Source organism: Thalia democratica, chromosome 6 (genome assembly GCF_965202585.1).
Source record: "Thalia democratica chromosome 6, ktThaDemo2.hap1.1, whole genome shotgun sequence".
NCBI lineage: Eukaryota > Metazoa > Chordata > Thaliacea > Salpida > Salpidae > Thalia > Thalia democratica.
Window position 1 is genome coordinate 48,355,768 of NC_139170.1, and position 72,089 is coordinate 48,427,856.

Sequence of the window (72,089 nt, forward strand, 5' to 3'; positions counted from 1 at the left end):
AATTTCCAAACTTTGGATTTAATTATTTTCCTTATCTTAATAGCTAATTAAAAACTTTTTATTTTATTCTAGAGAACGGTCCTTTGTCTAAAAAATAAAAAAAAAATCCATTGTATTGGGGCCCCTTAGAAAAAAATTGGGTTTTTTTTTATAAATTCTTTTATTTTATGAGTTTGAGAAAAAAAAAATAATATTAATTTTTTTTTAATATCATTAATAATATGTGTATAAGCGACTATAATTTTTTTTTACCAACTGTCAATATTTTGTACAACTTGGCCATAATTGGGTTTTTTTTATGAATTTTATGAATTATGAACTCAAACTCACAAATTAAAAAATTCGTAAAAAAATTCTATAAAGGCCAAATTGTGCAAAATATTGACAGTAAATAAAAAAAAAATTAAAGCCGTTTAAACACATATTATTAACAAGATTTTAAAAAGAAGTTTTATTTTTTTTTACTCAAGCTAATAAAAAAAAAGTTTTTAAAAAAACCGTTCCAGACGTTTTAGAAAAAGGAATAAAATAAAAAGCTTTTAATTAGCTATTAAGATAAGGAAAATGATTAGATCCAAAGTTTAGACAATTTTTAAAAATTTATTCAAGCTAACTTCACACTCGTAAAAAAGCATATGTAAGGAATTTAAATTTTTTTTAACTATATAAATAATAATCCAATGTTTTTAACAAAGTTTTAATATATTTTTACTGTAACTCATCAGAAATTTACTACAAAATTTTTGTATAAAACAATAGTATATTATAGTTTTATAAATTATAAAAGGTAAACAAAAAATCCTAAACTGCTAAACAGTGTTTTAAAAAGGACTGTAATGAAATATGTTATGTTTTTAATTTAATAATTTTTTATATTTATGGACTGTTAATATAGTTCCTTAAATTTATACTGTTAAAGAAAAATGTATACTAAAAACAGGATTGACACTTGTGGAGGCAAAAACAGCCAGCTTTAGTAAGTGAAAACTAGCCTGAGTTTATAAAAAAAATAGAGTATAAAAGTAGTGTGACCAAAAAAAAAACAGTTACTATTAATCAAGCTTGCTTAAATACCTTAAACACTAATTAAATAACTAAAGGACTTAGTAAAAACATAATTTCAAGGAAAATGAATTGAATTTATTTAACCAAGTCTAAGACTTAAAAACTATAAAAACTAACCTAGGTTATCCAATATTTCAAACTAGCCTGAATTAATTAGAGTGGCAACAGTGTAAAAAACAACCACTTAAATAACATAATATTCTAAAAATACAAAACATTTACTTTTTAAGGTTAGCAATGCAGTATGTGTGCTGTATAATGTTAACAGTAGCAGCTAAGTTACACTTTTCAAGTTATATATTAATAAAAAATCAAGCTAAAGATATGTTCAACTAAGTTTGTGAAAAAAATTTCATAAAATCATACAAAAAGTGATGTTTAGAAATTCTTCTCATAATGGCAACAAATATGTTTTTAAAATGCACTTTGTGTATAAATAAAATTTGTCAAACAAATTTTAATATTGGTTATATTATGAGAAAGACTTCAACAACCAAAAAAAAAGTAATTTCTAAGGATTTTCATATGTTTTTCAATTGTTTTTAAGGATTTTTCAGAAAACTGCAAATTTATAGGAACTAATAGGGAAGTGGGAACCCTTTATAAAACTTGTTTAATATTTTCTGTTTTGAAAAAATAAAGCTACATAATTAAGTAGTTAACTAACAACTGATGTACATTTAGTATAATGATGGTGTGTATTTACGTCTATATTAAAGTTTAAATGTTTGTTATGCTTAACTTTAGGTGAGCACGCTTTGGTTCAATACACAGGAATTTTTCAGCTTTATTTTCAATTATTTTCAATTTTATTTTGGAAAATAGTACTTATGTACTTATTTAACTTGATATCATTTTAGCTGGCAGCTTGGGTGACTCTTAAACTGTACATAGCAGTGTCATTTCCACAATGCAACTTTAAAACTTTTTTTATTCTTCTAGCATTATGGTTTATTTATGTTACACATCGGTGTCAACTTAGTATAAAAAATAACTTGTTTTGTTATATAAATCTTTGGTTAATTTATCTAATAATGTAAAACATTATTTTAAATGACATTATCGTTAGAGTTAAAATAAGCCTAAAAAACAAGTTAATTTTTATACTAAGTTCACGCAGATATGTTATACCATAATGCTTAAACAATAAAAAAAAAGTTGAAAAGTCGCATTGTTGAAATGACACTGTTATATACAGTTGAAAATTAACCTCAGCTTCCAGCTAAATTAGCTGCTGCATTCAGTAATATAAATTAAAAGTACGAGCGTCATTCCATTTACGGTACAACTTTTACGGTTTTTACTAAAGTTCTTTAGCTTTGACGCTCATCCACATCCTCATCTTTACTTCCACAATAATGTTTTATACATCATCTTTTAGCTTAGAGTATCTAGTTTGTGAACTATTATTTTATTTTTATATTGGGTTGGTATAAATGGTGCTGTAGCCCATAGAAAAAGTGGTACATTATGGCTTTTTTTCAGTTTTTTTGGAAAATCTAACGATAAACAAATAGTTTTGACTTGATATTTTTTTTATGCATATAAAATAATATTCTGCTCATTCTCTATGTACGATTTTTTATAAAACAAATTATTTTTTAAGAAAATAGGTGATTTATTGTTTTCATTATATTATGGTTTATCTCAATAAATATTCAACTAAAAGTAAAATGAATAAAAGATTCACACAGTACTAATTATTCTGCATTGTTACCATGCACAGTTTTTATTTTAACGAATTACTTTTTGAAATATTAAGCATTGAAATTTTCCTTTTTTTTTTAATTTCAAGCTACTTAGTCTTTGAAGTAGCCGCGAAGTTATTCGAGCAGAACGTTTTCTGAACTTTTTTAAATCTTAGCCAAAAAAAGTCTTAGCAAATTAAGATATTGATTTATAATTAACATAAATAAAAAATTGCAGTCCACATGTTTCTACAGAAAACTTTTTACTCAAACTACTATATTTTAAAAATTCATACAACATTACAACAACTCAACAAAAATATATAAGTTTATAAATATCAAAGTGGACCCACCCTATGTCTCATCTTTTGTAAAAAAAGTAACCTTTACCCTTGTTAATCCATGAACAAGTGTTTTATTTTAAGTTGTCAACAGAGCTAACATGGTTGTTCTTGATGATTTTCCTAACTATTTCAGTTTCTATTGTACTGTGGTTGTAACTAATTGATTTATTGTAAAAAGTTATTTAGCTAATTCAAAAAAACTTTTTTCAACATCATACAGTTACAACGACACAATCAACTATATTTTATATATATTATTTATATTTTTTTTTATACAAAAAGTATTTCTTACACCAAAAAATATTTCCAAAATTAAATAAAATCGAAAATGTTCCTATGAATTCTGTTGAGTAATATGGGCACCCATTTGTGCCTATAACTATTTTTCTACAGGCTACAGGATCTTTCAATTGAACTTAAAACAAAAACAGATAATTGTTTTTAATTTTAACATTTTTAATTGATTGTTTTTAACATAAATACATTAAACTAAAATATGCTGTACAAACTTTTAGTTAAAAAACTATGTTGTCAACTAATCATATTTAGGTCACATGTAAGCAGTTTGAAAAACAATGGTCAAAACATAAAGTTTCTACATCTGCAAATCAAAAACAAAAAATATATGTTTTTTTATCTACAACAAACAAAAGTTGTGATATAATGAGAATAACAACAAATAAAAAGAGCACAAATAATTGTTTTTTGAATGGTTAAATTTTGGTACTTAGTATCAACAAAAAAAAATAATAACTATTTTTTTTTTAATCAGAATTGCTTTTTTTACAATCATACTGACTTACTTTTGGTTATAAAATACTGTTGATTGTGTGTTTGTAACTGTATGACTGTTGAAAAAAGTTATTTTGAATTAGCTAAACAACTTTTCACAACAAATCAAATAGTTACAACCACAGTACAATGGAAACTTACATACTTCTTAAAATGGGTACTTTAAGTTGGTGCGTATATTACACGGACACAAATTTCTTAAGGTGCGTACCTTATGTGGGTGCTTACCTTACACAGACACATACTTACTGAGCACATATTTAAATTATGGTTTAGATCCCATACATACTTAATCACTTCCTACATGGGCTTAAATTAAAAGTTATAAAATGCTTTTATTTTAAAAGAGCCAGGTTTTTAGTTTCGCAAAATTTATTCATTAGAATGAAAAATCTTACTACTTGGTTAGGCTTTAGAAATAAATTGCATTTTATACATTTAAAAAGAGTTTTAAATAAATTTTAAAAGAAGAAAAACATCAGAAAATAATGCTAGCTGTCTCAACAATTGATGTTGTTTAACAAATTCTAAGCTTCATCATTTGTTCCTTTTTTACCCTCTTTAAATTTAACTAACCAACAAAAGTTAAAAAAAAAACCTTTTGGTGGACGCATACCAGACACTTACTTAATTAAAGTTGCCACAATAAAAACCACTAAATGTGGGAAAATCATGTGGCTAAAACAAAGTGTCTACTAGCGCTGAACAAAAAAAAATAATTCAACAGTGTGAACACACCCACCCATGTGAACCAACTATTGATTATTTACAGCAAAACAGAGAAAAAAAACACAAATATTCAAATACTTTTAAAAAATAAGTTCTATTTTGTTAATGAAATATAAACAACTGCTAATAGTTTAGAAAAAAATATATGTTTAAAATATATATGTATTTTTCAGTATTTTATTGAAAAATTTATTAAAAATGAAGTCTATTGAAAACTAATATTATAAATATAACTCTAAATCCAAAAATACTATACTGAAACAAACCATGCTAAAACAAAATAGCTAGATATGAAAATTAAAAAAAACTCTTTAAGTCTAAAAGCATTTAAAAAAATACTTATTTTTGAAATAAAAAATTGTAACTTAAAAAAAAAGCTAAAAAACATACAGTTTAACTTTAATCAGGTTTTATAAACAAAATGTAATTTATTTTCTACCATAAGAGAATAACGAGTAGAGGTAACTTCCCTTAGACCACTTAGTTTTTTCCCTAATTCTATTCGTGAGTTTTTGGAAATAAAACTTTTGACCTTTGCGGTTTTAGGATGTAAAATTAGCCCTTGTTGTTCAACATTAAGCTTAATTTCATTTCCTTGAGGGACCCATCCTGAAGTCATCACATACTTAACAGGACAACCGAACTTATCAAACCCACATGTAGCTATAATTCTTATAAATGGATTACTTTTTCTCATAATTTTTTTATAAAGTTTTAATTTACACGCACTATTAATTTTACAAAATTTGTTTCTGATGTTATTCATTAAGTTTGGAGTAAATAAGTTATTTGACAAAAAAAATTCATCGTACTTAAAAGTTAGAAAAAAATTAGAGGGAAAATTAAACTCACCAGTAGGGCCACTGTAGTTTGTTTTAAGATATTCATTTATTTCTGAAAGATTTTTCTTATAAAATCTAATACATTGTTGTTTGTGTTTTAACATAATTTTTTTATCCAAAGTAAGATTTTTAATATTTACAAATAAAATTTTAGTAACTGGTTCAAACTTACTCACTTCAGGTTCATGCTTTTTATAAAAACTAGTTTTAACTAAAGCCTCACAGAACTCATCAAAATCAATATCACTTTTTTTCAGCTGACAAGCAGATTTTTGAAAAGGCATTTTCAAATGAAAATAACTCACAATGCAAGCGGAATAACTCTTATCAAGCTAGCTAACTGATTAATACAAGTATTAATTGTTCACCGAAGAGCTATATGAATGTTATTGTTAGAGATAGTTTGTTATCAAATTTGTGGAAAATTTGGCTTTATTTAAAGTGTAAAAAAAAGCTGTACCAGGTCTAAAATTAATAGTTCTGTAAACTAGTAATTGGACTACATCATTATGGTTCTTATATGAAACTTGTTAACTTGTTCTTATATGAAAGAAAGTAATTTAGTTACTACACAATATTGTTTTTTTTTTTTTCAATATATTAATTTAAAAGGTTTATTTCTGAGCTACATACCCTTTCTGATTCTTTTTTTTTAATTCACAGTCAGATTTGTCAAAAGCTTCTTAATTACAATTTTCAAGTAGACAGATCAAATTAAGGTTTGTTTGTTTTTATTTAGGTAATTAGAGAACTTTTTTATCCATAAATTATGAAAAATTGGTTATTTTATGTTAATAGATTTAAAACTGTACATCTAAATGATGTTTAGCTTTGTATATCTAATAACCTTAAAAAGAAAGGCAAAACATGAGTCCGAAAACTTATAAAACAATCAAATAAAAGTTTTTTTTGTAAAACTTTAAGTTGTGCTGTTTCTTAAAAGTTTAAAAATATAAAAAAGCTAAATAGATAAAAAATAAGTGAGATAAGTTTATTTACATTTGCAGTAATCTATATATATAAATTTTAATACCTGCATACGTTTTAAAAAGTTGCGAGTTGCGACACACGTAGATGTAGAAATAAGAGGAACTTCGCATCGTTTTGTTTGACGATGTTAAAACCTTGTGTATTATAAAAATCAATTAAGTACATTTTTAATAATCTATTGATTTATCGGAGCTTTGAAACAAAGTCAGTTTATTTATCAATAATAGCAATATTTTTAATTTACTAACTAAAACTAATTTAAGCTAATTATGATGTTATAAAAGGCCCTGGAGCTTGTTACGTTGCTAGTTTTATACAAAAAGTTATTTGTTGAAAATATAAAACTAAAAGTGTTAAAATACCTTCGTTAATATGTTTTAGTAAAATGAGTTAATAGACGCCGTGCTAAAGTGTCACTCCGTGCTAAAGTGTCACTTTCTGCTATTGTGTCACTTCGTGCTAAAGTGTCACTCTGTGCTAATGTGTCACTCCGTGCTAAAGTGTCACTTTCTGCTGTTGTGTCACTTCGTGCTAATGTGTCACTCTGTGCTAAAGTGTCACTCTGTGCTAATGTGTCACTCCGTGCTAAAGTGTCACTTTCTGCTGTTGTGTCACTTCGTGCTAATGTGTCACTCTGTGCTAATGTGTCACTCCGTGCTAAAAATCTCTTTTTGCTAAAGTGTCGCTTTGTGTTTAAGTGACACTTTGTGCTAATATGTCAATTCGTGCTAAAATGTCACATAAAAAGTCAGTCTGTGCTAGTGTGTCACTTCGTTCTAAAGTGTCACTTTGTGCTGAAATGACACTCCGTGCTAAAATGCTAGCTGTGCAAAAGTGACACCGTGCTTATGTGTCACTCCGTGCTAAAGAGTCTCTGTTTGCTAAGTTCCCTTTGTGTTTAAGTGTCACTTAGTATAAATGTGTCTTTTCGCGCTAAAGTGTCACAGAAAGTGTCACTCTGTGTGAGTGTGTCACTCCGTGCCTAAGTGTCACTCTATGCTAAAGTGTCACTTTGTGTTAAAATGACACTCCGTGCTAAAATGTTACCTGAGTTAAAGTGACGCCGTGCTAATATGTCACTCCGTGCTAAAGTGTCACTCTTTGCTAAAGTTTAACTTTGTGTTAAAATGACACTCCGTGCTAAAATGTTACCTGAGTTAAAGTGACGCCGTGCTAATATGTCACTCCGTGCTAAAGTGTCACTCTTTGCTAAAGTTTCACTTTGTGTTTATGTGTCATTCCGTACTAAAGTTACGCCCGTTCTTTTCTGACCCGTTCCCACAGCACCATTCATACTGACATAATATAAAATAAATTATTTAAGAAACTATTTGCTAATATGTTGATAAAAAATTGCATCAAATTATATATTAAATTAGTTTAATAATCTGTAGCGCCACCTAAGAAAATTATTTTCAAACAAATCATTTGCGTTTGTTTTGTACTTCAAAGACTAAGTAGCTTACAGTTATTAAAAAAAAGGAAAATTTCAATGCTTAATATTTCAAAAAGTAATTCGTTAAAATAAAAACTGTGCATGGTAACAATGCAGAATAATTAGTACTGTGTGAATCTTTTATTCATTTTACTTTTAGTTGAATATTTATTGAGATAAACCATAATATAATGAAAACAATAAATCACCTATTTTCTTAAAAAATAATTTGTTTTATAAAAAATCGTACATAGAGAATGAGCAGAATATTATTTTATATGCATAAAAAAAATATCAAGTCAAAACTATTTGTTTATCGTTAGATTTTCCAAAAAAACTGAAAAAAAGCCATAATGTACCACTTTTTCTATGGGCTACAGCACCATTTATACCAACCCAATATAAAAATAAAATAATAGTTCACAAACTAGATACTCTAAGCTAAAAGATGATGTATAAAACATTATTGTGGAAGTAAAGATAAGGATGTGGATGAGCGTCAAAGCTAAAGAACTTTAGTAAAAACCGTAAAAGTTGTACCGTAAATGGAATGACGCTCGTATTAAAAGTTATGAATAAATTTCAAAATGAAATTGAAAATTATTGAAAATAAAGCTGAAAAATTCCTGTACATTGAACCAAAACGTGCTCACCTTAAGTTAAGCATAACCTTTTATTCTGTCAATAATATAGAATTTTGTTGTATTTTGTAAATAATTATAGAACATAAACATACACATTGCACTAAAATACATATAATTCCTTTTTTTAGCTCGCTTATACTTAGTAGATTAGTTTAACAAAGTGAAATATATTTTCAAATAAAAGTATTTTGACAGGAGAGAAACTTAGTCGATACATTAAGTCTTAAACTTTCGACCAGCGCCTAACAGCTGAAACAAGTTAACCTTTAATTTTATACTTTGATCTCAAAGTTTATTCATAAGTTAATCATAATTAATTTTGTTTTAGTTTAAATTTTACTTTATTGTTTTTACACTTTTTTTGTAAAATTTTAAAAAACCAGTTAATAATAATTCTTTTATTAAGCTATATTAGTTTAATTTTTTGATTATTAACAAAACACAAAGTTCTTCTTGAGTGAATTTTTAGCTAAGAGCTTTAAAAAGAGGAACAACTTTTCAAGTATAGAATAGTTTTCTTCAGTAACTTTATCTTATATTCAACATTAATATTTATTGACTATTATAGTTTTTGTGTTAACATTTTTAAAAAGTTACAACAAGTTAAGATACAACAAAATTAAATGTTTCAACTAGTGATCTGCCAAATCCAAGATTTGGACTCGGGAGAATCCTAATTTCAAAATAAGACTTGGATTCGGCCGAATCCTAATTTAAAAAAAGACTCGGACTCGGACTTCGGATTAGACCACTTTAAACTTTTTGAAATTAACTTAATTGCTTGTCAAAAGTTAAATAAAATGTAAAACTAGTTAATAATTTCTTTCTTGAGTGGATAAAAATGGTTCTTCACACTTATAAAAGCCTTATCAGTTTTGATTTATAGCTTTGCACACAGTATAAAAACTATGACAAATTGTTTTTGTTAGACTCTCAAATAAAGTTAAGTACATAATTAAGGCGTTTAATCTCAGCTTTTTGGGTAACCGCTCTTATTTATTCATCATACGTGTAGTTTGTTATGTTTGCTTATTGTAATAAACTGCTGCAACTTGAGAGAGAAATAAAATGCAACTTAAACATGTAACATTAAAGCAGAAGCTTGCATACTTTTAGCTATATACTTTTTGTTTAGATATTATCGTTAGTTAATAAAAAATTTTAGTTTGTAAAATATATGTTATAATTTAAACATTTTAATATTTAATTTTGAAAACAAAGTTTAAAAAAAAATAAAATCTCTTAACAATAAAACATTAATTAATTTGTAATGAACTGCTGCAACTAATTGCATTATTCCTTATTGACCTCTGAATATTAAGTAGTGATGTACTGGACTCACTATCCGGGTCCGGATCCGGCCGGATATTGCCATTTTTGTCTCATATCCGGATCCGGCCGGATCTTGATATGAAAATAAGATGTGGATCCGGTTTTGGCCGGATCCTAACAGAGATCCGGCCAATTCGGATCTAGTTAGTAAAAAAGAAAATACAGAAAAGTAATTTTTCGAAAACGAACCCTTTGTAAATTAAAAAATGTCATTTTCGTCAGTTAAAATTAAACACCTACCGTGATTGGCTCATTTCGTACATGTAACTAATTTACACTTGTTTACATTTAAACTATGAAATAAACATTTCAGAAATGCTACTATTTATCTATGTTGTAAAATTAAAAACTTTACTACCAAATTGTCAACCTTATGGCTAGCTGTTCTACTGTTTATTAGATTAAAGTAATTTTTCAGTTTTAAAAAACCTCATTCTGACTCAGGCTAGTTTATACTCACTCTAGCTAGTTTTTTTTTGACTTAAACAGTGGTGTCGCTATCCACAAAAAAGGTTTCTACTTATACACTAAAATTGGCCTGATTTAATACGCAACGTGCGCTCTAACTTGTATAATAGAAGTCCCCAAGATAACGCTTAAATTATAGTTGACCTAAATAAACTAATATGAATTACTTGCTATTTACTAAAGGTTTAATAAATCGGTCACTTATATTATTTTAAACTGAGTTCGAATCTGTGATAATGATTTTATTTACAATGAAGCTGCGAAACGAAAAGATGATAAAATACTGCACAACATTACACTAATAAATCAAGTTATCAATTTTTTTAAAAGACGACAATCTCGAATCAAAGAAACAAAAAACTAAACGTTTAAATCAAACTCAAAAAGTGTCTTAAAATCGAAACTAATTCGACAACACGATTGAAACCATTCAAACTTAAGTGCAGCGAAACGCTCCACTGAGTTCAGTTCCATGCAATGAAGTAGAAACTAAAAGAACTGAACCGTCAATTACTCGAGACTTTTGAATTTATATCGCTTGAGAAAAAAGAAGAAAGTAAAAAAGAGACAGTTACTGCTCACGCGGTACAGTGGCAACCCTACTAGTTTGAAAATTTTTGGGAGTTTTTGAAAATCTTAGGCTGATTAAGTTGTTAAGTTTAGTCTTTTATAAAAAATCAGGCTAGTTTACTTTTAGATTTTGAATGAGTTGAGCTGATCCAGTTTTCAATATTTTGTTATTTTCTAGTTAATTTTTTTCAAGAACTTGATTTCAGATTGTAAATTGTAAATATTACCTAAAATTGTCAACCTTGTGGCTAGCTGTTCTACTTATTATTAGATCAAAGTAATTTTTTTAGTTTTTAAAGACCTCATTCTGACTCAGGCTAGTTTATACTCACTTTACAGGGTTCTCATATCCCTAGATTTCTCTAAATATCCCTAGATTTTTGCAATTTTCCAAAAAAAAAACCTAAATTTCCCTAAATAAAATAGAAGAAATCATGAGTTTCCCTAGATCCGGGTCCGGATCCGGCCGGATATTGCCATTTTTGTCTAATATCCGGATTCGGCCGGATTTTAATTTGAAAAAAATATCCGGGTCCGGTTCCGGCCGGATCCTAATTTGAAAAACTATCCGGATCCAAGTCCGGCCGGATCCTAGTTTGAAATAAAAGTTCGGATCCGAGATTGTGGGTCCGGTTACTAATATTAAGAGAAAATTTAGAGCTTTTGGCAGTTATGAGAAATAAGGCTTTAAATCAATGAAACAACTTTTCATCAAAAAACTTTTGCTTAATAATTAAAAAAGCAGCTTATATCTTGAGTAAGACAATTTTGTAATATAGTTATTAAGTTCTTTGTATAAAAGATACATCACTTAAACTTTCTAGATCAATTTTTATTAAACAGTCTAGAATAGTCTTTAGTATTAAAAGATAAAATTCACTGATACATTATAATAAGCTAGTATAAAGGCATTTTACATTTATTTTGTCCAATTTAAATAACACAAATACCAAGCTGCCCGCAGAGGGTCTTAAGCACAAACGATGTGTTCAGTCTTTGCGCTTTTAATGTGTCGCTAAAGTTATTTTGATTACTACATAAATATATATACATAATATAACATAATTTTTTTTATAAAGTATATTTATATTTTAGATCCGGTCCGGATCCGGCCGGATATTGCCATTTTTGTCTAATATCCGGATCCGGTACATCACTAATTTTCATTGAACATTTCATATTTTAAGATAGCTTATTTCAAACAAAAGCTGTAAAATATTTTAAAAAGTTCAAGTTATATCTTAATATAAAAAAATTAATTAAAAAAAGTAACTTCTCGTAGCGTAACTTTTTAATAGTATATTTTCAACAGGAACTTTTTATCATTATTTGTGCTAATTTTAAAAAGAATTAATTTCAAATATTGGTAACTACCGAGTCATTAATGACTAAACATATCACAAAAATGCTTATTTGTTTTTTATATACTTATCTATTTCTAAAATAAATTACGAAAGTTTAGGAAACTTGAAAATAGCAAAAACAATATTTGATGTTGAAAATTTGTTTAAACATTAGCAAAAATTCTTTTTATTTAACGATTTGATTTTTTAAGAGTATAATTTATATAAATATATAGAATAATTTATTGAAATGACGATTTTAAAAATGCTGGAACATATGTTTCATTAACACAAAAAAGATTGTCTCTAATCTTCAGCAACTGATTATCTAAGATTGTCTCTAATCTTTAGCCAGTTCAAATTTAAAATCATATAATAGTTTAAATATATATATTATATATATAATATAGATACTATATATATATATATATATATAAATCTCTAGCTTATATGAAAAGCAAAATCTGAGTTGAAATAAATTATAACTTATCTAAATTTAATTGATAAAGTTATTAAGCTTAGCTTGAAGTATTTAATAATATTTGTCCATATTTAACAGTTTAAAAACCAGTTTGCACCAGTCTTAAGTAAAATGAAAGTTTCAATGATCAACATTTTTGACATATTACTTTTGAGCCCTAATAAAAAAGTAAAATTTACTTTATTTTTAAACAAATTAAATCAAAAACTTCTCTAAAACTTAAGAAATGGAAAGCCTTTATGCAAACTTGCTTTTTAATTTTTGGCCAAAAATATTGTTTGTTACTTTTTGATAAATTTCATTTTAATATTTGTTATTATGTATAAGTTTTCTTTTTATATAGTTAGATTAAACTTATGTTCAGTAAATTGCTAGAGCTGATGTAGAGGCTTTGGAAATAAATAAACGAAGTTATCAAAAAAAAGCTGTGTTTAAATTAATATTTGTAAAAATAATTTTGATCCAACTTGATATTTTTTACTATATAAAACGTATAGTATTGCGTATATTACCAAATAAATAACATCAAACTTGTTTTAATTGTGAAGAAACTTTTAAGAGATTCAGACAAAAAATACTTTGCAATATAATGTTATTTATAACTTTATCATTAATAAATTCAAACAAATATATACCTAATACCAAGATTGATAACATTTCTATGCATAATACTGCTATTTTAGATTCAGTGGATCAATCAAATTTGCATTTTTAACAAATTCGATGAGCACTCAATTAACACTGGCCTAGTTTGTCGGTATAAATCTTAAAAATAGTTAAGTATAAAACCAGTTTTGTCATAAAGATAATTAAAGGTTTACAGTCAGTAATATTTTGTAGTTTAGTAAATAAAACCAATATATAACAATATAAGTTAACTTTAACACCTTAAAAATAAACTTTGAAAAGGGTAAATCTTTGTATTGTATACTTTTTACAACAGTTAATAAATTTTTACAAACTTAATTTTGTTCTTTTCAAACTACAACTTAAAATAATATAAAACTTTAAACTCTGATAGCCTTACACTATTCAGTAGAAACACTAATTGCTATTTTTAATTTTATATATTTTTATATAACTACTATTCTCTAATAGCTGATTAAAGGCTAAATAGTTATAAAAAAATGTATTAAAATGTTATTGAAAACTTAATAAATTATACAAAAACTGAATAAAAATACATTGTTGAAAAATATAAAGTAAACATTTAAGACTGCAAGTCTGTTATCTAAATACAAATTTTAGGTTTTAGCTTTTTCTTCAAACGTTAAAAATATTATTAAACTTTAAATTCAGTTAAAAGAAAAGTAATCAGATTTTTTTTTTTTTGATAGCTGATCAGATTTTGATTAACTTGATTATCTTTGAATATTTTCTTGGCATAAATGTTGGTAAAAAAATGTCGTACTTTGAAAATTAGTGTATAACATTCGTTAATAATAACAACTAATGGTTTATTTTTAATGTCGATGGAAATGTATGATTTTTTAATAAATAGATAAACTGATTTAGAGTTTAAGTAAATTGTTACTTCATAAAAAATTGAAACTATCTATAACATTTTTAAGAATAAATCTTTAATCGCCATGAGAAATATTAACGATATAACAAACTAACAAAAAAAAACTTCAAAAATCATAAAATTTTATATTTACTGTATTTAAAAAAAATATATCATTATCTAGAACTAATAATTTTATTAGTTTTTTATAAAAACAGACACATATACAAATATATTTTTATGCCTTTTAACTTTTGACAATCTAAAAGAAAATATCTACAAACACAAAATCTGTTTTATTTCTTTAAAAAGTTTATATAACAGCAAACTAGAAAATTAGATTGAAACTTTGTTTATTTTTTAACCTTTTAACAAAAAGTAGAAAAACCTGAAACACAAAAAATTATGAGTTTTCCAGCAACAACGAACCAACGATCAACCATCAAAGCAACTTATGAAATCCAGCAATCTGATTGGCTCGTTCAGATGACGACGATTCTGTTCACGCTTGACTGATTTCCTTCCTGAGACGACGATGCTGCGGCGCCCTCTACCGGTGAGTCGATTTGAGACTGAAGCGCCGATCTATTTTATTTTTATCGAATCAGTATTTTGAAAACTTAACAGTATTTTACTGATATTTCTATTTTCATCAAAAATAGTTTTTTTTTAAATAGTGTCTTAACTTGTTAAAGATGTATAATAAAAAAAGTTCTTGTTTATTATAATGAACTTGATAAAAACATTTAAGCTGTTAATCTACACGCTAAAATTATTTTGTGTGCTTTTTTCGAATTCGCTCAATTTTCTAAATCACTTGATCGATAATGCACAAACGATGAGGTTTACAGAAACTCTATCAGTTTCAAACTATCTGAACTAATCAAAAAAATTACTATCAACCTGGTGAGCCCGTAGAAACTTTGGGGTTTCAAGTTTTGGTTGCCCGTGGTGAACTTCCAGCCCATGTGTCGGCTGCACCCCCTACAATGGCAGATCGTCCACTCGTATCTGTGACGTCATAAAAACATTTTAATGACTCATTCGTCATTTATTGTGGCGACTACAACCCTCTTAAGAATGTACACTAGTGAATGAAGTTTTGTCGTTTGTTTATGTTTTGTTGTTAGTCTAACTTGGTCCATAGAATTTAAAAATTGTGTGTAACTAAAATATGAATTTGTATAAATATTAATATAACACATTGAACTTAGAGTTTTCGTTTTAAGTAAATAATTGGCTAGATAAATTTACGTATTTTAGTGATACATGCCTACAATAAATTGTTACTTCATTTTTGTGTTTATTCCAACTGACTAACTTTTTTTAGACATATTCGATACAACCATAAAAACTAATATTAAAAAATTAAAAAAAAAATATTTTTTTTTGTATTTTTAGTAAGTTTATAAAAGAACTTAACTTTTTAAGTGAAAACAAAAAAAATCTTTTTTATTAAGATATAACTTAAATTATAAACATTATACGGTCTACATAAAACTAAACAACAACTTAATTTATAAAAACTTATTTGTTGAAAAGTTTTAAACCATTTTTAGTGGATACATACAACAATTTTTAAAAAGCTTAATTGCTTTAACTAATAAAAATTAATAATAAATCAACTGCTTTGTTTCATTTCTTTACTATCAGCCTCGATATAAAAGTGTAAATATTCATACATTTAACTTATGTAAGCCACCTATTTACAATGCATGGTAACTCAAATTCATATGTTAAGCGGCCCGTAACGAAAAAAAAAACATAAAACACTCAGCACTGGTCAAATATTTAACGAATTTATTCAGTGCTTGTAAAACAAAATTGTAGAATTTAAATTTTGAAAAGAGAAGTTTTGAGAAAACAGTTAGTTTTTGTGAAACTTAAGTTTAGTGAAATAAAAATAAAAATTTCATTCTAAGCTTAATTATTTTCCCACATTAAAAGTGCGAACCATATTTATATAAATTAACCAACTAAACCATTTGAGTTTCAAACATAACTTTAACTAGAATACAAAATAGATTTTTGCAAAACTTAAATTATGAATATTTAATTTTTGATTTAAGTTACATAAATTAAAAAAAACTTAAAGTTTAATGTTTCGTTCTAGTTTAAAGTTCTGTGTAAAGTCTAAATTTAAACTTAATTCAAAGCAAACTTAAGTATCAAATTCAAACTTTTAAGAAAAACAATGAAGTTAAGTTGAAAATTAGTAAAAACTTTATTTAATGCTTTTTTTAAAACTTTAGTATGACAGCCAAAACAGTCGAACAAGGGAAGCTTGAATCACGAAGCTAAACTTGAAACTTCCTTTTTGAAGGTGGCATTTTTCAAAAAGTTCACAAAAATTTTTGTGCAGAAGAAGCTGTAAAAGCTGGTATTATGTAATCGGAGAAAAATTATATAACGCCGCCGCCGTTATGTAATTGTATTTCTACACAAAAAGAAACTTTACTTTGGCTTTTAAATAAAAGCTTTGAGAATTTTTACAACCAATGTTTGCTAGCTGAAAAAACAAGCACTTTATACTTCAAATAAAATATTTTATCATTGTTGTAGTATTTTTTTAATATAAAAATGAAGAGTAAGTAATTTTTATATTACCTTTAAAATACAAATACAGTTTTTTTGTTATTGACAAAATATTTCAAATAGATATTATAGATTGGAAATTTTAAACAATTACAAATTAAACTTGAAAAAAAAAACAAAAAATAACAAGCTACTTAACTTGCAAAAAAAAACTTGCCGATTGAAATTTTATGGATTTATATTTTTTACTTTTATCCACTATTCTTTATTGTAATTAAAATGTAAAATTAGTCGTCACTAGATTAACGACACATTAAAAAATAGTTCAACCCAATTTTATATTTAGTCTATCAGATAAAAGAGCTATAAAAGAAAAACTCGATCGTTAAGATATAAAATAGTAAAAGTTAGTTTCGAATATTACATAAAAACTTATTTAAACTTTTTGGTAGTTTAAAGCATTATAGGTAAGTTAAATCTTAAAATAAGATAAATCTTACAATTAAAGTTAAAAATACAATATTCAAGTGCAATTTGTTTATAAATTTGGAAAACATACAAAATATTTTTAAATAAACTTTACTTTTTAGTATTTATTTGACTTATTGGTCATTAGTCAAACAACAGTAATTTTCAGTATACTAAACACAATTTACTTATAAAAGTTTACGATATTTAAAGAAAAAACAACCTAACTTATATCTTACAAACTATATTCTGTTTTAGCTTGACATGAATGAGCTTACTGTAATAAAAATTTAAATTTTTTACTTGAAGGTTTTTCCTGAATAAAAATACATGGCTGTAATAAAAAACTACTTAGATTTCTTTACATTAACATTTAATGTTTAACTATTAATTTTTTAGCCTTCTTAAAACCTAGCTAGCAAAAATAAATTAAGAAATAAACATATTAATTTTGGCGAAAATAACTTGATTTTTTATTTTAAACTAATTTATACTGGAAAACTTATACAAAACTGCCTATACCACAACATCGTTTAAAGTCTTGGTCTTGAGAAAAAGCATATGACACTTTAGACTTTCGTATTATGACCAATGAAAAAATCTGAAGAGCATGTTTACAAAACCTTTTTAATGTTACGGGTTAGATTCACCCGAAAAGGCTTTTATTTCAAATAATTACAATAAAAAGTGCGGAAACTCTCAAATATAAAATTACATGATCATTAGTAAGCACCACTGCCAAGTAAGCACTCGCAATTAAATTTGTTGCATTTTTATTCTCATAACGTAGGTCTGGATGTAGGCGCTAAATTCTATATCAAATAAAAATATTTTTCATGTTAGAAAACTTATTTTTTTGATAAAAATAACCTGAGCAACTTGAAAGTAAAATATTAACAATAAAGTCTACATTTAAGACCTCAAAACATCCCATTGGTTGAAACCCCAACAACAAAATACGAGTAACCATGGCAACTAACCCGGGAAACCAGGAGTCGACACTAGATGGCAGTCCTGTGAGGAAGAGGGAGTGAGCCCTGTGTAAAGTTAACGTCTCATGCACAACACCTGGTAATGAAAAAGTAGTTTGGATTTTTGCTATAAAATCTACATTATACATCTACTTTTTATAAGTTCGTAGATTTCGGGCTTTATCCAAATTAAGCACCTGCCGAAACTCATTTTGTATGTAAATACACGATACACAAAATCAACTATACTTTAGTATTACTGTAAATTCTTCGTTTACAACGTTTGTTGGCGATTGATAGCGTTAAAATAATAACATAAGTTAAGTGTGTTATGAGGCAGATGATCACTGTGCGAATGTACAAGCGCATCAGAGGTGTAAATCTTATGTTCGAAACTTGTGTTTTTACAATTATAAACACCTGAAATGCATTTGCCATTTGACAACAAAGTGAACATGAATAATGAATACAATATATATATATATATAAATTACCTGCCGGGTTGACGTAGGCGTTCATCGGACCTTCCGAAGACATACTGAACACGTCGCGACGGTGCGCCACCAAGCGGCCACAGTTGCTGCAATTCAGTGTCGTCCACTGTGGAGAAAATAACATATTTTTGTCATTTTCTACATTGATAAACTTGTCGTATATTTTAATACTTTGCTTAAATGTTTATGCAACTAGATGGCCATTTAGTTTATATATTAACTACATTTAATACTTATTACAAACAAGCAACCACAACTTACGTGGAGAAAAAATTATCCAGTTGTTTACTTATATTAATTCAGTACTTATATGTTTTAATTTGTTATTTATTTCAGTTGTTTATTTAAGTTTACGCCTGTAAAATTCCATGACTACTACAATTTAGTGCGGACCACTGCTTGAATATAAATACTCATCGGATTTTAATGTATACAATTTCCAACCATTTCATGTTAAGTAGCATTAAAGATAATTATCATTGAAGATAAACTGATCGCTATTAAACATTAAACTGGCAAACAATCTAATGTTTAAAGCTGCACTCTCGTTGTATTTATTTAATTTATTTGTAATCAAATTAAATAAGCTAACGTTGAAAAAACCTCCAAATTTAAATTCAAATATTACAATTTCTAAAATAAAACTTTATAAAATTTAATTTTTAATTTTTTTCAAATATGTTGTATGTGTTAGGTTATCTACTGTTAGAATATTGATATTTTTTGAATATTTTAATGCTATTTTAATACTTATTAACATTTTGTTTAGTTTTCCTACTGCACCATCAAAAATCACCCTTTTTTATAAAAAATACTGATCATTATGATAGTTAGCTTCTTTACATTTACGTGATTGACTGAAAGTGCCAAAACATCTACAACATTTAAACACAAATTGACTACAAAAAATTTTTACTGTGCACTATTTTTGAGTCGTAATAATCATTTGAAAACCTAAAAAATACTTATTTTACAGATTGAAAAAAGGTCTTTAAAATAAAACTCACTATAAAACATAGCCATCTATAATTGATACGGTTGCAAAAATTTACAAACATTTTACATTACATAGAAGCAAACAACTAAGATTGCCATTTGGAAATTATATAAAACGTAATCACTATTACTTATGAGTCATTTACAATTGGATACGCAGAAAAGTTTAAAAATTTCCAACTCAACATGTGCCTAGTGAGTATGAAAAACAAAAATTTCAATAAATCATTTATGATGAAACTTTAAAGTAAACTTAACAATAGCAAATAAACAAAGTCGGAAATTTAAGAATATTTTTTCAATTTTATTAACTTGCAACTTTTTGGTTGAATAAAAAAAAAACTGTTAATCTTATTATAAAAAAATAAACACTTGGCATTTATTTTTCTAATATATGCATTGTTCCATAAAACTGAAAAATAATTTACTTACTTAAAAATAAGAACTCAGTTATTCACTTTATTTAAATCTAAAAATTTTTCAATTGAATATCAACACAAAATAAACTGAGTTTTGAAATACTTATTTTGATTGACATAATAATTAGAAAAGCAAAATTTTTGATAACCCAGTTGTTTATCTATTTTTCAAGAAAATATTCAAATTCTGTTTTCATGTGTTGTTACTTATTTTCAAAACAAACAAAAATTAACTAAACCACACAGAATCAACTGGTTTTTCAATATTTTCTTAAGAAACATATTAGAGCAGTGCTACTAAAATTATTTTTTTAATTATCATTTTAATTTAAGCTACTAAAAACTAAAAAAGTCGTTTAAATCAATAGAGACAGCTTCAAGAAGGTCACAAGTTTATTGGAGTTGATTTTTTAATCAATATCTGTCTTTCTATTCAAAGTCAGTTTGTTCACACTTTAAAAGTCGCATAGCAAATTATTAATTTTGTTTAGTATTCTATTTAAAAAAACAACAAAATTTAAAAGTTATTTATGATATTTGTTACCTAAAACTTTAAAAAGTTTAATATATGAAAAAAAAAAATTATGTTAAGAAATATTTTGCTTTGTTTATTTGTAAAAATACAGAGTAAAAACTACTAATTTTATAGACATTTCTCAAATATATAAACAACATTTTAGTGAAGCCTTGTCCTAACTTTATCAATAGCTCAATTACTTAGCTTTCATTTGAAGAAGAATATTAATAAAATAAATGTTTTTGAACTTAAACAAAAAACGTCATTTTTAAATTTTCAATGAATGTTAACTGGAAACAGTTTTAATTTAGAATCTTTAATTCAGTATATTTTAATTATTATTTCAAACTTTCATGTATATAATTTATATTAAAAGTTAAACTTTTGTGAAAAATTTTTAGTGATTTTTGTTGAAATTTCAATATAGTTTATTACTTAAAGCGTTTAGATATCTGAAGCACAACTTATTCAAATATTTTATATGTTAAAATAATTAACTTATATCAGTTTAAAAGTTTCTAACATCACTTAACATAGCACAAAACAACTACAATCTGTTTATTCTAAATGTAAAATAAATACAACAATTAAACTATTTAAATATCTTAATAAAACTAACATCAATTAGCATAGAACATAATAAATATTTAAGAAATGACTAAATTTAATAAAAAAATTCCAACATTTATTAACATAGCAAACAATGATATATATAAATTAATTATTTTTTTATATAATTAAATAAAATAAACTGACATCACTTAACATAGCAAACAATGATATATATAAACTATTATTTTTTTATATAATTAAATAAAATAAACTGACATCACTTAACATAGCAAACAGTGATATATATAAATTATTATTATTTTAATATAATTAAATTATATAAACGACATCACTTAACATAGCAAACAGTGATATATATAAATAAATTATTTTTTTTATATAATTAAATAAAACAAACTGACATCACTTAACATAGCGCACAGTGATATATATAAAATATTATTATTTTAATATAATTAAATTATATAAACTGACATCACTTAACATAGCGCACAGTGATATATATAAATTTTATTATTTTCATATAATTAAATAAAATAAACTGACATCACTTAACATAGCGCACAGTGATATATATAAATTTTATTATTTTCATATAATTAAATAAAATAAACTTACATCACTTAACATGGCGCGCAGTGATATATATAAATTATTATTATTTTAATATAATTAAATGAAATAAACTGACATCACTTAACATAGCGCACAGTGATCTCAATCTCTGTTCGGCCGACTTCAGTTTCATGAGCTTCATTTTCACACCGTTTGAAAGTGGTAACCTGGCAGGAAGAAAATGTTTTTCAATAAAGTTTCAATATAAGTATGTATGACAAAGAGAAAAAGAAAACTGTTGATTATATGATCCATCATTGTATCTGTATCACTTTTATTTCCTATTTTAAATTCTTTAAAGGTATTAATTACTTCCCTTGGAAGATTAATTCAATTCAAAAAAGAAATATAATATTAGTAAACTTTATCAAAAATGGTGATATGTAGAAGTTGATTATTTTCTATGACTGTGTTATAATTGTCACTTTTAACGTAAAATTTCTTCCAACCAATAAACTTCTACTTATAGATTTTTTAAACCTGGGAAAATAATTGCATCTAATGGCAAAATTTGTTTAACTATTATTTCAAATAACTTAGTTGCTAGGTAACCTGGCGATGACGTAGAAACTGAAATCTGTGGGGTCGTCGGGGACGAGTTCGGGTTTGAGGCAGTTGTGCCACCACTTGCTCATGTGCTCGAACACTTGGAGGCGCAATGAGCTCTGTAAACAAATTTAATTAAATTTTTAGGGTCTAATTAATTAAAAATATATGCACAAGGGTGTTCTAGGATAAGTAAAATGTTGAAATGAAATGTATTTTGCACCCATAAGTTCGCTCTGCAATCATTTCATGTTTTCAAAAATTCAAAATTCTTCACGCCGCATTTTTTCACTAGGCAGTGAACTAAGAAAAAAAAAACAATAATTTATATTACTTCCGATGAGCTCTTACACAGAGAAAAAACACAAGGAAAAAAGCAAATGTTTGCGCTATTTTAATTCAACTGTAATTTCTTTTTTTTTTAATTCAAATCATGGTAAATCGTGGTAAGCTGATGGCGTTGGGGCCGCTTTACAAGCTGTCAACTTTCAAGGGCAGGCTCCACTGGCTCATATTACTCGGGCTGAAGTTCGCGTTCCCATTCTGGGTCGCTTTCTTCAGCGAGACCGACTTTGCGAGCGATTTCAACTCCTACGCCAAGAAAATTTATTCAGTCAGTTTTTTTTTTTACATGATTTTATAAACAACTCGGACAAGCGTTCTTTAATTTTATGGTTTAATGTGAGTGATTTTCAGTTTGGTTGTATGTAGAGTTATTTAAACTTAGTTTTACAATCACTTAATCTCGTTAGAATTGTTTTCAACACATGATTAGTTTTTATTATTATTTAGAAGGTCATCAGGAAAGCCTTCATATCTGTGATAGTTATAAAACTATGCACGTGAACTTTATATATAATCTGTGTTAAGAAAACTTAATTAAATATTACAGAAAGATGTGAGCGACTGGTGCCGGCACACAAAAAACTACAGAGATTTGTTTACTACTAATCAAGACAGAGAAAAACTAGCATTAGAAATATTCAGTTCATATATACCAAGTGGGTTTGCAGTTTCAATAAAAAAGTATACATAAATAGTGATGTTCTTTGGATAGTTCATAAAAGTGTTCCTTTAAATATATAGTAATTTTTAAATACTCTAACACTTAATAACCAAAAGATGATATAGAATTATTTCAAATATATCTTGCTTACAGTATTTTAATAATTTAAGTGCATTTAGGGCGTGTGAGTATAGATAGATGAAAAATTTTAAAAAAACATGTAAAATTAAAAACTTTTAAGTATTATCTTACACTAAAACTACAACTTAATCTTTATTATTCTAAAAAAGTTTATAAGAAACATTTACAGCAAAATAAAACATTCCATTTTCAGAGCAACAAATAAAAGAAACTGAAAGTTTATTTAAAACAATATCTTTTTAAAGCACACTGTTAAAAGTATCGTAGCAACATAGAAAGCAGTGGTAAAGTAGAGTTTGTTTTTTACAAATTTAATTCTATGGTAATCCACGTAAAATTTTTGCTATCTGTTGATAATACAAGTAGGAAAGGCATATAAGAAACATTTAAAAGTTACAGTTTGAGTGCGATAAATTTTAAATGTTTTAAACAATTTAATAATTGGAAGTGTGTTAAAATTAATTAACAAAAGTTTTCAGGCTTGGTACTTTTGAAACAACTTTAAAACTAAACTAATACCATTTATTAGAACTATTTTTTGTTACAATCGTTTGTACGCATAAAACTTTTTTACACACTTATTACTAGACACAATTTTATAACGTTTTTACAGTTTAAAATTTTAACAAAAATTATAATAAATCTCCTCACAATAAAACTAAAATTCAATTGAAAACAACTTTTTGATGGTTTAGATAAATTTACAACAGGGTAGTTTTAAGCACGCTTAAGTTGTGTTTAATATCATGAAAATAAACATGTTGTAACGGAAAACACATAGAAAACAGCACTTATATATAATGATATAATTTATGGTGAAAGTTTCCACGTTAATAATTCAACAGAAAACAATTTCACATCCAAGCAAAACAAGTATTTGGAAGAAATAAAAAGTAAAAGACCTATGTTCAAGAAGAAACTTCGGAAAATCAAAAGACAAATTCCAATATTTTCATTTGAGTGCTGTAGCAAGTACAAGTTGGTCTATATTTTGTTTTCAATTAAATTGAATCTTCCTATGAGTTAACATTTTATCACTGCAATGTGAAACTTGTCAAATGTTTTATCTAGTTTTTAAAGAAAATTATCATTAAGTTTTAAGTGAGTTGAAGAGAGATTTATGCAAATTTATTGGGTGCACAGACAATTAAAATTGCTAAATTCTGACAATTAAAATTGCTAAAACAATTTTTAATGGGCCACATCTTAAAAAACAGTATATTCTTGATGGAAAAGCTCATATAAGTAATTAATAGGGTTATAAAAGTTTAAAAATTCTTACTAAACAAACAATGACTTAAATGTATAGAATTTGAATTACTGGAATTTAAATTTCCAGGATTTGAACTGTCATGCAACCACATTCAATAGTTTGAAATTTTGTTTTACCAAATAATTTAACTTAAACTTTTCCATAAACCTATTTTTTGATATTTAAACTTACAAGTCATTCTTGAGTAATGTTTTTTTAATTATACAAAAAAGTAAACAAACAGTACTTTAAAATCAATGCTTCGTTCAAAACTAGTAATTTGTCATAAGATCATTGGTGAGAAACAAGACAATTTGCCTGAAGAGTCAGTTGGAAAGTGTGAACATGAACTGCAGAGCCGTGCAGTTCACACCGCTGATTGCCAGTTTACTGGTTGGCATGCTCTTGCTTCCGTTCAAGGTAATTCGTTGCAACATCATTTAAACTGGTTTCAACTGTTTTCAATGCAGGTTAATGTTAAATGCATCAACTTTGTTACCATACACCAATTAAAACTTCAAATTCTTTTGGATGGAGGTTTTTGATTTTATCGAAAAAAAAACCGAAAGATAAAAATTGATTTAAAAAATAATAAATTTCCACTCGCTTGTTCTATTATTCATTGATAGTCTGCAATGTAAAGGAAATGACTTTTTGCAGGTTTTTTATTATTTGTAAGATCATATTTCATATAAAGCAATTATTGGAAAATTTTACAGCTATAAAACAATAAAGTGTTTTCAAATTTTTTTTAGTACTTTAATCAGTTTAAAATCAAATAGTTTAACTAAAATTAACTTTTTTTATTTCTTCAAGTGACCAAAAAACAAAGTTTATGTCTTTAGTTAAATAATTTATAAATTTTGTTGATTTCAAATAGAAAATTTCGGAGAGTTATATGTAAAATTTAGTCTTTGAAGCTATCAAGTCTGTATATAAATTTATTGCAAAATAAACCTTTTAAATGCCATACAAACTTGAGATACCGAATATAAAAGTTTGTGCAAAAAATTAGTCTAAAAACCAACCTTGAACTTCATAAGCTTGATTTCGTTTTAAAAATTCATTGCAAAACTAGACGTAAACTTGAGTTGACGAGGTAACTGTAGGACGCAATTTCGAGTGCTAAGCAGAAACACTTGAGAAAGTTTGCGAAAATTTTCGGATGCGTCATTATTCACACAAGTTTTTATATAAGTTGTGAAACTTTTTGCCAGATAAAATAAACTCAAAATGTTCAGTGAGAACTCAAAAATTTCGGTGCTCACAGGCGTCAATTAAAAGTTAAAACCCAAATATAAACTTTTAAATACTTTATAATACAGAAAAACAGGACTATGTATTTTATTAATATTAATTATAATCTAAAGTTATCTATGCTTTTAACCTTTATAAATTTTTAAACGTTTATTTTAATTTTTTTACTACTCGTAAACATGTTTTAGTTGTTTTGTTAAAGTTATATCTAGTGAAAATAAAAGAAAGTATTAAAGGTGTAAAGTATCAACACAAAGTAACTCAATCTTTAAATTTGTCTACCTGGTCTAAGAAACCATATACTTGTTTCAATAGTTTACCTAAAATATAAACTATACTTCATTTAACAATTTAAAACAAATTTTTATCAAATTTTGTTGACAAAAAACTTGTTGGAAACTTCCAAGCATGTTTACTTTAAAACGGTTCTCTTCCAGGAATTTTTATTTACTGAAAACTCAGTTTTATAAAGAAACTAAGACTTAACCGACAAACTGGTGATCTCACGACTTTGTTGCGAAGCTCAGGTTTCGAAACTTTTAGAAACTGTAAACATGCCAAAGTTGAGTAAATATTTAGGTCTGTGTGTTTCATAAAAGGAACTTTTTCTCACTTGCTATTTTTAACACAAACACACGAAAAGGCACAAAGCCGTGATGCTTTTCAACACAAATGAGGCCGGCCTGTTAGTTCTTAACTTCAAAATAAAAACATTATAGAATTTTTATATTATATTTATAGAAGTTTTGTTTTTTGTTTTTTTACACTATTTTTTTTATCATAAGTGTTTCCGATGACGAGCACTTGCGCACACTTGTCCAAACAGAACACTTTAACCATAGAAGCAGTTTAATTGCTACGCACACTGCCGCGCACACTTTTTGATGCACATTGGTTTATATAACAAGCAAACAATAACTGAAGCAATTATTCACACTCAACTGAGATTGAAAATTTGTCTAAAACACAATTTCTTTTTTCAAGGCCAGCGATTCCATATGCAAGATTTTGCTTCACAACGATCCTCGCAAGGACGTCCGGCAGGAAAAGTTGTGGCACGTGCAGGTTTGATGTTTAATTGTTTATTAAGAGACATTACCTACGAATCTGAGTTACTTGAGAAAGTGAGCTGGTGGGTGGCAAGTTTGTACTTAACAGGTCTTGATTGTTTGTATTTATAAAGATGTCATTGTTCGGTTAACAACTGTCAATGTACAAAGTTGCGATTGTTGTTGAAATTTTTAAGCAACAGTTTTCATAGTAATAAGATGACTAAAAAATAACAGTTCTGGTTTTTGGCTTTGTTTTTGTGTACTTAGCTTTAAATTTTGATAAATAAAATTTTTCAAATTTTTTTTAAAGAAGTTGCATTTCTAGTATATTTCAATAGATTTAAATTATTCAATAAAAGCTTTCTTAAGTTTGCTTTTAACAAAACCTTTACAAGATAATGTTTTGGTTTCTAATGTTTCAAAGAAAATGGTTTCTAAAACAAACCAAGATTTATTCTAAACAGCATTTTAATAAAAATACTAAATGAAGTTAAAATTAACTAAATGACAAACACAGACAGGTTTATCGTTTATTGCGGACTTGACAGCCTTCTACGTCATAGTGACGCACTGGTACCGCGTCAACACGGCAATTGAGTCTTGCCTGAAATTTACCGATTACTGCGTACCGACGACGTTCGTTTCCTTGCAGGTTACACTTATAAACTATTTACAAACCTCTTAATTTTGAAATAAATTAGAATAATTTTTCGCCAACAGACTCAATTTTTTTGCTCAGATTTTTTAAAGTGCCTTAGAACGCTTTAAAATAACAAGTGCTTGTTTTATTATATATAAATTAAAATTATTTTGTTGTTGTTTTATTGCAAAAAAAAATTTTTTTTAACTAGCTCACTCTTTTTGCAAGTCTAGAATAGAGTAATAGATATTTTAGATAAAGCAATAACTTTTTGTTTTAATTATAATTTTCATTTTGATGAATATTCCTGGCAAATTCAATGATAATTTATTTAAAAAATATTATAACAATAAATTTAATGTTTAATAGTTTGGTGTGCACATAAGCACTATTTTAGATCCTACTTGGGCACACTTTTTCTTTATAATCACTTGTTCATGCAAAAATCTTTTTAAATAAAATAAAACTCAAATAGTACAAAAAGCTACGTCATCAAAGCTCACCAACTTTAAAAGTTTAGAACAAAAACATTCGAACCCGGGGCTTTACTTCATTTTAAAAATAATGTTTAAAGTAAACAAACTTAGATCAAAGTATGTAAGCGAAAAAAATAAAAATGGGTTAATTACAGCGTATAAAATTATTTGATTAGAAAAAATAGTAAAAATTCAAAATTTGAGTTCTAAATTATAAATTTAATTTGTGTGAAAACTATTACGAACTATTTTGTAAATAAAATTTTATCATGCTTTTTGAAAAAAAAAAAACATTTCTGTTTATGAAATCACGGTCGTATTCGGTCTTTGTTTTAATTTTTTCTACTTTTTTTTAAATTACTAATCAAAAAATACTAAAACAGCTTTTTTTAAAGCTAATTGCAGTTAAACGAAAAGAGAAAACCTGTGCACACCAGACCTTATTAAAGTAATTATGAAAACTAACATTTTTACAACGTCATTTTGAGTTTACAATAAATAAAAAATTTTAGGAAAAATACAATTTAACAAGATAAGGAACAAAAATAAAATAGCTTGCACGTATAAACATTACTCCTTCTTTTTTTAGAAGTAAAGTATCCAATGACGCCATTTTATTTCAAAGTACCAGGACAACAATTAATTACACACTTTATTTTGAAAACTATGCCTTATTAAAAATAAAAAAACTACTAAACTGTATGAAGGTATAAATTTTGAGTTGTATCAATTTTAAGACTTGGTCATGATAAATTTCGAAAAAATAATTCTTACTTTTTATCACAGGAAGAAAACTTGAAACTTTTATCTTTTGGACCTTGGGCAAGTTTACTTTGGGATATGCTTGGATACTAACTGACATTTTTCTCTACATTTGTATATTACATATAAGTGTTTACCAAACTCGTCTTTTAAATTCGTTTTTTTTTTTTTTAACCTAAACATTCGAAATTATTTTGATGGTAACTTTCAAAACATTAATCTTCGAATGCTTTTACAAGTCTACACTTTATCTTGCTTCCATTTTTAATTAGTTTGTTAGTACAGATGTACAATATTAAGTTATAGAACTACGATGAAAAGCTAAGAACTTTTTATGTCAAAGATTTAGTAAAATTTTCGAATAACAGAAACAATAAAGTTTAAATAAGTTTAGTATAATGTAAATTACAGAATATATTTCTACTTTTTAGTAATAACTATCGAACAAGAACAATTTACAGACTTTTTTACGGCTTAAAAACTCCTAATATATAAAATACAAACAGTAAAAACATTTTTTTTATTTAACTTGTTTTTTTTAAAGCTTTTAAAAATATTTCATAAAAATTCTATATTATTTCGTATATTGTAAATAAAATTTCCTTAAAGAAAGTTCTCCTTTTATTTTATTTTTCGAATTAATAACAAACAAGTACTTTGTTACTAGTTAAAGAACTAAAAACTACTAAAGTCTAAAAAAAATCACTTTAAACTGTAATCAAAGCATTCTAAAAATTCTGATGAAATTAAACGTTAATGGTTCATCAAACTAATTAATAAGTTATTAGAATGATTGATAAAAATCAAAATACCTTTTTAAAATGCCCAGTAGTGTGCACTTAAACTGATCTAGAATTAATATATTACCCTTTTTTTATAATTTTATTTTAAATACTTCATAACTGGTGCTTTTTAATAAAAAATTGTAAAAAAAACCACAACGAAAAGAGTAATGATCATATTTCTACTAAGGCGACAAGTGTGCAAATTTTTTATTATCAATAAACTATTGTACAGTGCATGGCTTTTAAAAAATTTGAAAGTCACTGGTTATTATTAATTATTAAATTAATAAATTAGTTAATTACAATAACTAAAAAAATAATTAAAAGTTTATCTATAGTGTTTAATTGACAATCAAACATGAAACAAACCATATGCAGTACCCCTTGTAAACCCATCGATTTTTTAAAACAAACGAACCGTGTGGTACATCTTGTAAACCCACGGCGAGTGTGACGTCATAATCGCGGCGTGATGAAGCCTCCTCATCTTCATCCGGTGTGCGACGAGCATCCGGGACCTTTGCTGGTCGATCTGAGATTGTTGAGAGCGGTGAGTGGCGGGGTTTGCTAAAAAGTTGTAACAGCATGTTAATACAAAAAAAAAGCAGAGAAAACACAAACATTAGAGCTTGTTAACGCAGTGCGTTTTAATATTTCAAATCTACAAACTTTTGTTTTTTTTAATTTATTTTAATATTTTGTTTTATTTATCTACAACTGCCGATCTGCGATGACGGCGTTGAGAAGCGGATCTCGCTGTGAAGAAAATTATTTGCATGGAAATTTGCAGACTGTGAAAACTCAGATAAGAAACTATCACGCGTTAAATCTTGACAAATTGCAAGTTCAATTTCAAAATTAAAGATTTTTTGTTGCTGGCCTGTGATTGGTGCTGACGGTGAGAGGCGGGGATTTTTTTTTGCGTAAATTTAAATTGATGTGTGAAAAGTGTAACATTAAAAAAACTCAAATTTGCGGCTGATTTATTTGGTAAGTTTGTACATAGCAAACACAGCTTGTTGATATCATAATTAATTGTAATGCTGACTGTTCTTAATGGTGTTGGGTGAGACTTGCTGAGAAGAAAAATATGCGCTGATAATTTAATTTGGTGTATGAAAAATATTATATTTAAAATAAACTTTCGGGTGTGATGTTTATTTATCTTCCTTGTTGTTGGGTGAGTTTGTTGTGATTTTTTTTTAATAGTGTGCTCTTCATAAAGTTAACTATTTAATATAAAAAGTTATCTAAAGCATATCTGAGATGCTGGATCATTTTGTTACTGGTGATGAACGGATGTTGGAAGGAAAAATAATCATATACATCATAAAACATTTTTTTACGAAACACAATGTTTCTACACTTTTAACACCTTTACTTTGCACAACTCTTAAGAACAAATTTGATTTTGTTGTCCAGTCTTTGTTCAGCCGAACATTATAAACTTTTCACAGGTAATCATATTACAAGAATGAAATGATTTTTAAAGTTACTTTTATGAAAATATCACACTAAGTCTTCTTGTGTGCCTTTTTAAATTAATTTATTTGAAAAAAGATAACGATTTAACATTTCAAACTGACTTCTACTACTAGGCAGTCTTGGGGTGTTCCTTGGTATTCTCGGTTCGCTTGGGGCGGGGAAATTCGAATTGGACCCCAGAACAGAATCGCTTAACGACGGGAGTTTATTGTCTGTTACTATGGTGATTATTGCGTCCAATGTTCTGTTTATAAAATAATATGTAATATTAATTATATTCATAACAGTTTTAACTATACTTATTATAAACTGTTCAGTTTTCATCTGAGAAATTCTACTCTACCAAAAATACTTCAAGCAGTATTTACCTTAAATTTGTAAGTTTATGAATATTAAACATTTCTTTTTCTACGTTTAACTAAAATAAAGCAAACTAAAAAGCAACATTTTTACAACTACTAACTTCTGTTATTTTTCATCATAAAACATACAATATTGAAATAAGCTAACTGTCTTAATAACTCTACAAAAAATTTTTTTTAATACAACTTTATCAATTTTAAATCTGATAAACTAATGTTTAACTAATGGGTTGGGAATTTGGAATCTTAAATTTTTACTTTTTATTTTAAAGTCTTTCTATTTTAACCTTAGTTTTTTCATTAAAAAAATTAAAAACCAAAAATGAAAATTGCTTAATACTTAAAATAGTAAAGAATTATTTGTTATGAGTAAAACTTAAAATAAATATTAAGCTTAACAAAAACTAACAGACAGTTATTAAACAAACTGTATTTTATTTTAGTATATTTTTAATATGTTTATTTTAGTTGCAGCCTTTATTGTTATTTGCTTTTAAACCCACAAACTTAAAATTTTAAATACTTGATGGAAGCAAAAGTTCAGGAACTTAAATAAAAGTTATAATTAAATAAAAAGTAAATATTTGAATTACAAGCTATCACACGTACCTAAAATTAATAATAAATTAAATAAGAAAATCTACACTAAAAAAATGCATTGAATCATTAATGTTCAGTTATCTAAAACTTTCAACAAAAATTAAAAGCAAGTATAATACTTTTTTCGTAACAATAAAATATAAATTGTAGAGTTGAAAAAAAACTCAAATAAAGTTATTAAACTATTTCGGCAAAACAATTCCAAAACTTCCAACTTTTTGTTATTTAGTACAACTATAGATTGCAATAATTTAGAAATAAACTGAAATATACTACAACTTCACAAATAAAAACTAAAATCAAAGCAATTTGCCTGGCATAACAAGACGGTTAACAAACAATTAATTTTTTCATAAACAATCATAAAAAATACAAACTTGCAGTTTCAGCTGCGCACGTGACACTGATGAGTCATTCAAATTATATTCAATAATAAACTGTAATTAAACTTTTTCCCTAAAGTCTTTAAAAAGTTTAGTTCAAAAAAGCTTGTTGGTTGCTAAAAACAAAAATTACTTTGTTAAAAAGATAAACTTTAAAATTCAAAACTTAAAAAAAATTTACACATATTAATTACTATCACAAAAGTTGTTTTATTCTGGCTGAACTGAAAAAAAATATCAAGTAAAACAATATCTTTATCTAGAAAGTTTGTGTTAAACAAGATAAAAAAGATTTTATAACAAATTATGCAACTTCATTGCGCAGCTAGGTGAGAATTAACCAATTCACTCCCTTGAAAGCAAAGTTTCATTGATAAAAAATGTAAAAAGCTTTCTTAAAGCACTTTTATCAGCATTTTATATAACACTTTACTTAAAATGAAGTGTTAAGTTACAAGAATTGTAGCAAAGTTCATAACAACATAATAAAAACAAAACTCTTTTTATATAAAAAATTAATTTTATCAAACATAAATAGCAATTTTAATCTTTTATATTAAAGAAATATATAATTAATATATAGTTTTAGGCAGCCTGCTTTTATATTGCCTGGTATAAACTTATTCTTTTCTCAAATAAAACATTAAATAAATTCCTCTTAATATTTTTGTCAGTAATGGGCCGGAATTTTTGGCAATTTATAAAAAAAATTTAATTTATGAAAAAAATAACTAAATAACGAAAAAAATAAATAATAAAAATAAATAAAAATCTATAATTTCCGAAGTAAAACTACTTAAAAATTTGCATCTCTTTATTATTTACTAAAATAACACTATATGAGATTTAAAATAATAAATCAAATAAAATACCTTGAACGTACTAATTTCTAAAAGAAAAAAATCTTGAGTTTTAGAGGAAATTATTTATCAAGAAATAAAAAATAATAATTAGAAAAATTTTACCTAAAATTTCAACAAAACCTTTTATTTACCCATTCATTTGCAGCTCTTATCGATTTGAAATATTTAACAAACAATAATTTTAAACACAAACTTGACGAAATAATTAAAAACTTTCGTTAACTTTAACCCTAAAGTTAACTACCCCTTACAAAATACAATATAAAATTACACACTACCAAAAAGTTTATACTTTATCAGTTGAAACCACTGAATCATATTTTAATTAAAATAATATTAGTTTATTTTTCGACCCATTAGCAGGTAGATTTCTTTCTGTCATTTATTTTAATTGATTACAGACAAAAAAACAAAACATTTATATTCTTTCTCAATCACCACTAGCATTGGGAACCTTCTCTAAACTATAAACCCTTGAAACAAAAAAAACACTAGTTTGTTTTCTTACCACCTCGTTATTATTAGAAACCCTTTCAACGATATAAAATCCAACAGACCAAGAAAAATAATTATTTATTTATTTATTTTCTCACCCGTTATCGTTAGGAATTCTCTCAATGATGTGGAATCTTTCTCTTGCAGTTGCCACTATTTGAACCTCGTTCACCTTTAAAACAAAAGTCACAAATTACAATACGCAATAACAGCAGTGCAAGAAAATGATATTAAATTACACATATATATATATATATAATATTTTACTTCTTCCTTCCACCTGACAATTTCCATCGTGCATCCGAAATCGGGAGCCTGCGACATTGGGAGGTTCTGCGCTTCTTCGAAAGTCTCTTCGTCGGACCTGGCGATTTATTGTTTTAAAACAAACATTTAACGCACTTTTAATTTACCCGAGAAGCTTTTCGTCAGGTTAATTGGTCCTTGAACTAGCTATCACACTGTGCATACATATTTTAATTTTATTAAAACACAGGGGAAGTTTCTAACGTGCTCAAATATTCCAAAAGTAAAGATTTCTAAAACGTGTTTTTTTCTTTTTGTATCAATTATGTATGAGATAATCTTATATCTTATAGCTATTTTTCAACATAAAAATAACCACCAATTTAGGGTTAAAATAAAATAATATTTTCAAAAAAACAATCACCAACTTCAGGGGCAGCAGTCCTAGGGTCTTGTGGTCGGTCCGGTAGATCCGCCTCAGCAACGCGATGTCCCGGAAATTTTGGATCCTCAGCGCGAAGTTCTGCCCCGGCACCGGCACGAAGTCCTCGATGGATATGATGGGGATCTTCATGACGGGGACTTTTTGCGCGGAGGCCGCTGATTGGCCGGGCCGAGGGCATTCGCACTCCAGCATCTGGCCCAGGTACTGTTGGGAGAATTGCACAACGAATTGAATAAATTAAAAACTAGTTGAACACAAAAGTCAGTTCTCTTAGCATAATAGCAGTTGTTTAACTTTTGACTTTTTAACTTTTTTATTTTTTTGGCGCTGGCGTTAGAGAATCTGGCCCAAGTACTGTAGAGAGAAATGTGAAATAAGAATTATGTGGGTTTATAAGTTTAAGTAATAAAACAATTTTAACTTCGTTTTACCAATGTTTTATAAATTTTCACACAATTAATCATTTTAGTACTTTTTTTTATTGAGGATCACAGTTTGAAAACCCGTTGAGCGGTAACAATTTGTAATAAATTATGCTTTCAAGTAGAACTATATCGCTCAGCTGCAAAAGTTTAGTCCTCTTTGCTTTTTTTATTTTAAAAAAAAGTTCTGTTTTTTCCAATGTCTGACACTTATCTTGGTTACAGTGAAAGAATAATGTGTTGATTAAAAAATTATTATTGCATTAAAGCTTTTGACAAGTTGAAGCTGTTTTAAATACTTAATTAAATACATTTGCCTTTTTTAGTTTACTGTCTTCTTTTTTACTTTTTGACAAAAGAAAAGTAATTTGTTTAATTAACGATAACATAAAGACTTTGATTTAAAAATAGAGAGCTTTTAATGTTTAGCTAAATTCTAAGTTTTGTTAAACCTAAGAACGTACTTTGAAAGCAAACTTTAATGCTACATTAAAATCAACTTAACTTTTTATGTAACTAATATAAAAAAATTAAAGAAGAAAATAGGATTTAGTTTATATTTATTCAAATAAAAATTTGTTTTTAGGGGCTCATAAACCAACAAAATAAAATTTTATATTTAAAATAAATGACGACATACCCTGATACTTTGATTTTTATTTTTGACTCAAGTAAAATATTTTTTATTGGAAAAAAAAGATGAATGTCAAAAAAAAGCTAAATAAAATAATTAAAAGTTTCTAATGATCAAAATACTTAATAACACAAAACTACTTTAATTAAAAATTATTGTTAGATAGATATTTCTTAAAACCTTACACATCTGTATTATAAACTGAAGGATAAGTATTTAAAGAGATCATTTAAACTTTAATTTCTTCTAAACTTTGTAACCGTAATTTCTAATTTTTTTTTTCTTACAGAGCTTAATATATTTAAAATCGTTGTGCTGCTTGAATGCATGAAGAAAGAATTTAATTGGCTGAAAACCGCATTTAATGCAACATTTGAAAATGTCTCAACTTTAGCCTACAAGCTTTCAAAACGTACTTAAAAAATTGGTAATTTACTTGTTAATTTTTAGTCAAAATATTATGTTTTTATAAATAGCATTAATGTTCCTGATTATGTGAGACACTGTAACAGTTTTCTTCTAAAAAGCTCAAACTTTCCTTAAAATGTTTAAAAAAAATTAACTCTCATGCGAAACGCAAGTAAAGAAAATTAACGGATTTAAGCGCTGATCGTGAAACTAGCGAGGCTTGGTCTGTTTGAACACAAAACTATATTTACACCACAAACTAGCTGAAGTTTTGCGTTATAGATTAGTTACCACGTGGAAATTCAAATAAAAACATATTTTGAATCCTGCTCGGCTTACTTTTTTGGTTAAACCTATATATATTAAAACTTAATAACACGTTAAATAAAATATTCTTAATTCATTAAACTAAATTTATTTTTGCTTGCAATAAGTTTTGTAAAGTTACAAAATATAACAAAATTGTTGTATACTTTTTTTTACTCATAAATCATATTAAAAACTGTATCAACTTTAAATAAAAGTAATTTTTGAATCTTTTTCACCTTTGTTTTTAATTTTTTTTTTTGTTTAAAAAATTTAAAGCATTGATTTCTAGTTTACAATAACTTATTTTGTATTACTTTCACAAATCAATAATTATAAGTAATACTTAACGAGTAGTTTATTTGAAAAACTGCCACTAGTTTTTGTTTTGGTTAAAATAAACCAAAATAAACGTTTTTATTAACTAAATATAAATCATAAAACATAAAACAAATCTTGAAAAATATTTCTACATGAATTAATTTACTAAATGTTCGGCTTTCAATATGATTTTAAAACTTATATAAAAAGTTAAAGTTGTTACATAAGTTTTGCTACTTATATAACATATTAAAAGCGTTATAAAGGACTTGTAAACTTATATAACAAACTATAACATTTCCACAAAAGAGTTTTGAGCATTTCTCTGATTTAGCAGCATCCGTCTTTAAAACGAAACTTATTTTTTCAGAATCTTAAAGTTATCAAAACATGTGAATATATACCGCGTTAGTGTAATCAAAGTTCTAAAGAAAAAAAAAACTTTAAGCAGTTGGTGTAAAATTAAATGTACTAAAAACTCATTACAATTTATGATGTATATACAATTTACATGAACCTTAAAAACAATTAGCGATGGGTCTTGGTTCGTATTCGTTTATATTAATAAATAACAAAACTTTAACTTGATTTAATTTTTTTTAAAGACTGTAATTAGTACAAATAATAAAATAATAGTGTAAATTGAATAATAAAAAAGGGATGACTGCAGTGACAAATTGTTATTTGTACTTAATTTTAAAAAAATAACTAATAGAATGAAAAATGTGATTAATCAAATTTATATTTTATTGTTGTTATATTTACTTTTAATTGAGATGCAGTGACATATCATAAGTTATATGTTAATGTTATTATATTTGATATCAATCGGAATGCAGAGATAAATCATGGTTGGTATTCTCCTTTTAATAAAAAAAATAATACAAACAAAATAATAATGAACAAACACTGGAAGACAATGAAACGTCGTAGTTTACATTTTTTTTCTCAACAGCCAGTTGTTAGACAAACAGCAAATTAAAAAACTAAATTAATTAAAAACAAAACTCAAACGCACAGAATGGCTCGACGGCAGCGTCACGTCGTAGTTGGTGTTTTCGTTCCTGTTCTCGTCGTTCACCCCTCCCCCGATCCTTCCCTCCTCCTCCGCATTGTTCTGATCCTCCGAGGAGTCCGACGACCCGTTGTCCTGGAACGTGTCTGCGCGGGAGGAAATTTTAAAAAATCATGAGTTTTTCGAAAACCTCACCGTTGTGAATGGTTTTTTGCATGTTATTCATGAGCTTGATCTTGAAAATCAAGTGCGTAAGTTATATTTGTATAACAGCTACATCAGTGTTTATTACGACCATCATCAACAAAGTTGAAATGCCACCAATATTTATATAAAACTTATATTTAAAAAGGCTTTTTTACAACAAACAGTGTAAAAACCGCGGTTACAAACTCTTGTCTACTTGTTTATCATAATGATCATCACTAGTAGGCGCATTAGCAAATGGCTTATTGACAATCATATGCGACAAACATCTTAAAATTCCAAATAAATGTGCTATAAGTTCATACAAGGAAGAGACCTGATTTTAAATAAACTAAAAACTTTTAAGAAATTTGATATCATACTTCAACTTGCTTAATTTAGATCTTTTATTCGAGATTATAACTTTAGTTTAAACATTCACACAACCTCGTGCAACAACACTTTGTGAAATATTGTGTTTTAAGTTTATTATTTTCAAGAACCAACCGAAAACGTTGCCCGCTGGATAGAAATACCTTCCAAATATGCCCCTTTGCCTGTGGAAAATTTAAATGTTATATTATATATTCAAAAGTTTGTTTTAAAATTAACTTACAGCTTTTGAACTTTAAACAGTTACTTTCATAATTTCTCAGAACATAACTAAAACTAAACAAATAAACATGTTTAATAAAATGCGATGCACAAAACTTAAACACATAAACATTAAATTACTATTCAAATTTATGATCAGGTTTTAAGAAATAGCAGCAGTGTAGTTTAACACAAAACGATGTTTATAACTTATGAAAATTTATATCATAAACTATCTTTTGGGTATTTGACTTAAACTACTCAACCTTAATGCACTCAGACTTGAAAAAAAGTGTTAGCTGCTATTATTTTTAGAATAACCTAAATAACATCAATTTATTACATTTCGCAAATCAATTACGTTTCAGTGATTAGTTGTATTCAAACTAATAAGAAGTTACTAACTATAATTACTATCACCCTTTATATTAAAAGTGGACAACTAATTCTAAACTACTACATTTATCAAAAGAAATACCCGTATATCCAGTTATTAACCCTGTTCATCAGCAAATTAATTATAGTGAAATAATTAGCCGTGGATCCAGTTATTAACTCTGTTCATCATCAAATTAATTATACTAAAATAATTACCCGTGGATCCAGTTATTAACTCAGTTCATCAGCAAATTAATTATACTGAAATAATTACCCGTGGATCCAGTTATTAACTCTGTTCATCATCAAATTAATTATACTGAAGTAATTACCCGTGGATCCAGTTATTAACTCTGTTCATCATCAAACTAATTATACTAAAATAATTACCCGTGGATCCAGTTATTAACCCTGTTCATCATCAAATTAATTATACTGAAATAATTACCCGCGGATCCAGTTATTAACTCTGTTCATCATCAAATTAATTATACTGAAATAATTACCCGCGGATCCAGTTATTAACCCTGTTCATCAGCAAATCAATTATACTGAAATAATTACCCGTGGATCCAGTTATTAACCCTGTTCATCAGCACTCTCCTCTGATTGTTCTGCAGGAGAATCATCTGCTGTTCCCTGGCTTCTTGTGCTCCTTCGTCAACCTGAGTGTATGTAACCTCGTTTATATATTTTTTTGATAATTGTGTATGTACATAGCACAACTGTACAGTGTTATACTACGGTAGGACTTACATTATCATGAAAATGTATATAAAGTTTTGTTTAAGTATATTTATGAGTGTGTTTTACAAAATAGAAACGTAGATGACTTTTCATATACATTTCTACATGTAAATTTGGCAACTACTAAAATCTTTAGTAAATGAATAGTGGTTAAGAATTCAAAAAAGCACAGAGTTTATAGTTTTAAAACTTTGTCTTATGTACTTAAAAGTTAAATGCATTTATAAAATGTTTCACGTTCAGTTATTGTAAAGTAGAAAAATTGGCTACAAAAAAGAAAAATGCTTTGATTTCTGTTTAAGAAACTGATTGATAACCTAAGTTTCATTTGAAAGATAGTATTTAGTTGTACATGTATTAGTTATGAATATTGATTTATTTCACATGTTTTTTTTTAGTTTATTGAAAGGTTTTTCAAAGAACTTAGTTGCTTTTTGCTAATAAAATTCTACAAAAGCAAAGAAAAAAAAAAGACTCAGCAACAAGTTTAAAACTAAAAAAATTATTTGTGCTTAATCAGACAAACTCGTTTTGATACTAAAAATAATTGTGCTTATTTGTACACATATTCACACATATATATTGTTCAAATTCACTCAACTAATTTATTTCCTGAACGCATTATTCACATTAAAAAAACAAACAAAAATTATACAAAAACTAAACAAAGGATGCAAACCTGCATAACTTCTTCTTCTTCAGCCTCTTCTTCCTGATTGTTGATTTGCTCCTGCTGATCCACTGAGCTCGATGTGTCAACTGTGAACAAAATATAATAAACAAACACTATTTGATGATTGTATTTACAACTGATTTGCCCAAAGTCTCAACTGTAAAGAATTTTAGTTGAATGGTGACAAATATAAAATTAGTGTGGTATGGTTTTTATTTGAAAAATATGTTTCTTTCAATGATTATTGAATCAACAAAAATAGTTCTCAAACATGAGAGATTTTATTCTTTAAATATAAAAAAAACTAATATATTCAAATATTTATTTTTATTGACAGTAACAAAAATACAAATTAAAATATAAACTATTTGATGGTTTATATAAAAAAACAGAATGTTTTAAATGAGAGTTATTAGGTAGTCATAAGTAAAACATCTAAAGGTATCTTTCATAATTGTAAAAGAATAATTGGTTGCTGTGATAATTGTGTTAAAATTTATAAATAAATTGATGCAGTGTGTAATAATTATGAGTGAATACAATGGAATAACACTTCTTTTGAACAGACTTTAATTCATAAACTATTATCAAAAACAAAAGTTTTTGTTTGTATGGTTTTATGAATAAAATCTTTTATATCAAATTTCATACTCCCAATATCAAATCTCCTACCTATAACAAAATAAAAATAGTTTTTTTTTTAACTATACTACTTCAGGTGTAGATTTTAAAAATTTCAAAAAGTGTTATAGGAAAAGTTGTTTTTTTATAAAAACGTTAAAATAAATATATTTGTTTTATTTGTTGCTAAGTTTCAAAAGAAATACATTTCTATTTATATAGGAGGCCACTCATTAAAATATTACTTGAAAATATTTGTAAATGTATTAATTTTGTAAAGTAAAACAGGGTTACCACTCTTTGAGACAAAAAAGCCAGACTGAGTGACCAAAAACTAGCCTGGGTTACACTAAAAAAGCAGGAGTTTGCCTGAGTTTATGAAAAAAAATGTAATAACATAAAAAAATAAGTAAAAAGATACTATTAATAATGCTAAAATACCAAGATAACTACCAAAAAACTGAATAAAGCCACAATTACTTAGAGAAAACAAATCAAGTCAAAATAACTAGCTTGAGAATATAGGAAAATATTGAAATTGAAAACAGGACACTTTGGTTGAGGTGTTACTTTTGCACAAAGGGACACTTTTGCATGAGTGGACACTTTTGCACAGCATCACTTTTGCATGGAGAGTCACTTTTGCACAGGTTGAAAAACTTTAAATTCTTTACTAACTTTTTTTTTTTTGCTTTCACTATTACCCCTTACCCTCGAGCAGTAATTTTTTTTTTCCTTATTTGTTTTTTTATTAGTTTATTGTGGTTTATTTTTTCTAGTTTTTTACTTTTATTTATTTTTTTAATTATTTGTTTTTTCTTCTTCTTTATTTTTACTATCACTGTTACCACTAACCCTTACCCTTGGTCAGTAATTTTTTTTCTTTATTTTTTGTTAGTTAATCTTTTTATTTTTTTTTATTTTATTTTATTTTTTTTTATATATTTATTTTACTTGAAAAATGACCCTTTGTGCAAAAGAGTTGCTGTGCAAAAGTGTAACCTCGTGCAAAAGTGAACCTTTGTGCAAAGGTGTCACCTTGTGCAAAGGTGTCAGCTTGTGCAAAAGTGTCACCACTTTGAAATTAGCTCAAGTATTGCAAAAATAAACAAAAAGAGCCTGAATTTTATTAATTTTAAACTAGCCTGAGTCATCCTGAGTTGGCTGAACAGCAGATCAAGTTCAAAAAATCAGTGTTATACAAACTTATTAAAGGGTCCGATTTATGTTAATTAATATGCTTGAACAAGGTTTACAACCTCAACAAACATAAACACCAACTCTTTCAAGATATGTTTATGAAGTAAATAACAAAATGAGTATTTGCATAACATTTTTAAAACTCTAAACAAGTCATAATTTATTTTTATTGTTTTTAAGAATATTATACATAAGGTGATGTTTTTAATTTTTTTTTTCATAGTTTTATTGATTTTTTTCAATAAAAAGTTAGCAAACAGAAAGATGAATATCATATTTAAAACCTTTGTTAAAACCTGTATTTGCTAAATTTTTTGAATACAACTTCTCAAGGAAGTTTAAATCGATACTTGTTGCTTTATAAGTCTTAAATATTAACTATGCATTTATTTATTTCAAATATGTCAAAGTTTAGAAAGTGGAGTCTCATCTTGACAGCTTGTTTTGAAAAAAAATTTGAAAATTGTACTCAAAAAATTTAGCAAATAAAGGTTTTAACAAAGGTTTTAAAAAAATGTTTAGTTTATTTTTTTAACATCTGCTCAAACTAACTATCCAGATGAAATTCTTCTTCACTGCCTTCTGCGTTGTTGTCTAAAACTTCTTCTGCTGAATGTGTTTCTGACATCTTTTAACTTTTAATGGACAAACAAGAACTTTTCAAGTTGAAAAAATCAACAATTTGTTGTGCATAAAAGACTTTTCAAATTGTACAAACTAAAATCTGTTTAATAATTTAATTAATTTTACCTACTAAATTTAGAAAAATAAAATACCAATTTTTGATTGATCAGATTAAATGATCATCAGCAGATTTTATGAACTAACTTAATAGCTTAAACTTTTAATCTACATATTTAAGTTTACTTTTAGTAACTTGAAAAAAAATATATAGAAATGAACTCTTTTTTATTACTTTGACAATTTGTTTGTTGGTAAAGAAATACATAAGTACTTTAAACAAATGTAATAAGTAAAAAAGTAAGTAAATAATTCTTTTAATTTACTTTTTGGTTTTAAAGCTTCAGTTAAAATTTCCCTAATATTTTTAAAAAATTCGAAATGTACAAAAGTCTGATATGCCACTATTCAAAACAAAAAGGCAAAAAAAAGCTACTTCTATTATTATTAAAAGTGTATTTAGATTGTAGTTTTGCTAACAGATTTAATATTTCTAAGTCATTCTGTACATTCGACTGTAAAGCCAAAGCCAATTCTTAGAATTCTCAATAACAGTTGTAGTTTTTATCTTGTCACTGAATGGAGGTTTTAAAAACTGCTTTCTAATTTTTTTAATCTTACAGCAACTGTTTTTTTTTTTTTGTATTTCAATTAATGATAGTTTTTTTTTTAATTTTAAATAACTATTTTTACTTTTTTGTTTAAATCTTTTACTTAAAACTCATTATAAAGCTGTCATTATTTTTTTTATGTCCTAGACAAGGCGCTAAACTGTATTCAAGTAGTGTAAAACTCAATAAAACAAAGTTTCTTTTGTACACCAAATCCCAGGACCAACTAGTTTGAGCGGTTTTTTTTTGTTGTTTGATAAACAATCACAACTAAAATAAATCAAATGTATAACAACTTTAGAACAAACTTGAAAACAAGTTAACTGCCAAGGATGATGTTGCACCAATATCAAGCTGAAATTATATTGTATTTGATAACTATTCTAACAAAAGTTTTAGGCTAAAAATCAATGTTTTAATCCTAATATGTTTAATCTAAAAAGATACTTTGCTTTAAACAAGCTATATAAATACATAGCAAAAATTAAATTAAATTATTATAAACTGAAATATTTAATCAAATTTATTTTACAATATTTTCTATGATTTACTTTATTGTATTGATATAATTGCTTTATATTGTAAAATAAAACCTATAAATATTTAAAATTATTAGTTTATGATATTTAAGTTTTACTTTATTTATTTCTTTATGAAATATAAATTGTTGGCCTAAAATTATGGTTAAAAAAGACTTTGAATATAATATAATTTCAGCTTGATATTGGTGCAACAACATCCTAGTTAAATACCAAAACAATTTTTTTTAACATGTTTGTTGTTTTTTATGGTAGAAAAAAAAATCACTCTTCCCTCTACAAAGATAAACATTTTTTAAAGGTCAAGCAAATTTTACATTATGTGTAATTCCATCTGCCGCTTTAAAACCAACAAAAAACTAACCAAAATAATAAAAAAATTATCTATTTTCTAATAAAAATCCCTTGTTGACACATCATTTTTTAAATAGTCACAAGGTTAAAATTTCAACACTTAAAACCACAAAGTGTGAAAAAATCATGAAGCTCAAATCCCCATGCAAGTATCTGCTGAGGCTGCAACAAAAAATCACATCAACAACTCTCCAAATATGTGATCACTGCCAATATATATGATGTTTATGATCTTACATCATTTCCCTTTTATTTATTAAAAGCATAACTTAAATGCTTATTAACTTATTGATAGCTAAAAAAAGTGTAAAGATTAAAATTGTTAGAACCATACTAGTTACAATTTTTCTAGTTCAGTAACAAACACTATCTTATTTAAATATACTTTAAAAATGTTTAACATATATCAGAAGGACTTTTTTTTACTATTTGGATTTATTACGTTCATTTAAAATAAATAAGTCACACCTTCTTTGGTTTACTGAAGAAAAAACTTTAAACTTAAAACTTAAAAAAAATGCTGAGCAGATTTAAACTCAATGTTGAAATATAAATTTGTTTTATTTATATAATCTGCTATGTTCAACTACTTGTGAGTATATTGACTATTATGAGGTTTTACATTTTCGCCTTTCAAACTACGAGATTGTAAACAACCTACGAGGGCAGATTCTCTGCAACTGATATCAGTATGTTCAAAAGTTGTGATATTTAAAAAGCAAAAACTAGTTTTTAATCACCTCATTTTTATTTAGAATTTTTCTAGAAAAACTTTAAAACTTTAAAATGTTTTATACAAGTTTTTGGTATACATAGCATTGATTTTTCAAACCTTAAATATACTACTTAAAGTAACTTTTGTGAATTAAAATAAAATTTAAATGCTCTGGCCCGCTAACTAAAAACGTATCAAACCCCTAAGTTAAAAGCAATTTTTTTTTTAGTTTTATTCATTAAAGTATTTTTAAATAAGTAAAATAAATACTGACTATAAACAAAAACATTTTCCTTCTTCTTGAAAATTCTGAAAAAATGGAAAACCAGCCATACAACGGTGTCAGTTTCACAGCTAGTACATTTTATCAGATATGAGATACAAATAAAACAACAATAAAGCGCAAAGTCAAGTGATGACCAGTTATTAATCAAATAAATTATTTCTTTTTATGTAGAAAACTAAGTTTTCAAAACAAACAGTTTTTGTTCAAAGATTGTAGAACTTAAAATTAATATAAAATTAAACTTTTAGACTTTTAATATTGAGAACACAGAGTCTATATTTACATTTCATTTTACATAAAGAAAAACATTTTAGTTAACAGAACTCTGATTACTTTTCATAACTTTAATTTACTTCTTCAGATATTCTTCACTAGAAGAAGTAAACAAAAATTATAAAACGTAATCAGAATTCTATTTATTAAACAGCTGTATAGCTCTTTATTATAAAAAAAAAATGTAATCAAACGCTTTTCAAGGCTATATACTTACGACAAACGCTCAGAATATAAATTGTTAAAACACTGTTTTTTCTTAATGTCCAAATAGAATTGCTTCTAAACTAAATGATTAAAAACTCAAATACAAATACTTTTTTAATTTAAATCATGTAGTAAAATACTTTGAGAAATATTTTGTAATTTTCAAAGTAATAGTTACCATAATAAGTTTAATTTGAACTATCATAAAAGGTTAACTTTATGGTTACAAAATTTGCTCTGTTCTTAGAAATAAATGTTTGAGTACAACTTTCAATATTATATTTTTCATCTACTTTAAAAATCTTTTTTTTTAACTTCAACACAATAAAATATTTTTACTTAATAATTTTCAAATCTTAAGTTGCAACTTTGATATAAATGTTTTTTAATTAATATAGATTTTGTATTGGCAAAAAAAATAATTAATTTACTAAAGTGTTAATTCATGATGATTAAACAATCAGTAGCAGAAAAAATGTATAATTATCAAAAATACGGACCTTTTACTGAACACAGGTTTAACAGCACGATCATTAAATTTTCAATGATTATTTTTTACTTATGTATTTTTGTTATACAATAAACGCAAGGTTCTTCGTGCATCAGGTCCTAGGACCAAACATCTTGAGAGTTTGTTTTGTCGTTCAATAAACTATTAATTCTAGGCATAATAACTATATTAAATGTCAAAATTTTAAAATTTCAGGTTAAAACTAGCTGAAAATAGTCTCAGTGGAAACAATTTAAGTCTGACAAAACTGAAGTCTTCACTCATCCAAATTTTTCCGTCCCACCTGCAAATATTCAATACAAGTTTCGAGTTCTCACAATCGGGATTTTCCTTTTTATGAGTTTTCACGAAATCGACCAATGACACGAGTTTGTTGCCAGGACCGTGAAACGGGGGTGAGATATAAGAAAAACTGAAATCACGGTTTCAAATTTGAGTTTGTTAACAAATAATTCCTCAAATAATTTTATAATTGACCAATACATAGATTTTATTCATAATTATAGTAATAAAAGACATAAGTTTTAAAATTATTACAACTATTAATTACATAGCTCATAAAAAAGGCACCTTGTTTTCAGTATGGACTAATCTTTCATAATCAAAATTTAGTAATCTTTAAAAGCAAATCATATAGCTAAATAAACTACTTCTAAGAATATGGTTTAATTTTACATCAATTATGCTTATCAGTACTATATTTAGTATGTAGCCATTTAAAAGTAGCTCGTGTTTTGGAGCTGATTTAACCAATGATATTCAACTTACTTGAAATTGCTGGCAATGATGATCCTGGGTGACCGAGATCCATTGAGATAATTATGGAGACCAGCATTCTATTTCCCTCAGGAATTGAATCTATGCAGAACTGATCAATTGTTCTTTCATCATATTTCCAACCATAGATCTGAAAAAAGCTCCATCGAAAATCTTCACGAAAGAAAAAATCTGGTGTGTCTGAATGAATATTTAAATGTAAAAAAAGAATATAGTGAATTTTCAACGATAAAATACATAATTTTTTTTTTCAAATTTGCACTGTTTAAAGTTATGAATTACCATAGATTTTGTAGATAACCTGAATAAGTTCCTAATTTGGGATCTGGGGTGTAGAATCGGATCTTGCAGTCGACATCCTCAGGTTCACCCACTTTTACGACGTTCTCCACAATATTTTACTTTTAGTGAAACAAAAAATTCCTAGTGCAAAAATGATATTGTAAATAAAGAAAGCAAAAGTAAAATCAGTTACATTATAACTTTGAATAAGCCCTTTAAATTTTTTAAGTTTTGTTTTAGTCTCAAGTAGCTAGGATTTTAGCTCTTTAAAGAAGATCAACAAATAAACTTGAAGGACTAAGAAATGCTTTACTAGCAATTTAATATTCTGAAACATAAGCATTTCAGACTTTCTAAGATACTTCACTAAAGAAATAAACGAAAGTAATAAAAAGTTATTAAATATTTTTCTTCAAACAGCTGTATTGCTTATTCTATAGAACGTGTAATCAAATGCAATCTATAGCTAAATATTTACAACTAACGCTCAGAATAGAAACTGGTAAAACACTACTTTTAAAAAGTATTCCAATATTTTTTTACAAAATTAAATGATTCAATACCCAAAAGTACATTTTTAAATTAAAATCACGTGGTTAAGTACTTTAGGTAGTATTTAAAACAATTCTAAGTAATAGTTAGAATTATAAATTTATTTGGCCTATCATTAAAAGACTTAATTTATGGTTACAAAACTTTCTTTGCTGTTAGAAACAATTTTTTGAGTAAAACTTTCAACATTATATTTATCATTTACTTAAAAAAATTTTTTTTTTCAAATACAATCATACTTAATATTAAAGCTTTATTTATACTAAAATCTGTATAAGGTGTTAAAGCAATAAAGTAAAAAAAAATATTATGCTTGATAAGTTAAAAATGTTGAACTTTTTTCGTTTTATATCTTTTACTTTAATTGGAGAACAATCAATTTTCAAAAAAAAACTTTTTATTTTACGTCAAATGTCTAAACTTTATCTTTAAGTCGTTTGCTTAAAACTTTAAAAACCTAAATACTTAAGTAAGAACTAAATAAATATTTGATATATCAAGTTTTTTCAAACTTTTGCTATTTATATTTAATTTAGTTATCTTCAACTATTTAAGTATTAGTTTATGTAAAATTTACAATATATAGTTGATGCAGATGCTTCTCGTATTATTAATATAAACTTGCTATAGTTACCATTAATTGTTTAATTTAAAATTACAACAATAAAACAGATTGAAAAGCTTATCTAACACTTATTACAAAACTGAATAAATCTAAAATCGATGTTTAACTAATAGCCACAAATGAACTTTTTTTTTTCATCACTTACTTTTGTCAAAAATTTTATTTGTCAGAGAAAATTCTATAACTTAAACTACTTTTGACAAGCCTATACTAAAACAAGTATACATTTTTGTAGAATAAAATATTAGATTTAAATAATAGCTCTAATTTTACGAAGAAATCGTTGATGTAAGTTACTAGAACTAATAAGTTAGTTTATTTGTTATTACAACATATTGCTTTATCAATAAAAATTTCTTTTTTAACAAATATTTTTATTCTATATTCTGCGGAAAAAATGTCTAGTTTTGACAACAAATAATTTAAAATTGATAGGTAAATTTAAAAATTTTCAACAATTTTAGAAACAAAAAAGTTTATTGAAATTCACAATAAAGTTTATTTACTCCAAGGTTTGTCGTTTCCTCCAAATCTTTTTGGCCAAATAAATGTTTTTATTAATAAATAGAAGCTATCGTAAGTCTAGCGGTACTAAAATTTATAGTTTTAAGCAACAATTATAATACTAAATGTATGACAATTAAGAAGTTTAAAGTAAAACAGTTTACAGAATTCAGTCACGTAAACTGTGGCAACTCTGTTTACGGTAAAATATATAGCTCTATCAGATGAACTCTTTTATTTTTTAACACTAACATTTCTGTTGTCAATTAAGAGCTTAAAATCCACCGCAGCTCGTACAACACAAACGAAGAATAGTATATACAAAAAGGTTAAATTTAAACACACTTCATAAATACGTTTTTAAAAAAACTTTGTATTTATAATAAAATTTAACTTTTTTTAATGATTAATTAAGACTTGAATTTAAGAAATGTTTTTTTATTTGAGTCATACAATGCAACACCTCTAAAGCTACACACATTTTCCGCAACAATAAATATAAATTTTAAAATTCAATGTATTTAGGTGCCATTTTTGCAACAAGCCTCGCTGGAATCAGAATTCAAAACTGTATTTCTATCAGCTGTCGTCAACTTTGTAATTTAAATAAGTTTAATAAATTTCAGAAAATGGTCTAGATTCAATTATTAAACAGACATAAAAAACTACTTCTGTAAATTCATTAAGTAGATATGTTACTTAGCAGTAAGAAAAATATTTTATATTTAAGTTTGAAATAGTACTGAATTTCATCACGCCATGCCTTTTCATTCATTGAGTTGTTTTTTAGTAAAACATACTTCAGACCAGTGGCGTAGCGTGGTATTTTGGTCAGGGGGTGCGCAAATATTTTTCTCAAAAAATCCCCTAAATTAAAACTTTTGGGGCGCAAATTTTTCGGGGTTAATTTTCTCGGAAATTTAAAAAATTACTAAAAATCTCTCTGCTACTTCATTTTTCAAGCAATCTTCTTCAAATTTTAGAAAATGTTCCTTACATTACAGGAAAAAAACGTTACTTATGAATTTACATAGTTAAAATAAATAAAAATTTTATAATTTTTTTTTTTTTTTTTTTTTTTTTTTTAAATTTACTATAAGTTATTAAATTCACAAGTAATGTTTTTTTGTTACTGTATAAAGATTAAACTGTTAAAGTTTGAAGAAGATTGCTTGAAAAATGTAAGAGGAGATAGATTTTAAACAAACTAGCCTTTTTTCGCTGTTTTAGTTTTCCCTTCCCATAGGTAACCTATTATGCGGCCAGACTTTGACTGGTCATATCTCAAAAAATAATTCGAATTTTTTAAAACAATAAAAAGCATCTTAAACCTTAAAAAAATTCTTTAAAATAAGATCAACTTCTAAAAAACATGGCCTACCCCCCCCCCCCCATATGGCCTTAAACTACATATAAATAGTCAACTAAGCATAACAATTAATACCTCAAAACATTTTTCACTGTGCAATTTCTAAATAATGTTCAACATCTATTTTATATCAACAAAAAAGTATTGTATTAAACTCAAAATGACTCATACTTTTAGTTCGTTGCAACTTTTTATATACTATCTTTATCTTTTATACAAAAATGTTAAATCTTCAGTATTAAAACTGAAAGTTTAAATTCTTTGAAGAAGAAATCTAAAGAGCTAGTTTTTTTTTTAACTTCTTCATTTTTACTTATATTACAATATAAAACTGTAAAAATAAATCTTAACAAAAGAAGAAAATCTGAAATATAAAAGAAATTAAAAATAAAAGTTTCATACCACTTGAACTGCAGTCTTGAGTAATAGCAATATCTGGTGTTGGTCTGCTATTTTACAATTCAAGCTTTTGAACTTCAGATAATTTTCCTATCTGACATATTTTTAGACTTGCAACATTCCATACAATATTAATAATACATACATATAATAAAAAACAAAAAACAATTAACTTTTAAGATATCAGGATTGCCTTGCCACTCTTTAAGTCAAAATAACTGTCCTGAGTTAGTTAAAAAATGTCATGTGTCATCATAAGCATTTTAAATTCTTTTACGGATTTTTTTTTTGTTTTTAAAATAATAGAAACTAGGCTTTATAACTATTGTTATCCGGACTTGGAGCCTCACTGGTTTCCTTCGAAATTGCCTCGGTCTCAGGCTCGACAATCTCATCAGATTCAAGGTTAGCAGTAGTTTCGGAACAACTCATTTCGGTGCACGAATGTGTGCGTGGCACTTTCAAGACTAATGCCTTTTTTAGGGGTTTTAAGGACATAATTATATAAATTATATAACCAAATATAATAAAACTAAGTAATGTTGTTTTATTATGTACAAATAAACGCAATGACAGCTCACAATAAGTCTAAACACTAAAAGTTAACAACTAGAAGGAAAACGTGCTCTGGATTCCCTCCTTGACGTGTCACTGGTCTACGGTCGCTCAGTTTCTGGCACTCGACGTTGGTCCGTCTCGTTTACAGAATCTTGATGAACGTGTCTTGATCTTCTTTCGTTTCCTTTCCGTAATCGGAGCGTGGCGATAAAATACAATATAAATAGGCACGATGATATAAATATGTATAAATATTACAATATAAGTACAATAGTAAGTAGATACGATAATATAAATATGTATAAATATTACGACAGAATTATTTAAAAGTACGAAAACAACTTGTTCGTAGAAGTGTAGCTAAGGTTGACGCCACAGCCTGTGTGGGCTTGCTCGATAAGATAAATGTTCAAGTTTGTTTCCTTGAACGCTGAGGACTCAATCGTGGAATTCAGTGTTCAAATTGATCCAAAGAGGTTGTCTGCTACAGTATGCGTAGGCTTATGAGTATGGCACGTTAACAACTCAAATCGAGTTGTTCGCCCCGTCGACGTTGTTGAATAAGAAGGTTTTCTCGGGTGTCATCTAGCTTTTCCAAGATGGCGACTTATGTTCAGAGCGCCAAGAGAAGGTTTTTCCAAATATTAGCTAGTTTTTTCAAGATGGCGGCTAACGCTCAAATTTGCGAGCAGCAGAGTGTCGCTTCGTGCTTGTTTCGAGGTAAATGACCTGCTTCACGCTCTGATTAGGCGTATTTATAGTTTTTCGATTCTTTTTCTAGAATTTCCAATAATCACGCGATCTCTCATTTGATTCTCTCATTTTCCTGGACTTTGGACTGTAGATCACTTGATCTATCATTTAATTCTCTCATTTTCCCTTAGCCACACCCATAAACAAGCTATTTCCAGTTCAATCAAGAAATCAAAGACAAAAATCATTTTAACTAGCACTTATTTTGTTTGTGAAAAATAGTTTTTTGGGAATTAGTTTTACTATATTTATTTGTTGTGTTTTTTAAAGGAAAAATATAATATCAAGTGATTAACATTAATTTCTTTAAGTTATCAAAATTTGGACACAAGGCAAAATAAGATTTTGCATAAGTGTCCTACATCGACTATTGTCTATTTTATTTTTCTTTTTTTACCAAAAATTTTTTTTTTTGTTTTTAAATTGTAGAAAAATAAAAAATGAATGGATAAGAAAAAAATTATTAGGTAGACGAATATTAACTTAAAAATTCCAAGTTTGAAACAGCTTGTGAAATAAAAAAAATAAAGCGATATCATGTTTAGAAGAAAAAATAAATAAATCGGAAGTTTTAACCAATCCAAAAATTAATTATACATAAGTTCATCGACACATAAAAATGAAAATTGCAGTTTAGTATAGAGTGTAAATAAAAAGTCTAAAGATGTTTCAAATTTTTAGAGTTAAAAAAAAAAGTATTAAGAGTTAATGAAAAACCAATAATTAGAAAATTCAAACACTTAAATATCAAGATCCAAGACATCGCGTAAGAATAAAGCAAGAAAAAAAATACAGGTTTACAACGACAAACGTAAAAACAATGTCAAAAGAAAACTAGAATTTGTTATTAACTCTTACCTAATTATCCGTATACAAGACATGTACTTATCCAAAGAAAAAAATTAAAAAAAGTTAGTTCTAATTAGTATGAAACGTTATCATATCAAATTTATAATATTTTACATGAATGAATTAGTTAAATTAAAATAAAATAAAAACATCTGAAGTAAGAACTCGAAAAAGTCTAAATTGATTATTGGTTTGATTTTTAAATTTTTTAAGGTTAGAAGAAAAAAAAATCGACTTTTACTTAATTGATATAAGATATTAATAAAAGTTTATGAAGTTCAAAGAAAACAAGATAAAAAAATATATATAGATAAATAAATTAATAGAATGTGTTTTTTTTTTGTTTTATAATTTTGTTTTTATTTTAGTTTTAATTTTTTTTTTTTGAAAAATATACATATTTTTGAAAAACTAACATGCTATCAACTCACTTCCACACTGTCAGTGAATAACTTGAAATTAGAGATAGGTAGAAAAGCGACATTTCAAACTATTTAGATTAAGCAATTTGATAGACGGAACATTTTAATAAGTTTGTTTAGTGGTAAAAAAAGTTAGCTAAACAGCTGGAAGTTATTTATACTTCAAGTTTTTTGTGAACTGCAAAAGTGATAAAACAAAAATTCGGGAAATTAATTTGATTGTCAGAAGCTTCTTATAAAGTTATTTAAGTTAGCTTAGCGCAATAGTTAAACTCTTGGGAGTTAATTTTGACTGCGCATATTTTGAACTTTAATAACACGTGTGTCGTAAAAAATTGAGGGTTGAAAACAAATTATCACCTGTGATATACGAACTTCATTGCTGCAAACTTCACGTGCAACTGTACGAGAGTGACTAACAGTTAAAGTTGTAAAAAGGAAAACCATTATCATCTTAGAGTTCAGTAAGTTTGCTGCATTCAGTTTAGTTGATTGTACTAGTCGGTTTTTTGAATCATTTGAAAGGGAGAAGATTTAAGCAGTTTAATTTTTTTGAATAGATGTTCAAGAAAAACAATGCTTTCTTTTCAAAGATTTTTACTTTAAAATAGACCAGCTTGTAATAGAAAAAATACTTCTTTTTTGCTTCCAACATATAAGTTCAATAAGTATATAATTATTAGTTTTTGGTTTCAAGTTAGTGAGTTTGCGCACTCTTTTTAGAGCACGATTTAAATAATTAAATTCTTACAGTTATAAACATAAAAAAAACCAAGTGCTTATTTGGAATTGAATTCTTATTAATCTGGGGTCAAATTCATACCGGAAAAACAATGTCTATGATTTAGAAAAATTATAATTTGAACGCTTCCGGAATTTAATTTAAAACAAACAGAAGAATCATTTATTCTCTTTTTTTTTTCATCGTACAGCTGCGCGAGAAAAAAAAAAAAAATTGTAAAATTGCAAGAACAGAAAATTTAATTATTAAATTGTAAACTTGCAGTATTTGGTTTGGTTATTGTGTAAGCGAAAAAAAATTGTTAGAAAGAGGGAAAAAAAAGTGTGTTTTGTTTTAAGTCTCATGTTAGGAAAAGAATAAAATTAGTATATACACATATATACGTTACATATATAAATATATAAAAGAACTAGAATGAGTTTAAAACTTATAGCTCGTTATTAACTGATAAAAGAAACTTGAAAAAAATGAAAGTAGATGTGACAGGATTAAGAACTTATTCCAGTTGACAGAACTTATGTTGTCTTAATATCGTTAAGTGACTAGATGCGTGTAGTCTTTAAGGTCATTTTTTTGTCGGAGATAAAAGTTGTCTCTTGTAATTTTCTTTGTTTCTATTAAACAACTAAGAGATCGATTACTATGTAACGAAATTACTTTCTGAGTACTGTTCCACTTTTTAGAAAACAAAATTACAGCTTTAGTTAATTTAATTGTTTTGTTTACACAATTTTTGACGATTGGTAAAAATGATATTGGGAGGTTTTTTTTATCATTATTAATTGTTTTTGGAATGCTTCCTTTTGACAACTTGTTAAAGATGTTTTCTTTTGTTTTTGATATTATTGCATTCGGTGCTATAGCTTTTTTATGACGAGGCAAGACTTCGTTTTTGAGTTTTATATCAAGAACATGATTATTTTGTGGTTTTTCTCTGTTACTTGATTCTTTTGCGATTACGGGAAAAGTTTCTAAATAATTTTTTACTTCTTTTCTAATGGTTTTTTTACGAGAAGGATCTGACAGTTCGAGTTTAAGTTTAACTCTGGTTTACAACAAAGTTTACCTCACAAGTTTTATGTAATAGAATCAAACAACCCTTTTGCTATTCTTGGCTCAAATTTTATAGTAAAGAGAAACTTAACAATCAATGCAAAGGAAAAAACGATAACACAAACAGAAACAGGAGTTAAACTTAAACTCGAACTGTCAGATCCTTCTCGTAAAAAAACCATTAGAAAAGAAGTAAAAAATTATTTGAAACTTTTCCCGTAATCGCAAAAGAATCAAGTAACAGAAAAAAAAATTTGAAAAAACAAATGTTGACTTTTAGAGTTGTATATCCTAAAGCTTTCATATTATTTCCCCAGACGTTCCAAATTTCAGGTACTAATTCATCTTCTTCATATGAACTAATTAATCCTTTAAAAATAATCGAATGTTGTGCATTGATATCAAACAAATAAGGTATTTTATTATATCTATCTGTCATAACTAGTAGTTTGGTACTTATATTTGACTTTGTTTCACAGAGTACTTCATTTTCTCGAAATTTGCTATATTTTCTTTTTGGTTCAGTTGAATTTTGTTCAAGTTTTTCGTTAAGTGTTTTATAGGTTGAGCACGAACTTGCTTCTTTGATTCTTATTGATTTATCTTCACATGTGCACTTCAATTTTCCTCTTTTCAACCTTTCTTCGATAAATAGTTCTTTTTTTACCATTGTTGATTTTTGCTTAAAATATTTTATTTTATTTTCTACAAATTTTTTGTGCATTTTACATTGCGAGCCTTCACAATTTTTAGCTTTCTCACCAAAACGAACATGATAGCGACATCTGTTAAGTTTTTTATTACTAAAATTACTTTGATGTTGTCTATAGTCTTTTGAGTAGTTGTTTATGTTTTGATTAGGTTGCGAATAATTTTCATTTCGGTTTTGATGAAATGTCCTTTTAAATTTATTATTCATCTTATATTGGTTATTTGATTATTTACTATTATAACTCATTTTCAAATCAGTTGAGCCTTGTTCGAGAATCCACATAAGACGGTTCTTAAACTTCTTGATAGGAAGTTCAAGGTCTTTTATTAGAATTTTACTCGCCCATTTGGGACTATAATTAATAGTAAGATGTTTGTAGAGGTCATCTGGCGAGTAAGTAAGACTTTTCGATACCAACCGATGAATGTCTTTAAAAGTTGGGGTATGACTCCAAATAGGTGGAGGTTTGTGTATATCCGGTAAGCATGGTGTCATGCTTAAGATTTCTTCTTTGAAACAGACATAGCTAGATGGTTTACCAATTTTTACATAGTAAAGTATATCATTAATTGGCCATATTCTGATTATGATTTCAAACTGAGTTGTATCATCGAAAATGCCCTGGCTTTTACACTGAAGCTCAAACAATTTAAACTCCTCTCTCGGATTTTTTCCTTTAATTTTTCTAAACATTTGCTCGGGAAAACGCCTTGAATTTGTTGCTTTGTGGAAGTTTTGATTCTCGGGCGAAGATTCTTGATTGAAAGAGATATGATTGCCATTAGTCTGATTCGAATCTGTATAACAATTGGGAATTTTGTTCACTTTATTTTGTAGAATATCGATCTGTCGTTTAAGCTGCTCGATATTTGAATTACTGCCGTAAAAGTGACTTAAATTTTTCTCATTTGATTGATCAAACTTTAGGTTAGAATTTAGGTTTTTTTGATGGGAATATGGTCGTGAAAAACTGTCTAACGATGAATTTGTTGAACTCATTGATGTAGTAGGGAGTGTTTGTGTTACAGCTGTGACTTGGTAACTGGATATTTGTGATATTCTTGTGTTAAGGGAGTCTTGAAGGAACGTAGGATTGTTGGCAGCCGTTTTGGTCATCATATATATACTGGCTGAGGGCGAGTCTGTCAAGTTTATATGTGAATTAAAACAATTAACTGAACTTACCAATTTTCTTGCAGGGGTGTTGATTAATTGAGAATTCTGTAAAGAAATTGTTTTTAAAATAGTATTAAATCTATCTTCTATTAGTTTGTTACTATTTTCTACTAATTTAGTTAATTCGTTTATTTTTTTAGTGTTGTCTTCAGTGGTTGGCAGATGGTTGCTGCGGAGGACGCCATTATTGTTACCCGGACTTGGAGCCTCACTGGTTTCCTTTCCGTAATCGGAGCGTGGCGATAAAATACAATATAAATAGGCACGATGATATAAATATGTATAAATATTACAACAGAATTATTTAAAAGTACGAAAACAACTTGTTCGTAGAAGTGTAGCTAAGGTTGACGCCACAGTCTGTGTGGGCTTGCTCGATAAGATAAATGTTCAAGTTTGTTTCCTTGAACGCTGAGGACTCAATCGTGGAATTCAGTGTTCAAATTGATCCAAAGAGGTTGTCTGCTACAGGATGCGTAGGCTTATGAGTATGGCACGTTAACAACTCAAATCGAGTTGTTCGCCCCGTCGACGTTGTTGAATAAGAAGGTTTTCTCGGGTGTCATCTAGCTTTTCCAAGATGGCGACTTATGTTCAGAGCGCCAAGAGAAGGTTTTTCCAAAGATTAGCTAGTTTTTCAAGATGGCGGCTAACGCTCAAATTTGCGAGCAGCAGAGTGTCGCTTCGTGCTTGTTTCGAGGTAAATGACCTGCTTCACGCTCTGATTGGGCGTATTTATAGTTTTTCGATTCTTTTTCTAGAATTTCCAATAATCACGCGATCTCTCATTTGATTCTCTCATTTTCCTGGACTTTGGACTGTAGATCACTTGATCTATCATTTAATTCTCTCATTTTCCCTTAGCCACACCCATAAACAAGCTATTTCCAGTTCAATCAAGAAATCAAAGACAAAAATCATTTTAACTAGCACTTATTTTGTTTGTGAAAAATAGTTTTTTTGGGAATTAGTTTTACTATATTTATTTGTTGTGTTTTTTAAAGGAAAAATATAATATCAAGTGGTTAACATTAATTTCTTTAAGTTATCAAAATTTGGACACAAGGCAAAATAAGATTTTGCATAAGTGTCCTACATAACAAAGCTTTTAAAACCACTAAATCTACCCTGAGTTAAAAAAAAAACAAATCTATCCTTAGTCAGCCTGAGCTTAAAAATACTTAAAACATTCTGAGTTATCCTGATTTTTACTGAGTCATACTAAAGTTTTTTCAAAACTTCATAAAATCCTGAGCTATCCTGAGGAAATATTTTATTAAATGTCTTTGATACAAAACAAAATGTTTAAAAGATAATTTTTTTAACGTCAACTTTTTCAATGCTTTTAAAAATTCACAAGAAATATAACTTTTCTTATTATCTTAAAATCAGTTATTCTAAGATCTTTAGGGAATAGCATTTTTAAATACCAAAAACAGTTGGTAGAAAGAAAAATTTTTTAAATACCATTTAAAATTTGATTTAAAACTAACTAAATTTAAATTAATCAATTATGTCTTTTAGACTAAAAATTGATTGTAAAAATTCTGTTTTACAAGTTGCTATAAATTTATTCATGATGTGACTAAAGAAATTTTAAAATAACTTGCTACAAAAATTGATAAATTTTTAAACTTTATGGCTGATAAAATAACAAAGTTTGATTTGTTTGATATCATAATAAAAAAAGATAATACTTTTAATACAAGTTTTTATTAAAAGTTTTATTAAAGTTTAGATAATTTAAACAATACTTTTTGTATAGTGAAATTAAAACTGTAATCACAGTATGAACTGTTTGTTTATTATTTGTTTTAATTTATTTTTTTGTTTTTTTTCTTTTTTTTTGTTATTTACCTTTTAAATTGTGTTGTTAATATCTTTTATTCTTATTATCAATTTATTTTTATTTTATTAGCAGTTGTTTATTGCTATTTTTACTACAATTTGTTTACTCTTGAATCATTATCACCATAAAACAGGTTTAGCTTTATGGTTTGTTAACAAAATGTTAGCATTTGTCATTGTAAAAAAAATTGTCATAAGGTTATACTACTGCGGTGGACTAACTAGTTGCGTACTGTTTGAGTCTAAATTCTTATGAAGTTAATGAAGTTCTAAAATTTTTCCTCATGGAGTTTTTCATCAACATCGGTGCGCATTTGCAATTACGCACCGAATCAGTATACTGGGTAATTTCCTTAACTTGTCACTAATTTGTATTCGAAATTTCGTTTTACTTTTCGAATACCAGAAAAAAATAGTTGAAAAAAGGAAAATTAAGCAGATAAAATAAACATAAAGGATAAGGATATTGCATTTTTTTTTTACTTCTTTTTTTTTGGGTGGCACGCATGCGCCAGCGTCCCTCCCCACGCTACGCCCCTGCTTCAGACCTACTTAAAATATTTCAGAATACTCCTGGTCATTTAAAAAATAAATATTTCAGCCGAAATTTTATTTTCTCAATAATATTGTTTTATGATAAAAGTACAACCTATCTATTCTTCATTAATTTCGTTGTTATACTTAAAATACTTGTAAAATTTTTCGGAATATTCATGGTCGTTTAATAAGCTATTAGGTAATTAAGCACATATTTTACTTTTACGACAAGCTGGAGACTTTTTCTGGACAAATTACTAAAAGGTGTCAAAAGAGGCGAGCGACTCAACAATCGAAAGGATTTTCGTGCTCCAGGTCCTAGGACCAATTATTTTGAGCGCTTTTTTGTCGCGCAATAAACAGTATATATTTATCTGTGACTTTTACATCTTGGTAATAAATATTTGTTCGATTAGATCTCGTTAACCGATTAAGTACTTTATCCATATTTAAAAATTAAGACTTTAAATTAACTGGTAAAAATTCATATTTCAATTTTTGTATGTGATGTTCTTTTTGTAATTTTTAGGTTTTCTACTCTTTCATAATGTACTTTAAAATGATTAGTTACAAGAAATGAACAAGAACTTTTTTGTGTTTTGTTGCTAAAAATAACTATAGCATTAAAAATATAATAAAGGGTCCTATAGAAATATTTTAAATGGATCACTTAACTTTCTGTATTTTTGTTTATTCATAAAAAACCAGGCATTTGATAATCAACCAAACAGGAAAAATATTAAACCAAAAACTCAACTTGAAAAACACAAAACACATCCAAGAAAGAAAACTTAGTTTTTAACAAAACTGAAGTCTTCATTCCACCAAGGTCTTTCCTTCCACCTGCAAATGTTCACAATAAGTTCTGCGTTCTCACAATCGAGATTTTCCCTTTTGTAAGCTTTCACGAATTCGACCAATGACATGCCTTTGTTTCCAGGGCCGTGGAACGGGGGTGAAATGTAAGAAAACCTAAAGTTATGAGTGTAAAAAAATGTATAAATGAACAATAAGAATTTTTTATCCATAATGAGAGTAGTAAAAATGAAAAGTTTAGGTTGTTTTTATTTTTTGATAAAAATTTAATGCAGTTATAGTACTGACTATACTAATATGAACAAACATTTTTTATCATTAAAACCAAAAGTAGCCGAAAAAACAATGAGCTGAAAAAAAAACATTTTTAAAATGTAAATTATTTATGGTTATTTATATAATTACATTATTTTCAGTAATTTAAAAACCAATTAACTATATTGATCATGTTTACTTGAAATTGCTCGCATCATAGTAAAAATCCCGTTGGAGCGATAGATTATCCTGAGGAAAATTTTTCAAAACTGCGGGAAGCACACCCTGGATTGCGTCAGGAATCGAATCTTTGCAGAACTGATCGATCGATCTCTCGTCTTGCTCCCAACCCATGACCTGGAAAACGTTCCACGGAAAATCGTCTCTGAAGAGCAAGTCGGCCGTATCTGATAAATTTTTATTAAAACTCATTGAAAATATCAAAGATAAGTGGCTTTTTTACTGGTATTTGAGAATGAAAAGCTTTAGAGTCTAATATATAAGGTTTGTTTATTCTTTTATTTATTAATAATATTGCCATCAACTTTGTTTAAACATTATTGAAAAATATTAAAAAAAAACTGCATTTTACTGACATTCAAAAAAGTAGGACATTGCAGTCTAGCAAACAAAGATTTTATACTCATTTATTTTTCCACTTATATTGTTAAAAAATTTATTAAGACATCACAAAAAAAAAACACTTATAAAAATTTGCTTCTATCATATATAAAATAAAAAAATGCATATTCTGTTTTGTATATATTTACATCATTTTAAACTTACATAGTACCATAAATTTAATGGGTTACCTGAAAAAGTTCCTGATTTGGGATCTGGGGTAAAGAATCGCACCTTGCAGTCGACCCAAAAACGCTCTTTCTCAGGAAAATTCAACCCGTAAGTGTTCAGACTTCTTATAATATTCATAATAATGTTCTACTTTAAACACAACACTAACCTGCTAGAACAACTTTAGTATCGTAAGTCTGGCAAACAAAAAAAACTTATTTTTAAATTTTCATCTGAATTTTAAACACTTAAGTTGATCTGATGGAAGCTAAATAAGCTAGTTGTAAAATTAAGTAGTGCAAAAAACAATTGAAATTTAATTCCTCAGAAAATATTATCAACATTTTAAAAATAATATCCTTAAGATTCGTTTATCACAGTGAAACAACATAAATTGAACGAAAACCATTAGTTGAAATTTTGATAAGTACGTAAAAATTCGTATATAAAAAAAATTCATTAAAAGGTTAATAAGAAATCCTCATTGCTAAATGAAAGTAAAAGATGGATTTTTTTTTTAAACACTATATTATTACTTAAAATATTATTCAATGTTTGTATAAGATTTTATGGTTTAATTTAGCAATTAAACTGTTTTCTATTCACAGCCTCATGCTAAAAATTAGTAAAATAAATGCACTGAATATTTTTAAAACTTTTTTGCAAAAAAAAAGCAAACTAAAAAAATGTTTAAACTAAGGTCATATAGTTAAGTGCTTTTAAAGTAGTAGTATACTAAAAAAAATAAGTAAGTTAAAACAGCAAGTATATTTGAATTATAATAAATAAGCTTAACTTTAAATAACTGTTTATAATTCAATCTTATATGTTGTTTAAAAAACTTCAAGAAATTACTTTTTTTCTTACTATCTAATTATACTCTTCTTTGTGCTTAACAAAACAAAAAGCTTAGTATTTCAATATTATTTGTATAATAAAAGTAAACTTAAATAAGTAGAACAAGATAATGTATTAATCTACTATTAATATAATTGTTATCACAGTGTTATGTAATGGTACTTAAATTAATTTATTTATATCTTAAGCATTTATGTGTTTAAAAACAATTACAATTTAAATAAAATGATACTTTTTATTTAAACGAATGTTTACCAGAACTTTATTTATTGACATATTTGAGCTTGAACTTAATTTTATTCAATTGAATTATGTTAAAGTATTTTATACTCAGTCATTTATGTTAAATTAAATTTATATAGTTGATATATAACTAAAACTAGTATACTTCTATTTGTTTAACAACAACAAAACTTTAAACTTCCATCTACTTTATTATAGTAAGTTATATAACATAAACAGCTAAAAATACTAAATAAGTATAAAAACATTATTTGCTAAAAATTTTAAAAACAAATATTTAATTTTACAGCATTACAAACTATATACAATACCTGTAAAATGTGTAATTCAAAGCACTTGATTTGATAACTTATTTTTTTGATTTGATCAACATTACCTCATGTTAATAAAAAAATTAGTGTTTAAAAAAAATATAGAAAATAAAATTTAATTAGCTTGTAGGTCTAACAACTGCTCTTTCACTATTTTCAACATTTTTTTCAAAACATTAAGTTTCTGAGTAGTAGATTGAAAGTTCAACAAAGCTCAAACTTTGTTGCTTGAAATTAAGCTGTTGTTAAACTTTGTAACAAAGCTATCAAAACTTTAAAGTAAATTTTATAAAAAAAAATGGGTTAGATTTTACTTGATTTTAATGGGTTAGATTTTAATTATTTCCTATTCTTTAAAATATTTTCAAAACTTAAGTTTAATTGTTTTACTCACAAACTGACTTTTTTTTTTTAATATTAGCTACAACTTTTTAACAATCATATACTTTAATTATTAGTTTGAAAATTATATTACTTAAGATTTTTACTGCTATTACAAATCAAGTGATCAAGTTAGTTGTACAAATTAAGAAAAATATCAATACTTTTCAGAAAGACTTTCAGTTTAAACTATCACTGCTTTTAACTTAGGTTTTTACTGAAAAAAAATATATAGCAGGCTTAGCATAACGTTGCTTTAGTTAATTAAAACATTGATTGTTAGATTAAAACTACAACAAAACATAAAAATAAATTATATTTAAGTTATTTTATTTCAAAAATATCAAGTATAACTGAAAAACTAAAACTTACTGTGCCTAAAAAGTTTAAAAATATTTAATCAACTCCCTTTTTTAATATTTTATTTTCATTTGGTTTAAAAATGTTTATATTATCAAAAACTTGTAGAGTTTAAATACTTTATTTTATTGCAGTCATCTATTAAAATTTTTATACTTTAAGTAACACAGTAGTTTTTAAAGTAAGTTAACAACTTCTTTAAAAAAGTACTTGAACTTTAACTTACTACTAAATTGGTTGTATGATTGTTTGGTTGTTTTATTTATGAAAACCTTGCAATAATGTAGATGATTTAAATAAACGACTTTTTTACATCAATGACTTTTATCTAAATTTTTATTCAGCAACTTAAACCCTATAATTTTTTTTTGAATAAGCTTATACTAACTTAATTTGATATTTGTCAGCTACTCTTCAACTATATGTGTTATTCAAGACACTGAAGTTTTACTCAAACAAAAAATTTAATTTTTGAAACACATCGTAGGTATAAAAATTATTTTTCAAAATGTTCTCAAAAACACTTTCAGTAATTCAAAAAAAAAATTTTAAATCATAATAAACTTTAAGACATTAATATTAATTTTTTTTTCGATAACTACAAAAACACATACTACTTAACTGAATTAAGGTACTTCGATTCATCATAATACTTTTTTTTCCTGACAAAAAATAGGTTTTAAAATTATTAAAAAAAGATGATAACTTAAAAAAATTTCTCTGGATAGTTTACATTGAAGCTTAAAAAATGGAAAGTTAAATATTGTCTATAATTTAATGTACTGATTTGTATTACTCAAAAAAAATGTTAGAAATAAATATTTGCTAAAATTTGTTAACGACTTGATGAAATAATAAATCTGTGACAAAAATCTAAATTTTAATATATGCAAAACAACATTAACGTATTGACTAAAATTTTTATATTTTTTTAAATTCAAGTTAATATTGGGTCTCTAGTGAGTAGTAACACTTCTTTAAGTAAAACTTTTAAAATAGCCTTTTTATATGCCTTAAACAGTGATGAATTTTTTACTTGTACTTTGAACTTTTATATAAAAATAAAATTTCAAGTAATCATATTAAAAAAGCAAATTTATGGTAAAAAAGTGTAACTTATTTACATTATACTGCTTTATTTGTATTACAAAAATATTTAGTTCTAAAAATAAAACTTAATATTATATTTATTCCTGTTTTTTTACAGTAGTTATGTATTTTGAAAGTTTTTAATTTTCAAAACAAACTATTTTTCTGCAAATATTTAACATAATATACTTATAGTCAATCTCTAACTTAACTTTATTACACAACATAAGTATTAAATCTTTTATGCTGTGTTTATGAAATGTATACAGTTAAAATACCTAAAGTTCATTTACTAAAATTATAGAAATATTTGTTTCAACACATTCAAATTTTGAGTTTCTCTGTATTTTTGTATCGATGATTAATTCTTTAAGAGACTAAGTAAAATTATAAAAAATTGTTCAAACAGTTTATTATTATTAAACTGCAGAATATTTTATGTAACTTTTGAAACAAATTTTAACTTTGTTGCATATAAAAGTTAACAGAATCGAATAGAAGCTCTTTAAAAAAGCTTATATTTAAGTATCTATAACTAATGACTTGTTTTTTTATTACTAGAACAAATTTATTTGTTAATAAACCTACCTTTTACAATACTTTACATTTTAACATTTTGTAATCTAGAAGAAAAAATAAACATTTAGTTTTGACAACTAATACATTATTTTGTAAATTTAAGAACTTTCAACGTTTTTGTAATTGTTAAAACAACGATTGTTTGATTAAAAAAACAATATAGAACAAAAATTATATTTTTTATCACAAGTAAAAAGTTTTAAACAAAACTTTATAAGCATCAAATCTAGTTCTGTTTAATTATTTAGACTTTACTTAGAATGCTCATCATCTAAGTAAACTAGCAACAAAGTTTTTAATATCATTTATTACTTTTTACTTGAAATAAACAACAAAAGAACTTAATTTCAAATAAAGTTACGCTTTACTACTGAGAGTAGTAATTGTTTGTTAAAAACAGAAACTTAAAGTAAATCTATTATTTTTTATCTTTATTATAGTTTACTAAACTACCACAAAATACTATTCTAAATATTTTTCATGTATTTTTAACCGTAACTTGATACTTTATTGAACGATTCTAAACTAAATGGATTTTAGCAATTACATTTTAGCAAGTATGTGTTGTTCAAAACAAATAAAAAACTCACACATACATACCACCTAAAATTTAAAACAAATCGTAAATAAACAAGTGATTAGACAAACTCTTGAAGTTATGCTTATGAAAATTAGTAAGTTTTTTTTCAAATTGTTAAAAAAACTAAGGCTTGAAACTAATTTTGATAAATTTCTAGTTATGAAATTTATTTTTCTAAGAAAAATATTTTATACTGTGTTTTAGTTTATATTCTACTTGATAGACTAAAAAGAATAACTATTTACTTTAAATCTCCAATACTTCAAACTAGTTTTTAAACTAACAATTTATGTTATTTTAATATCTCAAAATTTTTTTTACATTCAAAATAAAGTTTTTCTATTCATTTAGCACGGGTCGGCATTCGGCAAACTTGGGTTTGCCAGCTTGATTTTTTTAAAAATTGAACGCGGTTTGCGAAAGTTAAATCTTGTACATAAAACTAAATATATTTAAAAATGATTATTTTTGGGAAAACTCTGTACCTTAATTAAGTTTAAAGAAAACTTTTTTATTTAAACAACATTTCATAACTTTTATGACAGTTTTTATTTCTTTGGCTTAAAAATTAAATGAAAAAAGAATTAAAACAACTAGAGTTAATAATGCGTAAAATATAACTACTATTTCATGAAGTATGGTTGCAATATAAATTACATTTCCTTTTAAGTAAGGTCTGAAATATTAATGAGTAATTATATATACAATTATTTAATACTACCAAAGCGTTTTTATACGCAAATAGACTGTTTTGGATTTTTTAAAATAAATTAGTGAATAATTTTTACTCTCTGTCGAAAATTAAGTAATTTTTTACACAGAAAATAAAATTTGTACGAAGAGTTTAAATATTAAATGCATCATTTGTTTCAAGATAAGTAGTCAGTTTAAAGTTTGTAAATTATAGTTTACTTTAAATATTTTTTTAACTTAAAATAAACTACACAAACAACTGAAAAAAGTCCTGGCAATGACGTTAAACTGTTTCCAAGTTGTGAATGACTCGATAACCAAAAGGTTTTTTCGTACACCAGGTCCTAAAACCAACTATTTAAATCGCTTTCTTTTGTAGTGCAACAAATAATAGTCCTGTACTAGTCCTTGGCAAGATATTATACTTCATCCGTGGTATAAGAATCAGTAACCGAAAGGTTTTTTTTTTTGAACACCTTGATCCTAAGACCAAGCTTTTAGAGTGCTTTTTGGCTTTCAACAAGTAACATTTTACTTTAGTTTAATGAGTAGTTACTTTTTTATTTTTATTTTTATTACTATTGCAAGTTTGTTGTCAATACGATAGGCCCAAGCATCAACACATGTGCCAATTAAACTGAAAGACGTATAACGAAGAGATGAAAAATAAAAAATTACGCTAAAAGTTGATTTTTTTAAACAAAAATATAAATACAATATAACTTAATTAGAAATCTATAAATTAATATAAAAACAAAAAGTTTTAACACACAAAATTATACTTTTTAACTTATTTATACTTTGATGTAGAAGGATTTTGTAAACCTTTGATTTCAATCAAAAAAAAAAACTCGAATTGTCAACCGTCCAGTTAATTATTAAATTATATAAATTTATAAAGTATTTTTATCTTTGATATATAATATTAAACTTTAATATTTAAATTCACTTACATGTAAGTTTAATGAAATTAACTTCATTACTTTTGTAAAATCTAAACAGTCACTTTACTTGTGTTAAAGAAGTCAAGAGAATAAAGTTTGTTAACCGACGAGAAGTCTTCTTTGGTTTAAGCCAAAATTGTTGCAAGGGAAATTCCGCAGCCCGCCATTGATAAGCTAGTATGTTCAAACACATAAATGCTTCTTTTTCAAACACAAAATGGAGTGGTCTCCCAATGTCCAAGAGATTTTTGGAAATCTTTGCAAGTTGAACTCCTACCTTAAAAGTAACACCAAAAAGCAAACATACCAATCAAATTTGCAAAAAATCAAAGATAGGAAGAAAATAGTGGAAGATATAAGAAAAGAGTTTAATGTAAAGCCTCTGTCTTCTCAGTCTTCTAATGACCAAGATGCTATAACAAGGTAATAAAAAACTATTATAAATCATTAAAAATTTTATGCACTGAAATTTACTTTTTAAAAAGAATAATCAAATGTTTTGAATTTATTTTGCATTAAACTCCTGAACAATTAAATTGCATTTTGGTTATATTTGCTAAGTTAATTTCATTTAAATTATTAAATCAAAAAAAGTAAAAGCAAATTTAGCACACTAATCTTACTTATTTGAAATTTATTAAAATCTTAAAGACAACAAGATTTATCAGAAACTTAAAACTATGTTAAAATTTCATTATATAAATCAAGCTTTCAGGATGTTTTACAATATTTAAGTAAAATATGTTAAACAATTAAAAAAATTTCGATGACAGATAAACTAAGTCTATTTATTAGTGTTTATTTTTGATTAAAAAACTTGTTAAAAATTTCAAAACTTTTGACTGATTTTTCTAGATTTAAAAATTTATAGCCAAATTAAAAAAAAAAGTTAGAACTTGCTGTTTCATTATAGCTAACTAATCTTCTTTAGGAAAGTAAATACTTTTTTTTTGATATTAGCATAGTATGTGTATGGTTTTTTAATTTTATAGTTTTTTAAACCTACATTTTAAAAATATAACATTAAAATCTATGTTTTTTCAATGCTATTGAATTTAAAATGTGTTTTAAAATAAATTTCTTATAGTTTTTTGAAAGTACCACTACCTGTGTAATAACTTAAAGAAATTAAAAAGTGTTCCATTTATATTTTTAAAACAATTTACATTGCCTTTAATTTAGAACTTTTCAGTACAAACTATTGAATTAGTATATAAAAATTTTAACTGTTTTTTAGAAACAGTCAGTTTGAAAATATTTTTCAAATATAAACATACAAAATGAAATTTGTAATTGCTAAGTTTTTCAAAAATTAAAATCAACTAAAAAAAGTTAATGATCATGTGGTTCAATTCTAATAACCTAAAGCTTTAAGAAATTATGTCTTGCATTATTCTAAAAATCTTGTAGAATTTTTATGATGGATAAAAAATTAGCACTTTATGACTAGAAATTATTATTTTTTAATAGTATTAAATAAAATAATCTTACATTACAGAAGTTTATAATCTAAGGAAAATTAGACTAAAATCTAATAAATAATCACTCAAACACAGCAGGAAAAGATAAATTTATGTTAAAAAAGTTTTTTTTACTGTTTTAGTTTACTTTTTCTATAAGAAACCAACTAAACTTTTCAACTTTAATCCCTTATATATCATCGTTCATAAGTTTTTTAAAGTGGCAAAAACAACTTGTATCTTGGTAAAAAATATGCAAAATTAAGTTGAATTTTAAAAAAATTGCTATACTACTCATGGCCTTGAAAGAGTGATCCTAGTAGAGTTTATAATTTTTTAGTAAAAATACATTTAATATGATTTTTATTTGAACTTTTTTATTCAGTCTTCTAACATTTTCATTTATGACAATATTTTACAAAATAACTCAAAATAGTTTTCTTAATATAATTTTTTTACTACTATATTTTTCAACTAACATATACATTTTTAAAACGTTTTTGATTTAAAACTTTTTATATGACACGTAATTACTATGCTTGCAAAATAAAAACTTCAAGAAGTATATTTGTTTTTGAGCATCAAAAGTTTCAAAATGGACAGTAGTTTTGCTTATTACTGTTTTCTGAGTTTTTTTTTTCATTTTATTTTTTTACCTTGTATTGTTTTCACATCTTGCTTTGTCAAAATTTGAAAATGAAAAAAAGTTGAAATGCTTTTTGATTTAAAACTGTTATATAACATGTAAGATACTAAAACTTCATGCCCTATAATGTGAGTATAACTCTTCCAGCTCACCAAGAACTTAAAGAGCAGCAAAGTAGCTATGTGTTTAAGTGTTTACACTTTTTGATAAGTTTTTCTCAGTTTTAAACTTGTTTTATTTCCAGATCTTGCCTGGTCAAAAGCAGTGTTCACTCTTACAGGGATCAAGTTGTGCCTCTGAAATTACTGAAAAAAGTTCCTTGCCTGCCAGCTTGCTTTTCATGGGTTGGTTTTTTGTAAATTATTATTTTTTAGTCAGCTTGAAAATTTAATTTAAGTTGTTAGAAAACTTTAACTTAACAGTTTTTATCATTAATTTTAACTTTTTGTACTCAAAATTTTAATTTTTAGCAGAGTTGCAACGCACTCAGATTACTTTGGATAACTCAGGCCAGTTTAAAAGTTTTTGAACTACTCAGGCTTATTTTTTTGTATATCCATACTTAGGCTAGTTTGAATATTTTATCTATATTTCAGGCTATTTTTATCAACTTTTAGTCTTGTTTTAACCTTTTTTGAGAAATTGTGCTATTATTTATTCTTTCTGTTATTATTTTGATAGTCTTAGATATTTAAGCTAAAGTAACATTTAAACTTTTTTTTTGACTCTATTTAATTGTTATTTTCAATTTTCTAACTATCTCAGACTAGCTTGATGTAATTTGGAAAGTTTTTGTCAATTAGGCTGGTTTTCTTGTCTCAAGGTAATCCAGTTATTTACGAACAGTTTCCTATTTTTATTACTAAAAAAGAACTTATTTTGTTTAACCAAATTTAATAGTGTAGAATAAATTAAAATATATTACTATCAACCAGAAATCATTAATTTTAGTAGACTTTATCTTTTAGTTTATTATTTAACTCACTTATATGTTTCACAGGACTTATTAATTTAATTTTGTTTTATTAGATGTGAAATCTAATTCATATATAGACTGTTTTAATTCTACCAGGGTTGCCACACACTCAGGGAACTCAGGGAATCTCAGGGAATTTTCAAACTGTAGAAAATCTCAGGGAAACTCAGGGAATTTTAGAATTTTTCTTTTAACTCAGGGAAGTTTTGATTTTTTCTCTAAATTTCAGGGAAGTTTTTGAAAATCTCAGGGAAATTTTTTTCTAGATCTAGAATGAGGTTTAGTTAATCCAGTTTCAATATTTTGTTCAAAAGTAGTAATTTTTATTATTTAAGTGGTTATTTAGAATTTTTTTAGCCTTGCGGCTAGTTCTTCAATATTCTAAGTACATATAAACATTGTAGTTTTTTTAAGTTTTAAATTTATATTTACTTAAGTAAAATCAAACAGTTTAGAGAAATGAAAGTTGTTTTTAACTATTCATTGAAAAGTAATATAAAACAAAGTAAAATACTTAAAAAACAGTATTAAGATTTTTTATTAGGTAATGTGAAATTGTTTTAAAATCAAAATTATGTTTTCAGTTATTTAAAATAGATTGTGTATGAACATCTAAAAGACATAAAAAAAAAATTAATTTTAGATTATTTTGTATCAGTTGTTAGGTATTAAGTTGTACTTTGATATGAGATATTTCTTTAGCTAATTCTTTAAACTTTCTTTTTGCAGGTTTTTTTACAATAATGTTAAGCTTTTAAGTTTTATTTACTGCATTCAGAACAGTTGCTAGGAAAGACATACAAGTCATAATGAAGTTATTATGTATGCATTAAAGTGAGTTGTTCATGTGAAATTATTATTATAGTATAATTAAATTTTGTCAATAAAAATGTCAAACAAATTAAACTTTATTCTTTTATGTAGAAAGTTAACTAACAATTTTACACAAAGTTGTGCAAAAATTTAGTTTTTAATTTTTAATTGGTTTAAACTTTTTAAGATTGAGTTTTTGAAAACAGTTTTTTTCATAAATTTAATGCAGAAGCATACACATACATCCTTCCTTTTATTATTAAAGAAGAAAAATGAGAATGAGGTATTAATAAATTGTGTTAGAAGAGAAAATTTTTTTTTTAAGATTTGAAAAATACTCAGGGAAACTCAGGGAATTTTAAGGTTACTCAAGGAAATTCTTGGTCACTCAGGGAAGATTTTTTGGCTCAAAGAGTGGCAACCCTGTTCTACATAAAAAGCTGTTAGTAGATAGGATTTTATTTTTGATAACCTCAAACTTATTTTTTACTGGTTGTAATAACACATATAATAATAAAATTTTGTTTTGCAATAGTTTTAATTTAATTAAATTGTTTTTTTTTTTCGTTCAAAAGTGTTTCAATAAACTGTGTATATCAGAAAACTTTAAATGAGTAGTCTTGAAACTGCAGTAACTTTATTAACTCACTTATTATTATTTTAGGCTCCAGTAACTCAAAATTTCACAGTCGACGACGAAACAACCCTTCAAAATCTTCCCTACATGGGAGACGATGTTAGTAATTTTTATAAGTTTTTTATTTATAAGCTGTTGCAGTAATTTTTCTCATTCCGCCGTATATAAGAGACATTATTTTAGATATATATTTAAATTTTCTAAG

The 72,089-nt window shown here is 26.2% G+C and overlaps 2 protein-coding genes across 2 annotated transcripts in view; one reads left to right on the forward strand and one right to left on the reverse strand.

Annotated features, from left to right (window-relative positions):
• Positions 1-14,330: 14,330 nt before the first annotated feature.
• On the reverse strand, positions 14,331-42,808 carry LOC145838400 (protein cereblon-like). Its single transcript, XM_082945986.1, has 16 exons — positions 42,669-42,808; positions 40,302-40,381; positions 39,440-39,540; positions 38,411-38,460; positions 37,721-37,863; positions 34,595-34,815; positions 34,188-34,284; positions 34,019-34,092; positions 31,319-31,461; positions 30,151-30,299; positions 22,363-22,480; positions 21,892-21,977; positions 18,696-18,801; positions 18,211-18,298; positions 15,131-15,238; positions 14,331-14,812 (listed from the first exon to the last, which is right to left on the reverse strand). The coding sequence occupies exons 1-16, from the start codon at positions 42,742-42,744 to the stop codon at positions 14,710-14,712; spliced, it is 1,743 nt and encodes a 580-aa protein (XP_082802112.1). The 5' UTR covers positions 42,745-42,808; the 3' UTR covers positions 14,331-14,709.
• Positions 42,809-69,749: 26,941 nt separating this feature from the next.
• LOC145839568 (histone-lysine N-methyltransferase EZH1-like) overlaps positions 69,750-72,089 on the forward strand; it is a 17,187-nt gene continuing 14,847 nt past the window's right edge. The window contains exons 1-2 of the mRNA XM_082947179.1: positions 69,750-69,802; positions 71,912-71,983. Coding sequence (XP_082803305.1) covers positions 71,972-71,983 — 12 coding nt within the window. The 5' untranslated portion in view covers positions 69,750-69,802; positions 71,912-71,971. The remainder of the gene's footprint in view (positions 69,803-71,911; positions 71,984-72,089) is intronic.

What these genes read in the sequence shown, in the direction of transcription:
- LOC145838400 (XM_082945986.1), bottom strand. Translation starts at nt 42,744, where the DNA reads ATGTCAGAAACACATTCAGCAGAAGAAGTTTTAGACAACAACGCAGAA. An exon ending in AGAATTCCTAACGATAACGG is followed by an intron (nt 31,462 to 34,018) that starts GTGAGAAAATAA and finishes TTTTATAAACAG; the next exon opens with AACATTGGACGCAATAATCA. An exon ending in CGCCTACGTCAACCCGGCAG is followed by an intron (nt 18,299 to 18,695) that starts GTAATTTATATA and finishes TTTCATTACCAG; the next exon opens with GTGTTGTGCATGAGACGTTA.